General features: G+C 38.1%; 1 protein-coding gene across 1 annotated transcript; it reads left to right on the top strand.

Annotated features, from left to right (window-relative positions):
• The first annotated feature begins 474 nt into the window (after nucleotides 1-474).
• Nucleotides 475-49,774, top strand: AEBP2 (AE binding protein 2). Its single transcript, XM_086466855.1, has 9 exons — nucleotides 475-1,142; nucleotides 18,252-18,459; nucleotides 21,643-21,750; nucleotides 30,110-30,296; nucleotides 36,112-36,236; nucleotides 43,983-44,050; nucleotides 48,017-48,130; nucleotides 48,393-48,459; nucleotides 49,740-49,774. Exons 1-8 carry the CDS (start codon nucleotides 475-477, stop codon nucleotides 48,445-48,447), a joined length of 1,533 nt encoding a protein of 510 aa, XP_086322981.1. The 3' UTR covers nucleotides 48,448-48,459; nucleotides 49,740-49,774.
• The last annotated feature ends 11,174 nt before the right edge of the window (nucleotides 49,775-60,948 follow it).

The following is a 60,948-nucleotide window of genomic DNA, read 5'->3' as shown; positions in this document are numbered from 1 at the left end:
CCCGGGAGTGCTTCGTTCCCGGCGCATCCTGCGGGGCTCTCCGCGGAACACGAGTGTCACTCTTCCCCCCCCCCCCCTCGGCGCGGTGAGCGACGACGACGCGGTTCAAGCGAGGCATTACGGGCCCCGCCGCGCCGTGCCGCCCCGCCCGCCCGTTAACGCCCCTCCCGCGCGCCGCCTCTCCCGGCCCCCCGCGCCAGGGGCCGCCGCTCCGCCCTTCCCACGTTTTTGTCCCCGGGCGCGTTCCGTAGCGCGTGCGGCGGCGGCCCGAGCCCCTCCTCTCTGCGGCTCGCGCCGCCGCGCGATTGTGCGGGTGAGAAGGGCAAGGGGAGGGAGCGCGGGGGTTGGGGGGGGGCGGGGGGCAGAGCGCGGCCGCGCGCACGGGCCACGCGCACGCCCCCGCCGTTGCCGCCGCCGCCGCCGCGCGCGCCCGCCCGCCCGTCCCCGCTCCGCTCGCAGCGACTCGCAGGCGCCATGGCGGCCGCTCGCAGCGACATGGCGGAGCCGGAGGGGCTGCTTCCCGGCGAGGCGGCGGCCGCCGGGGCGGAGGAGGAGGAGGCTGCGGCTGGGGCTGGATCCTCGTCGTCGCCTTCGTCCTCGGCAGCGGCTGCCGCGGCGGAGACGGAGTCGCTGCTGCTGCTGAACGGGGAGGCGGAGAGCATGTCGGAGCCAAGCCCGGAGAGCGCTAGCCAGGCCGGGGATGGGGAGGATGAGGACGAAGAGGAGGAGGAGGAGGAGGAGGAAGAGGAGGAGGAGGAGGAGGAGGAGGAGGAGGAAGAGGAGGGCGGCGAGGAGGAGGAGAGCAGCCTGGTGGGGAGCAGCAGCACGAGCAGCGGCTGCTGCAGCGACGAGACCCGCTCGTTGAGCCCCGGCGGCAGCAGCGAGGCCGACGCCAAGGAGGAGCCCAAGGGCCCCCGGGGCAGCCAGGAGGACGGGCTGGGCCGCGGCGGCGGCGGAGGCGGCGGTGGGGGCAGCAGCTCCAGCAGCGTGTCCAGCGGTGGCGACGAGGGCTACGGCACCGGCGGCGGCGGCGGCAGCAGCAGCGGCAGCAGCAGCTGCAGCGCCACGTCGGGGGGCCGGCGGGGCAGCCTGGAGATGTCCTCGGACGGGGAGCCCCTCAGCCGCATGGACTCGGAGGACAGGTCAGTTCGCGTCCCGTCCGGTGCCCTTCCCCGGCCCCTCGGCGGGGAGCGGGGTGTCCCTCGGGTCCCGGGGCTGGCGGGCGCCATGTCCGCTCGCTTCCCCGCCGTGCAGCCCCGGGGGTGGGCTCGCCAGGCCGCCCGCCCCGCCGCAGCGGCAAGGGTTCCCTCTTCCCCGGGCGCCGACCGACCCTCGCCCCCCCTCCCGGCCGCTGGCGCTGTCAGGGCGGCGGCGGGGGGCAGCCACAGGTTTCTCCGGCCAACTTGTGCCGGGCGGGGCGGGGGACGGCCTGCGGCGGCGCGGCGGGCCCTCCGCCCCCGCCGCGGCTTCGGGTCCTTCAGGCCCCCCTCCGAAAGCCTGCCCGCTGCTTTTGGGAGGAGGGGGCGCTCCACCCGGCGCGGCACCGGACGGCAGGCTGCGTGGGGGCTGCTGGAGCTGCAGCCATCACCGTTAGGCGTTTTATGGAGAGCCCCGGAGCGGCCCCCGCTGCCATCTGAGCACGGGGCGCTGCCTGTTCAGCTGGCGGTATTTGGTTGCCGGTTTCCTCAAAAGCTGCTGTTTTTTTTTTCAGGCGGTGGTTTTGGGGTTCTTTAGGGGTGTGTCTTGCGCTAACGCACAGGTGGGGTGTACCAAAGCTTCAGGATGGGAAATCATCTGTGGATGTGGTTTTATCTGCACCCGCACCAAGGTCTCTGCACTAGAGATAGAAAGCTGTGTGGTAATCTCTTAAAACATAAGGGAGACAGGGGGGGAATCATCTCGTTTACTAAAATAAAAAGGAGACCAGCCTTTCTATGTTAGGTGTGCACAAGTAATAAGCATGCACAGTACTAAGCGAGGCTCAAAGTCATCTTTGGATGAGTTCTGTAATAGTGAATGCAAAGATTATTTATTAGTTTTTTTGTATGTTAAAAGTCTGCATTTTGTTTTACCAAGACTTTAGCTTGATTCTTGTGGAAAGGCACAACCAAATTTTCACACATAGTTGAATTCTACCTTTCGGATCTGGTTTAGCCTACTAAGTCAGACATTTCAAAGAACATGGCTTATGTAGTAGTTTTTTTGGATGTTGCGTGCAATGGTTTAATTGACAAACTGAAAAAAGGGACGAAAAATGGACATAAGAGCAGCCTCAAAATGCTGTAGGTCCCTTTACTAATTGGTCCTTTAAAAAACAGCACAAGTTTCTTAAACTCTTCTGTTTCACTTTAGCATTAAAAAGTATCAGACTGCCCTGTTAGAATTACAGTTAAGTAACAATTACAGTCTTGTTTGTACTTTCTCTTAAGATAGTTTCATTGTTAAGTGTGAAGAATTACATGGTTTATTCGAGAAATGTGCTTTGAATATATGTTAGATCATATTCTGTGTAGCTGTACAAATACCCGTATTTCACAATTGGGGCATCACTAGATCTAACCTCAAGTGTTAAAAACAAACAAACAAAACCCTTGTAAGTTCCCCAAAACCATGTAATTGGCCTAAAAGTCTTAAGAGGAGAGAAAAAATTTCAGCACTTTGGTTTCCATCTGACTTTTGAGACTCGTAGGAGTCACATTTTCTTTCGTCTGAACTTGTGCAAGATGGAAAGGGGGGGTGGGTGTTGGGGGTTTTTTTCTTTGTCTTGTTTTTTCAAAAGCTGAGATTTTTACGTGAAGTCATGTAAGTATGGGAGTAGACTTCTGGAAAAACAACAGGTACATAATAGAGTTTTAAGATACAGTTTCTTGTTTTTCATTGAATTAAAATATGAATCTAATCCTGATCTTATCTGAGTGCATGTCAATTTATGGGTTGAGGAAATAACAGAAATAACTTGCAGGGGTTTTCTGGAAGCACAGTGTCATTATGCCTTGCTTGTGCACTCCAGAGCTAGTGTGCTACTTTCTTTCTCATTGTTCTCATGGTTCTCTTGCTATAGTCACACAGTTAAATCTGTGTATGTACCCATCGTTGCTCCTTTCCGGTACCATCGGTACAGACTCAGCTGCAGGAGTGGGACTCTTCACGTTTAGTGCTTTAATTAAGGACTGCACTTTGTTTTTAATCTTTGCAAAGTTTTATCTTGAACTGCCAGGCTGAAAAGTTGGGATGCTGAGAGGGAGTTTTGTGCTGTAACTTCAAAGCCTGTTTGTTGAGTTGGGTAGGAAAAGAGCAGCTCTACCAGCAGTGGCATTTAGTGTTCTAGGCGATTGGAAACTTCATTTTGTGTGCGCTCCTTGCTGCAGCAGGGTAGAATGCTTTATGATTTTTGCTATGTGTAGTCCAGCAAGTCACTTGCTTGACATAAGGATCCAAATGATAGCCACTGCTTGGAAGCCAGCCACAACATAATCTTGTGCCTTTCAGATGATCAGACAGACAAGCATAGTATTGCAAAAGGTAGGAGATGTGCCAAAGAGCTGAAGAGTATGTGAGGTGGGATGGTGAAATGCCAGGGGAGAGCTGGGAACAGTTTAGACTTATATAGGTGGAGGTACAGGTTTATGATAACATATTAAAATCCTTAAAGACTTTACCATTCATTGATTTCATCACCTCTGCATTAAAATGTAAGTCTGTAATTATTAGGGAATGATATTCTGTCTATTAAGTGATGTTTTGTATTAAATAGTATATTGTACAGTACTTCATGACTTTTGCTGACTATGAAGTGTGTCTCTGAAGTCGTAAGGAGCTTAGTGTCTTGTCTCACGGTGTGCTGTAGAGTGAGATTACCTGGGGGAGGGAAGACAGAGAAAAGGAATGAGAGATTGAGCTAGTACACCTGAATTTACAGTCACTGGGTTAAACAAGAGGAAGTTGGTAGAGAGGTATATTTGGTAAAGATTCCTCTGCTGTAGGCAGGTTTGGTAACATTCAGATCATGCCTCTAGGCTTGGGATTTTTTTTCTTGTTTCCTCTTCAGAAAATTTGAATAAATAAAAGGGTGTGGTGAGAGGGCCTGAATTCCATGATGATCAAATTCCTGTTTCCCTGTGTATGATCTTTATCTTTCTCCGCAGTTATCAATGTGTTATCTTTTTGATTTTTGGTTTAGTGATATCAAATATAAAATAACCTATAAATAAGAGAGCTGAACAGGAAAATCTTACATAGTCAGAATATAATTACTGTTTAGCAACTTCTGTTACTCTCAAAATACATTCAAAATATTAGTGTCTGCTAATAGAATAAATAATTTGAGGCATCACCGTAGGAAATTTGTAGGTATTTATAACAACACGAGAAACAAATGCAATGTTGAATATCAATGCCCTGAAACTTAGGGTGAATTTTAACCAGCGATTTCCACGCACGTAGAGACTTTGTACTTTGTTGAAACATATTTATGTTCCTCCCCCCCAAAAAAAAACAGAAGCCAAAAAACAAAAACCAAACTGATACCTAGGATAACCAGGTGGCATTTTCAGCTCAGTGGTGCTAGTAATGAAAGTACTAGAGTGCAGTAACTCTAGGACTGGTAGGTATCTTGTTGATCTGTAATCATTCCAGGTTTTTCCTGGGAATTGTGCTAAGTTCCCACTACTGTGCTGAAGTCTGTCTACGGCTTTTGAGCAAGCTCAGATCAGCTGGCCCAGTAATAATAGGCAGCATTCAAGGCTAGTTATCCTCCAGATTTACAGTTAGAACAAAGACTGTGATCAGCATGTGAGTGCTGGTAATTTTCTTGTGCCTCTCCCTAACTTCAGACGTGTGCTGAAAGGATGGATGTGTTTCTCCAGAGTTCTCTGGAGCAGCTTGTCTTATTACAATGCTGAGAAACATTTGACATGACTTGAAAAGAAAAAAATAATGATTCAGTTAACTATAAACACAGTAACCAAGTTTAGCATTGAGCCACAGGTACTGAACTAGACCTAAGCAGGTGCGTGGATTTGGGTATAAATCAGTTGATCTGAATGCAGTGAAGATGCATCTGCAGCTCCCTGATGTGTTATTGCTGAACTACAGTATTTACTTACAGACACTTTGTGTTGGGTTACTGAAATCATTTAAGTATTGTTTACTGGAAAGTTTATAATGAAAGTTATTTAAATCTGAAGTAGATTCATTGTCGGATTTTGTTTGATTTGGAGAACAGTGATAGATCTTGCAATTGTAGTAAGATGTTTAGCAGAAATATAAGCAGTGAAGCTGTTTGTCTTGAGTCTTTGTACTTCCACCTAGAAGTTACCCCTGGTCTTCTGTCATTCCATACATCATCTTTGCCCTTCAGCAATTTATCCTTTGCTCCCTCCGCTTACTAACTAGGCAAGGAGTGCTGAAAAAATACGTTTTAGCTGGAGTTATCAGCTATTTTGCTGATGGGAATATAAGTGCTGATTGACCGGCTGGTAGGCCAAATGTAACAGGTTGTCGTTGGACCTATGTAGTAATCTTTCCTTCGGGCACAGCACTAGTTAATGTCCATCTTTTTCACGGAGCAGGCAACTTTCCTGTAACTTGTAAGGCTTGCCTTTTTTTTTTTTTTTTTTTTTGAGCCTTTTTGCGTTTACTGTGATTCACCAACAGAACTGATGATTGGGAGGAGCTGACTCAAGGAATACTCAGGGAAACTTTTAGCTATCTTAGCCATATTATACTTGTAGAATACTTCTAGAAATGTTATTATTCTGTTCCTGTGTAATATGCCAGCAGTTTTTCAATAATAAACCTTTTCGTGTTTCAGATTGTCAGCTTTGTTCTTTTTATTGAGTGAAATGAGGCTGTGTGAAACTTAACAGGTTGAAAGATAAGAGAGTTAGACATGAAAAATCCAAAATCTAGGCTGAGGTTTTTTAATCTTGTTTAAAATGAAGGCCTTCTCAACCTTTAACATGTATGCTGATTTTAAAACATTAGTTATTTAGAGGTTTAAATATAGTCTTAATTTTATCTAGTTTTTAAATTCTTAAAAGTGAAGAGTTTTCAAGACTGATTAGGCAGGGACATGTGAATTCTATGAGTGATTTTTATGAAGGTGGAACAGTAAATTTGAAATATAATCAGGAAGGCATATGCTACTAATAGGTATGCTTCGTGTATCCATGTGACCAGATTAAAAAGTGCTTCAGGCCTCTCTGCTGCATAGTCTCACTTGTTCCTATCCAGGAAGTGAAGAATCATTCATTAGCACTTATGGCAAGGTGGTTAAGTCGTTAGATTTTTTTTTTTTGATCGTGTGTAATATTGACGTGTCAGAGTGGGCTATGTACGCGATTACCTGAGTTCCCAAAATTCTGCTGAAAATTGTATTTGCAGCATTTCTGAGCATTTATTATTGCTGCTGTTATTTGCTTTCAAATTGCAAAATAAACCCCTTGTTTCTGTAATGGTTATGTTCAGGCCTTTCTGGCACTGAAGAAAATAGCTTTTGATGGGAAGACAAAACAGCCCAGATATTTTGTATGGCAAGTATCTTTATTACTAAAGCTGTTGGTTGGTATAATTGAGTGGTTAACATGAGGTCTTTTTGTGAACTAGATGAAAGAGCTTGGTATAATGAGCTGTTATACTTATTGTAGTAAGATGTAAATATACTTCATAGAATTTGAGAAAAACATTTTCCTATTCAGTATAAAAGAGAAATGGTATTGCTTTTATGTTGGATTTGTACATCCAAACAGGTCTATGTGCATTTTGTTTAAGTTTGTGACATCATTAAGCCTGGTGATTTCCGAGTATGAGGCTTGATTGGTGGGTTGTTTTGGGGAATTTCCTAGGCAGTAGTGGAAAGAACTGTCTTGGTCGTCTTTTTTTCTTTCATTTTCTTATTTTCCCCCGCTTTTCCACTTTCCAGTTAAGTTAAACTGGGTGGTATGTGCAGCCTGAACATCCGTTTGGCAGAGATGTGACATCATGCATTTCTGGAGTTGGTTGCAGATAACTTTTTTGGGTGATGTGGTGGAAATGTTCCACCACAGCCACTCTTACTCAAATCTGTACAGCTTTCCAATAGCTTTAATATATTTATGTTTTTTTTGGAAAACATTCTCCAATTAGAGAATAATGGTGGGGAGATGAGCAGCATGCAGAGCTGGTATGGAAGTACATCTAGAACCCATTGTGTTGGGGTAGTTGTAGAGCAGTGTGTTACTGGGTAGAAAAGTGGGGGCATGGTATAGGAGAGAGCAGATGGAGCATTTGACATGGGAATAGAGGCTTCTGGCAAGGGGGAGAGGCGACATACACACAGAAAACTTTTGGTGTGATGGGGAATGAGATATGCCCAATAGCCTGAGGAAAAAGTGAGAGCTTAACCCAAAGGAAGTGAAAAATGGTCTGTGCTGTAAAGGAGCCAAGTGATTGCAGGGAATCTTTGAAACAGGTGGGAATGTAATCTCCAGTTAACTTGTGCAGGAGAAGGGAACAGAAGAGGGTAAGGAACTCCTTTGTGGGAACAGTGAATTTTATCCACTCTCCCAGTTGCTATTAAAAAAATACAGTGGCATGACTTGCAGATAAACAAAAGTGGTAGTTTTGGAATATTCTGAGAGAGAGGTTTCTTTGTTTCATTATTTATGTAACTTTTTATAACTTTATATGCATTCTGTCTGGAGTTTTTAATGTTTAGAATATGAATGTGTTCAAATAAATTTGTTTTAGAAAATTAACTATAAATATTCCATGTTATGCTTTCTGTTTGTCACTGGTTTTGTGATGTGCTAAGATAGCATTTACAATTTTCAGGTTGTGATTTTTGCAAAACTAAAAAACAACAAATAATTGGGGAAAAAATGTGAAGCCTCTCATTCAAAGTACTGGTGTACTTTTTTTCCCTTCATGGTGGTAAAATGCAGGGTTAAAAAAAAAAAAACCTCAACAAACCGAAGCCTGGGATTTCTTTTCCCATATCTAATTTTCTTCTTTATGCTAGAATTTAAGATCTTAGATATCTTTTGCTAAACTTCACTTGCTAACGTTTGATGGATGCCTTCTTCAGGTATATGCAAAGATATTTGATAGTGATAGAAAATGAAAGATTTGTTGTGATGTTGAAAGTTGTGTTGTCATCCTGTTGCGCTGTAGAAGTGTGCTGTAATTCAACTAGCTTGTCTAGTGTTAGAGGGAGTAAAATGAACCTAAGTTGTTTGAGTTGAGAGACTTGTGGAAGACAAGATTATTGGCATATGTAGTGGTAGTACCATTTGTTAAATATACTTTCTCTAAATAAGAATATAGCTTAGAGAATTTCCACTTATTGTTTAATGTTGTTCCATGCAGCATCTTGTACAAATTACTAGTTCCTCTGCAAAATTGCAGTAAAATCCTTATTTTGATCATTATAGGTTATTGTGCTGTAATCACAACTCAGATTCCAAATATAAAAAGTCTTAAAGGTGCAAAGAAAATATTTTCATTATATACACAGTAAACAGGGAAACATAAACATTTTTTTTTTAATTTGAAATAGAACCACTTTTGGCATGTCTTTAAGTAGACTTCCTCAGGCTGACTTGCATGCCAAGCTGTAGATCAGACAATTTATGCAAGTGGCCCAGCAGAACAGAAATCAGACCTTGATTTATGACTTTTCTATTATGGATTGAGTCAATTAGTGGAGTGTTAACTCTGCTAGTTTCTATGCTTTTGATGCCTGGTTAATATTTGAAGTCACAACTATTCACTGAGGTATGAATAGGCAATTCTGATCCTTTAGAATGCTATCCTATCTATGTATTTTTATTCTCTATTAAGTTGAACCTAATGTGATTGTAAGTGAAACTGGAGGAGTTTTTTAGGTCTCCTGGGAGTTTTGCATCGTTCTTTGGTTGTTTTGTCTTCTGCTTGTTTTCTGAGTTTTGTGTTCTGGGGTTGGGGGTGAGGGAAGGTATCCTGAGGATGGGAGAATGGGAGGGTGTTATAGCGGGTGAAATTCCCTTGACGCTGTGCCTGAAGGCTGTTAACTTCCAGTGCTGATGAGACTACTTTGTATTGATTATGGTTCTTGGAATGGAAAGCATGGTTAAAAAAAATAAAAATCTTTCTTTAATGACTGAACGTGTTTCTTCTGTGCTTCTCTTAAGCTGTGGTAGTAAAGGTACTGTTTTATCGGTAAGAATTGAAAATTATGAACTGTTGCTGTTCCCTGACTTCCCAAGGAGATTATCAAGTCAAAGGTAATGCGGTTCCCAGAAATGAAAGTCAGTTTTATTTGTATCTGTAAGGCAGAACCACTTACAGTTTCTTGATTTGTGTAATCCTTTTGCATATGTAGTCTTCATGCTGTCATATTACAAGGCATGCGCGTTTAACCTGCTCTGCTCTCTCACTGCTCGTCTGATGTTTTGGCATTCCAAGTTTCTTTGTGTTGCCTGTTCCTCCGTATGCTACAAATCTGGTGATAACCTGGGTTTGTGTTATGTAAATATTATGAGCCCAAATATTCTAGGGCTAACAATCTAAATAATCAAAGTGAGTGATCCAGGAGAGTGGAAACAGCTCTAGAGTGGTGGTGATTCATAATACACTTTCTCAGTCTTGTTTTGTTTCCTGTGTGTGTTTGTTATTTTAAGTTCCTTTGATTTCTCTATCTTGAAGAGCTTTTCTATCTTCCCCTGGTTTTATATTATCAGTCTGAAGTGTTTGCAGTGTTGCTCCCTTTTCCAGGTATTTATAACTAAGCTAGACATAGCTTTACTCTAAAATAAGGTGCTGCTTCAAAAAGAATTTCAAACCAAGTTTTTTTTAATGTTATCACTTGTCACACTGTATAACATTCTTTCCCTTGACCGTTTTATTTTCTTCTGCGTTGCTTTCTTAGTAGTCATATAACTATATAGATATTCAATAAAGAGTTTCGCAAACTTGTTTTTAATATTGGTTTATGAATACTGTTTGAGTCTTGTTCATTTTGCAAAGTTTTTGTTAGAATAACTTAATCTGTGTAAAAAATAGGTTTGATTTCCAAAAAAATTCCCAAGTGATTCAGAAGCACAAGTGCTTTCAAGTGAGTGGGTGCTCTCAAATCATGCAGTCCTGGAAATCGTAGTCTTTTTCCTTTACCTGGAAGTTGCCTTAATGTTGCTTTTACTTATTTAAAGGTATCAAGAACCTGGAGGTGCTTTTCGAAAATGCTAGACCACCAAACACTGCTATTTTGCTTTTCTATCTGTCTTAACTTTTTAGTGTTGTATCTCCTATTTGCTAGGTTGATTCCCTCTCACTTTCACAAAGTAACTTGGACATATGAAATTTTTGGCTATCCTGTTTTTCCTCCCTTGCCTCTGAAGAGCCGTGGAGTCAGTTGTGTTGTGTGATATAAGGGGGCTTTGTGGATAGGAGCTGCGAGAGCAGATGTGAACAGAAGGTATTGCCATTTAAACACAGTGGTGGACTTTCAGTTCATGTAGTTCTGGCTTATTGTTTTGATACAGGTATTCTAATTTATTGTTGCCATGTGCTTTATCTTTCTCTTTGGCAGCCATTTAGTGTTCTGCAATCTGGTTTTGTTCTGTTTTTGTTTTGATGGTGGTTTATCTGCATGCGCTACTTTTTTTTTTCTTACTGGTGGTAGATTTTCCTGAATTCAGAAACTAATTATTATCAGTCATGAAATTCTTTTGGATACTTTTTACTTAAATTAAAGACAAACGGGTTTCTCAGGAAAATCATTTAAAAAAAACCCTTAGAAAGGTGGGTAGCTGGAGTTATTTTCTGTCTACTTTGAAGGTTCTGTCTGGATTACTTGCTGGTTGGATGAAAAGAAACTGTAGGAGCTCTAACGCATTACGGCATTTCCGTGCCACAATGAAACTACAGCCATTAAAATAAGGCACACTGTTTTGCTTGTGGAACATAAATGTTTGATTTGGGGAGTTAAATTGATAAATCATGGAAACTTAGTAGTAAGAGTATATCTGTTACCAATGTAGATGCATCATAAAATATCAAATCCACCAAAGATGGGGAGAGGAACAAAAAAGATCAGGCAAATGCTAAACCTTTCTACTCTAGTGCTGGCTCATAGTGGTTGCTCATGTTTTGTGAACTCTTCATTTTTCTTAGGATGTGTTTTAATCTCACTTTTAAATTGACACGATCATTTGGAGAACATAAAGCAAAGATTAATTTAAAGCTGCTTGGACACCTGTTTATAATTGCCTTGAACACTGCATTTTATTGGATACTGGTACCCTGATGCAGATCATAAAGAGATTGGCATTAAAGTTTGCTTAATATTCATCGAAGGTCAGCAGAAGTTAAATCTTAGTACAAAACCATGAATTTATTCTTCCTCTGCTTTCATTTAGGAGCCAATGTAGCAATTTCTGTTACTAGTCAGTTTTGTACCACTGAAATCGTTAGCTCTTAGAAACGACGTTTGTCCTACTGCAGTTTTTAACAGCCTTGGTCTGCAGTTCGTGTTGCTGAGTGGAATGTAAAAAAGTAAAAGTTAATCATGTAATGCTTCTTGGAGAAGATTCAGTGGCTCCCATGTTTGGAAGTGACAGAGATTTTATAAAGAAGATAACTAAAATTCCTAGGACAGATGGAGGAGCTTCCTATCAATGACGGGAGCTCCGCATTGGTAATTTGATAATTTTCAAGCTTTGTGAGGATTTATCTTTGCTTGACCATTGATTGCATTAGGAAGTAGTGAGTGTGAATCACTTTGAATTAGATGGCCTCAAAAAACTGTAGAACTACGAGGTGGTCTGTTGATTTTGTGGAACTAGTCCATTGGGCAGAGCTGTACACCAGAGTTTTGCACCCCTAGTCTTGGAAAGGAACAGATTAATGGGGAAACTTGTGAAATTTTTGGTTTTGCTCAGGACTTTAAAAATAATGAGGTGCTGGCGTATGTCACTAGGCATGTCATTATTATTTTTTCTTTCAATTTTTATTCTGTTTCGACTTGGCCTTTGTAATTGAATGATTGCGATTGATGCTGTTTGTTTTCTTTTGGGATTAGTACCTAGTTGTGATGTAGTCTTCCATGTGGTAAAAGCTTTTCTGTTGGATTCTAGGTTTTAACCCTTGAAGTTGCTGTAAGAAGTGACTGTCATTTACAGTGTTTCCATTATTCTGAGTTTGTTTTATCTGAGTGTTATGGTTCAGTTTTCTTAAGCTTCCGTCGTGTGGATTGGAACTTGTAGCTGAAGCTCCATGCAGAAATGACAGAGTATTTCACTGACTAGTAAAAGCTAAAGAAACTAGCAGGGTGTGGTGGTTTTGGTTTTGTGGGTTTTTTATTTTTTTTATCCTTAAAATGTTCACCTTCTTCCAGTGAGGTTTGTAGTACTTGGATTCTTGAATGTTAATTATGCCTTTCATCTAGTCAGAGGCAATCTTCTGTGGATTTGATGCTTATGACTGGATTTATCACTGTGTACTTTCGAAGAAACTCTTTATGAAGATTCCTCACTTGAGCTAGTGTAGTGTGCAGCTTGATGGCTACTCAGTAGCGTTGGTTTTAGCGACCCTGCAATCTATGTTCCCTGAAATCTCTGCTCATTTTTAATTTGATGCTTTACAAGATGAGGGTATTTATTATAGGATCTGTCATGGTCGTTTCCCTTGGTGTTAGCTGAAGTCAGCTGCGTCCTTTGCTTACCTACTGAACATCTGGGGACTGAAAGCTAAGCATTCTCGGTGGAGGTACTGTAACTCTGAAATGAGCTCCTGTTGATCAGACTGAAGTAGTGCTTGTTGACCCTCAAGGGCATGGTATAAGGCCCATCTGTTAGGTCTGAATTTTGCCTGAGGGAAGGTTGCTTCAGTTAAGGTCTAGAGGGAGTATGTTTAGCAGACATTAAAAGTATAATAGCAAATTGATTGGGCTTTTGTGCATGTGTTCAGTGCCTGGCTCTACTATTACTTCAACTGGACAGTTCCTAATGGAGGTTCATGGAAAGTACAAATAAAATTGTGCTGGTTTTCTGTTGTTTTTGTTGATTTTCCTTCTAGACTCCTACTGTCTGTTGTTCTGAAAGATTAACAAAAAAAGGGAAAGAAAAAAATTTGATGCATTCCATTCATTAAATTCAATGCAAGGGATTACTTGCAGTAGTGAGGAAATTGATCTCCTTGGAGAGCCAATCCTGTGTCAGGAATGATGTGATACACCATTTTCTTTAATGCATTAAATCACAGGCTCGTTATATTTTCATTCAGATTTAACTGTACATAACAATTAGTGCCCAAATGTGCAGGTGGTAAAATACGTGGTTTGAAATTTGTGCATTTTAAATTTTGAATAATTTGGAATATTTTTTTTTTCCTTCTAGAACATACTTGTATTTACATGACTGCGACAATGGCTTAATTTCGCTCAGATCCTTGAAGGAAAAGAATAATCCAGGATTAAAATACTTAACTTTTTTTTTCCCCTCTATAAAGTGAAAATGTGTTGCAACTTCTTACAAGTTTTTAGCTATTATTTTTTTGTTTCAGTTTCAGGACTGTTTTTAAACAGTTTGGACTGGATTTAACCAGCTAGACACATTTAGTTCACATGAACATATAGATTGTGCAGGTAGTAACCTTTTGACATGAAAGTGGTGCTAAAAAAATCTTAATAATCTCAATTATGAAGATGTATTATTTCTAAATCAAGGTGGAGTAAGTACAGGTAAAAATAAGACCAGAAACAGTGCCTTTGAGGTGATGATTCCTCTGTTTAAGCTTGTGTTAATGTTGTTGCTAATGAATACACTTTAAATGTCAGTATAATTTCACAGCTGTTTATCTCTTGGTAGAGGGAAAAATTGTAGTAGGAGGTAAAAAAGGTCTGACTCCTCTGAGAAGATTCTGTGTTTTTGTTTCCACCTTGCCACGTTTGGAAGGCACTGTTTGCCAGTGTTTGCAGACTTGTGGAAATGAGGTGTGGGTTTAGTAAGGTATTTTAGAAAGGCATTTGGTTCTTGCCTCTAGAGCTGTGATTTTTGCTTCAAGTTGATTCTGGTGCTTGGATTAGGATGAAAGTAGGGATAACATAAGCTCGAAGACTATGTTGTGCTTGCTGTAACAGTTTTAAATTTTAGTAATTAGTCAGTCTTTTGAATGGTGCTTCTTAAAAACAGCTATTGTGTATGCAGGCTCTCTCCAGCAGTGACTGTTTTTGATGCTCTATTGTTTGAGATGACCCCTGAGTTGAACTCTCTGAAACTCAAATGTCTAATGTTCTTCATCAGGCCATGGTCTATAGATCCATTACAATGGAGCTGGAGCCTGCTTACAGCTTGGGAGCAAACCCAGACCTGTCTGTCACTAGCAATAGGGGAATGCCACAAGCGCTTAAGTTCTACTTGTGTCACTCTGCTTTGATAGTGGCAGTCAGGATTTAAACAGATCTCCCAGCTGGGGAAAAAGGGCTTAGGAAAAGACAGAAAAACTTGCTTTAACTTATTTAGGTAAAAAGTTTGTTTCATTGCCTTTGTTTTGTTACCAGTAGTTTGCCAGAAAGTCTATATTTTCCCTAGTTTGTTCTGTTTTCTCCTATTTGATACACATTATTACTTCCCCACTTACAGGCTTTGTGGATTTCAGATGAGAAAGCAGAAGGATGTAATTTCCATTACTACCTTCTCTTTGTTAAGGAATTTTTCCCTCTCTTGGATCATCCCAAGCAGATAAAGTCAGATTGGATTGAAAAGCCCCATTCATAGATTGAAAGATATACAGACGCTATTTTAGTAGTCCAGCCCTTCATGGGCTGAGTTGATGTGCTTCCACACTTTTGGTCAGGAAAAGACTCAAGCGTACTAGATAAGATGATGGAGTGTGTGCACGCATCTTGTCCACTTGTATGTCCGGCCCTCATACCCTTTCTGAAATTCCAGGAAACAAAGAAGTGGGTGAATCAGCAGGTCTTACAAAAACAGTGTGTCAGTTAAATCTTCACAGATTTAGCAGCAGCCACAGCTGTGACTGTAAAACTTACCATCATCTTTCTGCTTCCTCTTGAAATGGCAGGTCAAAGGCAAGAGACCTCCCAGGGCAGTGTCTTCTCTGATGCTATATATACACTATAAACTTTTTTCAGAAAAGCTTCCTGAGATTTTTCTGAGTGTATAGATGACTAGAGACAGTGTACACATGCTTGAGCTGTATGGGGCACTATGACAGAGAGGAAGGATGTTGCTGGTCTTTCACAGATTCTCTTTGCAGCCTTTACCTCTTTCCTGGGTACCCAGAACAGGCTAAGTGAGAAAGACAGAAACTAATTCTAGGTTCTCAGTACTGTGAGGTGCCTGTTCACCTGAAATATGTTGGTTCTGGAGGCACAGAGGAGAAAACACACAAAAAAATTGATTTTAGATTTTTATTTAATGGATTATTTCTAGAGAAGAAATGTGTCAGGGCAGTGAGTTTCTTGCATTTAGGCAGAGCCTATCAAGAGAACCATCAGAAAACAGTGATCTCTTGTTGTGTGACTCCCGGCCGTTTCATTTTAGCAGTTTAGCCCTCTCTCTAGTAGGTCCTGTTACAGCAATGTTTTCCTGTAATGCCTTGCACAAAGTTCTTTAAACTAGAAGAAAGAACATGTTTCCTCTTAAACAAAATACTGATCTGTTACCACTCAACTGGATTTGAGCTGCATTTTTTTCCATTTTTAGACTATAACTTGAATAGATTATGGAATCATAGTCCAATCACAGAATCCAGTGTATCTCTTAATCCTAAATTTCCAAGTAATTCCATATGCTACTACTTGGTTTAAGTGCTGTGGGCAACCTTTTTTATTCCAGTTCCTCTGATACTAGATTTTGGTATCGTGTATGCAACTAATCTGTTAGCCCTTAGCAAACACTGAGGCTATTAGAACCAAACCAAGCAAACATTTACACTATTATAAGTAAATCAGCTTTCTCCATGTTGTTGGTTTCTCATGTCATTAATAACCTTACATATCAGAATATCTTTTGCTGGATCAGTATTGCTAGTTGATATTTACATATTTTTCTTCAAAACCAAGAGTAATTTTCTACAGGTAAGTATAACATTAAAAAAAAAAAAAAAAAGGCAGCCCAAGTGTTTGCATGCCTTGGGCTGTAAAATTAGAGACCTGTGATTATTTATATCATGAGGTGGTCAAAGTTTGTTGCACTGCATTTGCAGTATGAAATAAACTCTCATGCTACAGGCTCATCAGTTCGAGGTGGTTTTGTCTCTGCTTAGAGAAGTTAGCCAGATTGCACGCCTGTGAATCAGAGAAACCACACACCCCTGCATGAGTGCACATTTCTCCCCCCTCACCCCTGCCCCAGTTCTTTCACAGAACTCATTCTTGGCTTTCATTGCTTTCCCTCTTAAGACCAGGCTGTATAACCGGGGAACCCTTGAGAGCTCTATGCTAAATACCCGTGTCCTTGTGGTCACTGGCACCATACCTCCCCTTAGTCAGAAATTTGCTTATGCCTGTTTGTGGGGGTTTTGAGAATGGTTCTAATGCTGTCATGGACTGTAGTGGACTGACTCTAAATAGTTTGGAAGTTTGAGATCCTACCTAAAGTATCTATAAAGTACTGTACTTTGGTACCTTTCAAGTGTGAGAAAGCTAGTTTTACTTATCCACATGAAATAGTCTGAGGCAGCTATTGCATGAGTGCTGTATCTGTAGTGCTTTGCCATCCTTGGTTAAGCAACTTCCTGTTGGAACCACTGATCTGTGTAACACTACTGTATGCGACAGAAGTGATCAGGCTGTGTGCTATCTTGTATGTGTTCAAACCTACTTCTAAGTACTGATTTTGAGAAAACTGGGTTTAGATAACTCAGACTCAGGCGGGGGGGTCACATTTAGTTATTTATTCAATTTTTCTATCATCCTGTTGGTAAACTTTGCTTCCATAACACAGTTTTACAGATTTTGCTTTTGGGGATAATTTTTGGGTTAGGCATCAGCTGAGGATGAAGGGAGGGGATATCAGTCCCCTAGTTGTGTCTGTTGTGGGCCTGGTAAACTGGAGAAATTGGGATTGCTTGCAATGTATTTTGCACTTAAAGCTTCTGACAATTTCCTAGAGGGATCCTAAACTGCTGTTACCAGTAGCTCTAGTTAGTGGCTGTTAACTCTGTTGGGACTGGCAGCTTCAGCTTAGTGCTAGTTACAGGTTGGATGGTTGGTTTGGTTTTTTATAAGTTTCTGGTGAATATAAAATAAGCTTTTCGGGAAAGACAGCAATATGGAACAGATTCAAACCATTATCTATAGGCTTCTATTGCCCACCTTTTCTTTATTTGCTAGTTGCAGATTGTGAGCTTGTATGTCATGAAAGGAACGAAGACTACTGTGGGGTTGGGGAGGTGGGGAGGGATCATGAAAAGCTGTGTGTATTCAGAGTGTAGAAAAGGGAAGAAAATAAAAATAGTGGGTGGGCGCATGGAAAAATGCTGTGTAGCAGCAAAGAGCCTGTGTGACTTTCATGGGTAGAAGTCATGCCTTGTGAATTATTAGATCTTGAGCGGGGGAGGGGGGAGGGGGGAAATGTGATATTTGTGTAGCATTTAGGAAGTATGTATTTGTGCTTTTATTAAAGCAAAAAACCTGTTGAAAACATCTATAAAACTTTAAAAAATAAACTTGGAAAACAAGTGGCTAAGAATAGTTGGTCAGTTTTAATAATAGGAGGACACTTACGGGTTGGAAGAAGATTTTTAAGGGATCTGTGCTTGGGGTATCATAGTCAGCATTTTCATAAATGTTACCTTGCTGGTATCTCCAGAGTTTGCTCGTGAAACCAAGTTACTCAGGGTAGTTAAAACTAAAGCTTAACTGGAACTCATTGCTAAAGGGAATCTGTTGTTTTGACTAAGGCAAAACTTTTATCGATAAATGCAGTGAAATCCATGTGGTGGGTGAGAGGGGCAATCTGAACAAGGCAAGTATCTATGATGATTTCAAAGTCTGTCACAACCAGCGATGCCTTCAAAATCTGTCAGAGGAAAAGACTGCTAGCACAGTAGTGACTAAAATAGATAATGTGAGAAGTTGCTCATAAAGGCTTTTAAAGCAAAATAGCAGACATACTAATGTTATCTTCGGATTTTGAATAATGGTGTAGTTTGTGTCATCTGTCTCAAAAGGGCTGAAATAAAACCCCAAAGAGCTATAATTTTTATTTGTTCTGTTAACGTGCAACAAATATGAACTTTCTCTTTTTTTTTTTTTTTTGGTCTAACAGCATAAGCAGCACTATTATGGACGTAGACAGCACAATTTCCAGTGGGCGTTCAACTCCAGTTATGATGAATGGACAAGGAGTTCCTGCCTCCTCTGCAAAAAGCATTGCTTATAACTGTTGTTGGGACCACTGTCATGCTTGCTTCAGCTCCAGCCCGGATTTGGCAGATCACATTCGCTCCATACATGTGGATGGTCAACGAGGAGGGGTTGGTGTTACTTTCTGTTTTCTTGCTTTCTTAGTTGCCAATATTTTACTCTACTGACAGTAGCAAATTTTGTGTTTTAAAGTACCGGTTCTGTAGCTAGTGGCAACTGAGGTTGGGCCTTCATCAGTCTGGTATTAGGCATTCAGCTGTTGTCTTTTGTGTAGTTCACTTGATTTGATATTCTGTGGTTTTAATTGAATGCCTAACCTCAATAATGTAGTAAGTTCTTTTCAGTAAATGATTTGAGGCACTCAGATTTTTGATAGATCTGTTAAATTCTCAACATCCTGAAGCTGTTGTGGTATATCTTTCTTATACTTTGAATTAATTTTCTCAAAACTGTTAGTGTACATGTTACTACTTGTGAGCTCAGCTGAAGTCGTATCTTCATTATTTTTGTGAATGGAGTCTCACTAGAGGTAAAATGTATACATCTATAATAGGGAAGATGTAAGACTCGTTGACTCAAGAGTACGAAGTCTTACCAAAACAGCTCTGTCTAGTATTGATGGCAAGTATACCTTCAATATAATTGCAACTAGTAATTTTTTTTTTCTTTTTTAAACTGACGTATTTGTTTAACCATGTATATTTCAGTCTTAAGTCCTGGTCCAATGATGCGGTTTCTGTTTGTCTCACAATTTTAATGTTTCAAAACATCTTCCAGTAGAGTAATTTCAACTCTGTACTTAACTACCTGCCCTTCCCCAACCTCCCAAATTACCTTTGATGCCTGGAATATGTCATGTAAACTACCTTTACATCAAACACAAGCAGTCTGCCTGCTTTTGGCTCTGTGTGGTGCAGCTCTAATTTCTTGGAGAGCTAATATTAAATCTTAACCTAGTATAGTCATTATTTTTTGACTTACTGTCCAGTCACTTCTCCAGAAGTAAAATGTTAGGACATTACACTTTATCTTGAGTACATAAGAGACTTAAATAAAATGCTGCTTTGTATTACTTTAATTTGTTATGTAATTGTGTCACTGAGACAGCCATGACTCTGATTGTATTTAGCTAATGCTTTTTCGTATGATTGAACTTTCAGCTTCACATTTGGTGACTTTTTTCAGCACAAGCTCTAAGCAGAATCATCCATCCAGTGAGCTGGCTTTTTAGCGACCCATGAGATTATTTCTATAGTTCTGTTCATAGGTCTATACAAGTGTTACATGAATCCTGAATGAAACAACGAAATGGATGAGGTATATCCGTATTCTGTGGGCTTTAACATAACCGCATTTCTGGGGATCTTTGTCATGCCATCCATGACCCCTTTTCACTTCTTAAGAAGGGAATAGAAGATTTTTCAGTGTTTTTGGGGTTGTGCATTTTTTTCGTTTTGGATTTTTTTGGTATTGTATTTCTGTTCCCTTACCTTCCACATGACATGATTTGTGGACAGTTTTGTTTAGAAAATATTAGACTATATTTGTCGTTCTGAAAGAGGAGGTTGTTGGAAGCACCAAGTGTCTGATAACTGTTGCATTCAGTTTACACTTTTTATCCCCCTGCTGGAGTAGGTTTAATTTTTGAGTTCTTCAGCTTGATGCTGTGGAAGGGGACGGGTCCTGTTTTGTTTCAAGGATTTGTCTGCCACCTGCTGGTGAGGTGTTTAAGTGGTATTAGAAATTATATTGTGGTTTTGGCTGGATTTCAGTTATTACTTAACTACAATGACTATAAATTTGAAGAAAAGTAGGGGTACTAACTGCTTATTGAGAACTTAAAAACAATGTGATAAGCATCCTTGTATGGTAGAATATGTATTTTCGAGCTGATACTGAGGTAATGGCTCACACCAAAACAGATAGATCCATGAAGAGCCCAGGAAGCTTTTTGATGAAGCAGTTTTACTTCCCAAATTTTTTTTTCAGAAATATTTTGGATTCAGCCTTTTGACAAGGGTTCCCAAGAAGCCTTGCCTGGACTTCTGACGGGTTATTGTAAAACCAAGTGCTTGTCTTTTGGAGCTATTGCATTTCCACAACCTGTAACTTCATAGTAATACTCCTTTGCTGAGTTCCCTGCGGTCTGCAGTTGCTGATGGAAATATTGAGACAGTTATAGACCTGTTGCAGAGCTAGGAATCTTGGAAATTCCAATTGTGTGGATCAGGGGGATCTCAAAACTGAGGAGCAGCAGACACCAGAGGTTTAGGGGCTTGGGCCTTATGTGTCAGTAGATCTGGATCGGTCATACAGACATGCAGGGTTTTCCAGCTTTGTACTAGTAAGCTGGGTTATCTATATATTATACAGCAAGTACATAGCATTCCTGTGACTGCTCTTTTGTTTTGAAAACAAAAACACGGAGTTTTTTAATCTCCGAAAAAGAACAAGAAACTCAATTCCCATCAGTTTCCTGCAGTTCTTGCGGTTCCCAGGGACTGTATTTTCTGCTACAAATGAGAGCTATACCTCTCTTCACACACAGACCTGTTGAGGAAATTCTAGTGAAAGCCAATTTCATTGAGCTTTTTTATTCTCTTCGCTATAGATAGACACAATGAGAGGAGAGAGAAAAGCAGCATGAGTAAGCTCTACACCCCTTAAATGCAGTATTGTGCAGGTGACTGACCTGTACACTGGAACTGCAAAACACCCGTAGGTTTTGAAACCTATGAGAAATTGTATCTTTCTTCATTAGAGATTGAGTATAAGGCCCTAGCAAGAGATGGTGTCCATTATTCCATAATATAAAACTCTGGTATGTAAACAACTGTATTTTAATTAAGAGTTTTCACTTTTTCATGCTCAAAGAATAAAATTATTAATTGCCTATGAGAGTAAATTATTTTATTTCTGTATCTACTATCCAGAAAATGTAAATTTGTGATTTAAAAATGTTCTGTCTCAATATCTGTTGGATACAGATATTGAGTGCAAATGCAAAGTCTTTACAGTGGATGCTGTGGCTATCTATTGTGTTTATCTTCAGGAGCGTCTGGTTTTTTGATATTTTATCCCAGTGACCTGCTCTTATGAATACTTGTGGTTGTAATTATTTTTTTCTTTGGTGAGAGATGAGAATTGTATTGCAAAGTGTGAATGGTTATTGTTCAGAATTCTTTGAAGTACTTTGTGTTGTGAAAACAGGCTTCTTTGCTAATCTGATTTTTTTTTGTTGTTGTTTACTGTTTTCTTTGACGTGTAAACTTATCACATTTTTGCTCTATCAGGTCTTTGTTTGCTTGTGGAAAGGTTGCAAAGTATATAATACACCTTCAACAAGTCAAAGTTGGTTGCAGAGGCATATGCTGACACACAGTGGGGACAAACCTTTCAAGGTAAGGTTCATTATAAGATGTATCTTCCCTTATTTTAAGAGTGATTGTATTTGTTTTTCCTGATGTGATATATTAATTGAGAAGTGCCATCATAGGAGAATTTCTTAAACAGTATCCAGTGAGCTGGTCCTCCGTCTTAGCTATAATGGTACCCAGAGGTCCTGTTCTGTTCTGAAAACAGGTGAAGATACCGTTATTGCTTCTCTATCCCTGTTTCTTTTAATCTGCAAATGGTGAGGGAGTGTAAAAGTAAGTAGTGCTGAAGCTCAGGTTTTTGTGCATTTTCCATTTGAGCTGCTTACACTGTAACTGAGATATTTTGCCTGATGCTTTACACTTCCGTGTTAAACTTTGGATCATGCCTGATGGTGCAATTCCGTGCTTGAATAAGAGCAGGTTTTGTTAATAAAATTCAGCTGAAACACAGTCAGTGACTATTTATGGTTAATCTCTGTGAGAATAATAAGGAAGTCAGGAATGCAGGACCGTTGAGCTGACTTTTCCTGCATAGTATTTTCTAACTTTCTCTTTCTTTCTCCCCCTAATATGTACCTGCAATTCTAGGTATAGTAGTGTTTATCATTCCCATATCCACCAATCCGTTATTAATGAGTTGCTTCATCCTCTTATGGATACAGTTGGGGCAGTTCATAGCTGTCAGTCCTGGATCACTTGATGGTAAGTCCCACCCACACTACTTCAGACTGAAGTTCTCCTTCCATGTAGGATATGAAAATGAATTAGGGTTTTTTTAAGTTTAGGTAGCATTTTATGCCTTCCTCTCCCTCACCCCCCAACCCCACCAAGTTTTAGTCAGTGTTTCTGCACTTTCTTCTCCTTTCTTTCTTCTTGGGTAATATGTTCTGCCTTTTTTTTTTTTTTTTCCTATTTTAAGGCAGCTTTATTACTAGAAAATACTTTTCTATTACAGTGATGTCTTCCAGAAGTTACTACTTCTGCATAGCTTATAACAGTAGTTATGAGAGAAAGCAAAACTAAACTCAAAACCTGGAGAGTAAAACTAGTGCATTGCATGTGAATATCTTTTTAATAAAAGGTTAGACTTTTTTCCATACTGAACTCTGTAGTTAAGTCTGAAAACTTCTGACTGAGAGAGTGAATAACAACAGGAAACTTGCTCTTGAGGTTATGATACCCTTTGTTCAAAGGAATAAGGTTAGTATGCTCTTGAAAGCATAGCATAAGGATCATAGGTCCCTGAAAGTTTGCAGATATGATTGTTCCTGCAACTGATCTAATCTTAAATGCTAATCCCTGAATAAAATGAAGAAAACCCAACCAGTCATCAGAGGAAACTGGTACTTTAGGTCTTCTCATTTTGGAATTGGATATTTTCTATACCTTAAAGTGTAAGGCAAGCTTTGCTCTTGAAGGAAGGTCTTTCAGTAGAGTAATTTATGTACTTATTTGATCTAGATCAAAGAAACTCAATTTTAGAGACATTAGGTTTGAAAGAGGTGGGCATAGCTCAGAAATAGCAGTAGTACTTTAAGTCTGTCAGACTTACCTAGCAAAGTCAGTAAAAGTTGATATCCCAGTTTTTTGGCTAGGCTGGTTACAGATAAAGCCCTAAAATTTTGAAACAGTAAGTTCTGATAATAATCATCTTATGTTAAATATGTTTTATTTCACCAGCTGGTTTTCTGTACTTTCTGGTCATACTAAGGAGAAGAACAAAACACAGGCTAGGATTGCAGTAGTTACTCGTGGCTCAATGTGTATCACTTCAGCATTTCTTCCTACTGTTGTCTTTAGTCCCTCTGTTTGTTTTTTATCTCTGTATTTCTCAATCTGTTCCTGGGGGCTTTGAATGGAAGATAATTGTGGTCTGAGTAGAATTTTGTAACATCTTTTGTTCCCCTGTCATTTATGCTGAATATAGGCTTCAGGGCTCACATGAGGTAGCCAAGTATGGAAGTGTCTGTGGTAGCAACCTACTAATTAACTAACTCCCTTTCCTTGTTTTTTTGTTGTTTTTTTGTTTTTTTACAAGCTTTTGAAATCTACTGTCTGATACAAAACCACTTAGTGTTGGGTGTTAGTCTTGATCAGTCCAAGAGCAGCCATTACTAATTGTTTTACAGCAGTCATTCAAGAACAGAGCAAATGATTCTGTTTGGTGTATTTAGCTGCTCTTATAAATCTTAATTGTTCACCTTTTAGGAGAAGCAAGATTTTTTTCAAGTCAGAGTTGAATTTAAGGACCTCTTGTTCTTAATGATTACTGCAGACAAAATATCTCCCAAAACCTAAATTACAAATGAAATTTCTGTTACCTCATGAGAATATACTTGATTTCTAGCATAAAAGGAGGTAATCTGTTGTTTTGGAGAACTTGCTGAAAATAGCTAGTCATTCAGTGTTTTATTTAAAAAATAAATAAATGAATGTCAGGATTTTTGAGGAAAGCTGGAAAAGGCAGTCATGGAAATAGTATAGCTGTATGCTGTTGTCAGAAGAACTGCTGTTCAGGATGTTTTTAAGAAAAGCAAAGAATGTTAGCTAGAAAAGTGACAATTAAAATCATGGGTAACTTACTTTTGTAAAGATGAAAGAACACTCTAATCATATAATGACCAGAGGGGAGTGATAAATGTATGGCAAGTTTCTAGATTCTTACATTTCTAGTCAAAATGAGACAAAACTATTTCTGTAAATTGAAAGGTGGATGGGGACTGTCTTGGGCATAAAGCTGTCCTTTGCATTAGAGCTGCTCTGTTGAAGGATATGTCCCTGTCCTGTCACCCTTTTGCTTGCAATAGACTTGTTTTATACAGTTGCCCATTTTGGGTTTATCTATTTTTGTGATATGCATGGTGTTGTCCTTTGATTAAAAGCTGTGTCTAGCTGTTTATGTGCCCTTTCCATGCATTCATGTAAACTATGTGACCATGTAATTTGTCACAGAAATGAATCCACTTCTAAATTACAAAGGCAAAATGTTTCGTTTCTAAGTATCTCCCGTTTTTTCTGTTTGTGTGGTTTAGTGTGTTCCTGTCAGCATTAATATTGCAATACCTGTCAGGTAAATTTCCTTGTTTTTGAGATCTTTGTTATGCAACTTTGTTTTTATATGGGCCAGTTTCATGGTAGTGTATGTTCAGCTCATAAGAAGGGCACATTTTATATCAGAGTCATCTGCTGAACTAAGGAGGAAAAAAAAAAAAGATACCCTAGATACTTGGACAGAATTTAGGACCTCAGTTCACCTTTAGTCATCATACTGCTTTTCTGTTTATTCCTTCCCTTTTTTTCTAAGTTTTTGATGCTGATGGCCTTGGGTTTCATGTGAAACACATGGATGGATTTTTTTACTTGTATTTTTAAGGCCATCGTCACTAAGTTTTGTTAGTGGTAGCGTGTATTTTCCTAGGGCACCCACCAATCCTTCCACCAAAGAAAAAGTGTCCATTAAATGAGAGATAGTTACCATTGCAGCTAGTTCTCAGGCTGTAGTCAAATACGATTTCTGCGTGCTTTTCCAGTTCTACTTTTGGTAAGCACTGTTTCCTAGATTGCTTTTCTTGTCAAGAGGAACAAACTGCTCTTCCAGAACATGTTTCTGGTTGAGAACTTACTGGCTGCCTTTGGCTGACTGTGTTTTTCAGGTTATGCAGCTTGTCTTAATACCTGCAGTCTGTAGCTCTTGGGCTGCTGGAAGTTTTCTCTTTGCTTATTCCAGTCTGGTTCTAGCCATCCTTTCATCTTTTTTTTTGTCATCCTCGTAGACATTCTTTTAATATAGGTATTCTTAGAGCATGTAGTTTTCTGGAGGCATTTAGTATGTTCTTGTTTGTGTATGATTTTTCATTCAGAGTTGAAAGGGAAGAACCTAAACATTATTCTTTTTTAGTTCTGTTACTACATAATTTTTGCAGCTTTTTAGAAACTGGTGGAATGTTGTGGAGTATCGTCAATGTGTAGTGGTGGTCCTGTTGAGGGTTCAGCAGCTTAAAAACTTGCAGGCTTTCAGAACATGTAGATCTAGAGCAATAATCTGCTGAGTTAGAAAACTGATGCTGGTAACATATTTGGCAAGCTGATAAAAAGTGAATGAAGAAATTCTACCTTACTTGTCTTAAACTTGGCTGTTACAAATAGTAAGTGTTTTGAATAGTTAGTGTGCTGTGACAACCTGCATTTCCCAGCATGGTTTCTGGTACTCAAAAAAAAAAAAAAAAAAAAAAAAAATTAATGGAAGTACTATTCACCATGCCTTGTTGCTGTACAAGGCATTGAAAGTTCCTTGAAGACACATCAAATGACTCTTAAAATGTAGTCTAGGTCACCAAATACAAGATGTTAGGCACAATGAAAGGACAAATGGTAGAGTAAGCACAAAACAATAGGAGATTTTATGCAAAATAATTGCATATAGCAATCTTCTGTAAATGTAAGACTGCATGTGCGTATGCTACTGACTGCCTTCATGTGCTGATTCCAGTGGGTATGCCCTTAATGTTTAAGATGAGACATTCAAGGTGTGCTCATGTGGAGTAAATGCTTTCAGTAACAACAAATGACAGTACACAGGTGGCTTTCATCCTTTCTTTAAAAGGCAGGAAGAAAGTAATAATAAAGATGAAATTTGGTATTCAGTCTACCACCTGTAACTTTCAGAATTCATTAAGGGGTGACTACATTTGGTATGACCCTCAATAGAGTAAAGCTTGTTGAAATGTAGAAAACACAGCCAAGCAGCTTCAGCCCTCATTCAGAATTCATGTCTGTTACTCTCTTGGCAGAATATCTCGATCCATTAGAGCGTTGCAGGTGCAGATAGAAAATGTAAAGGCCTTCTGCCTGAACACTTAAATGTCAAGACAATAACAAGGTTTATCCAGATGTCTAAAATATTACCGTTAGATTTATTGGAAAAATTACACATTGAGTATTCTAAAAAGGAAATTTGGTTATTTTGACTTTAGGAAAAACCCTGTATTGCTAGGTATTTTTGTATCCTGTTTGTTAAAGTCACTGGTCATTACTGCCCATTAATAATGGTGGGTATGGGTACACTGGAGAAATTAAACTTCTTACGTGTTCACTTATTTTCTCTTGAAGTAACATATCCACCAATCCGGACCCAATCTATCATATTTAAAATTGAATGCAAAATTTTGACGTTTAGGTTTTGGGGGAAAAATGAAGAGATTGGTTTAAAGTTGTACATAGTAGTTGAGTTTGATTTATTAGAAGCCCTCTAGATCTGTATAATTATCTGGTGGGAAGCTGATTTGGTGTGACTTACCGTCCAGAGATCCTGAAGTGACAGCCTGAACTGCTCCTTTATCTTTGGAGAGAAGAGACTTTATCCATTAGTAACGGATTGCTGGATATATTATTTTAGAGAAAAAAAAAGAAAAAAACAGGTAAGATTTTTCTCCTCTTCTACTATTTCCTGTCTATTACAAAGGCATTCTGTGTCATCTTTGATATATCAGCTGTTGGTTATTTGATGACATGATCAGGTAGTCTCAAACTACACAATATTGGAATGTAATGATTTGTGCAAATATTTCATGTTGTGGCTGCAGACTATAAATAGACTTTCTGGAAAAAGATAATTTCTAGTTGCAAGTTGCATATATTGAAGATTTAAGGATGCTGATTTGCGGCTTTTGAAAGTAAAGCTTGGGTAGGGCGAGAAAAGTAGGTGGTAGCTTCTGTAGATAATCTCTATAGAATATCTGTGATTGTTTTGTTTTTACACAACTGGTCAAAAGTCAAGTTATGACATTGAGTCAAACTGCAGTTTGTTTCCCATCTGACAAGAAATACAATTAAGTCTTGTGAACTTGTGTTTTAAAAAGTTTTAGAAGTGTGCCTGACACAAAGTTTGTGTGTTATTTTCAGAGGGTACTGCCTTTTGATATTATACTTTATTAAACTTGAAATGTGGCAATGCATGCACTGTACCAAGACTTTAGGTTATTTTTGACCTCTATAAGGCATTGGCAAGACTGAAATTTTAATTTCTCAGTGTGATTGAAATTCACAGGATGGGGGGTTTTTGTGCTTTTTTTTTTTTTTTTCTGTCAGTGTTTGTAGAAAGAGCTAGAAGCTGAAATCAGGAGCACCTTAATGAAAGTCAAACCTAAGTTTGGATTTAGTTGCTTAATTTAGTTCCATGAAACTGCTTTTATGGACAAGACAGCTATTTCAAACGTATAAACTGGAGACTAAGAAATTGCTTGAACTAAATGCACGCAGGTATTTTTCCTGTATCTGTTGATTGTGAGCGTGGTCATCTTTAATACAGCTAAGTGGATCAGGTTCAAGGTTGGGTTGGATGGGGCTTTGAGCAACCTAATGTAGTAGAAGATGTCCCTAGCCATGGTAGGGGGGTTGGAGCTGGATGGTTTTTAAAGGTCCCTTCCAACCCATTCTCTGATTCTCGAAGTGTAAATTTTAATCTTTATTCGAAGTGCATTGAGGTTACCGTAGTATAAATGAGATCAGGATCTTCAGGGTTTTTAATTTCATAGATGTGCTGGGATTTCTTACGTTGTAAGTCACTACAGTATAAGCATAGAATATTGCTGCTGTCTGAACATGGGAAATTATAGGGCAAGGTAAAAAGGTGTAGGGAGGGTTTTGGTAAAAATCTTCATAATTCTTGAAATGCTTAGTGGGAGAGACAGGGAGGAACAAATACAGTGTGAAGGTTTCTAAAGCTTTCTGTTAGAGAATTATGTTTGTCGTTAGCTCAGTATTTAGAAAACTTTCCCTAATTTCCTCTCAGTAACTTTTCCCCTTTAAAAAAAAAAGTGGGCGAGGGGTGTGTAAAAATGTGAAAAATGTCCTCCTATTTTTTTATATTTTGCTGTCTTGAAAAATATATACGTATTTTTAGTCCTATAAGTCCTTGGGGATAACACTGTTTTTTCTCTTCAAGGACACTGGTCATTTTATGATGATCATGGAAAACCATTTGCTAGTCTGAGGCAGGAGTAGACTTTTCAATTCTGCAGTTGGAAAACTTAGGGACAAAATGTGCTGAGTGGTGGACCACTGCTGTTTCCTTGCCTTTCAGTCCAAGGTGCAGGCTCGGGGCAGATTACTGTAAGAGCTTGCAAATTCATCCTTAGTCTTCAGAGAAAACTTAACACGATGTACACAGTTGCAGTGTTACTTATTCCTGAACTCCTCTTGGGAGCTGCCTCATCGGTTTGCTGTGAAGGGAAGTGCTAGAGAAGAGAGGCACAGGTGAAAGAGCTGAGAAGGAAGGGGAGGAGGGGGAGGAGCAGGCGCAGAACAGATGTGAAAGAACAACTTTCCAATGGTTTAGAGTGGTGATGGGTTTTTTGGTACTGGCTGATCAACTCATTTGCCCTACTGCTATTCTCTGGATCAGAAGAAAAATCAGTCATGTGGATACACAATTCATTGCAGCCAGTGATGGAATTCATACCTTAAAATCACTTCTCTATTACCCTTATAAGCTCAGAGCACAAGATAAAAGGTTTGTGCCTCCCTCCCCAACAGTATAATTTAAATGCTGATTTTTGCAAATGAAATAATTGTGACTATAAACCAAATACTTAGAAAAATAGCAATAATTACAGCAGCCAGTACTAGCTTAGTTGCATGTATCTTGTGATTTCTGTGTTTCTACTTAATAATTGTTGGATTTTTTTTAATTTTTCTGTTTGAGAAAGAGAGGCCATCTTTTTTTAAATAAGAACTTTCTTAAATGCTTCTGAAGTAATAGTAGCATCCCAAAATAAATGTATGAATAATTGTAATACAGCTTTCAAGTTACTGAAGTTAAAGTTTTAGAACTGTAAGATAACTGTTTATTGACTTTGTATAGCATTTACAAAAAGCGTGAAGCTGCTTCAGTGTGGGTAAGGATGTGGGTTTTACTTCTGCCTCACACAAGAAGGGGGGACATTAGAGGGCATTACTGTTATCAAATGCAGAAGATTGGAGAGCTGTTGAGAAATACAGAATAACAGTGCAGTATTTTGAAAGACAAGGGGATGTTGGTCTGTGAAGGGGAAAGTTCTTCAGAAGCATTTATTTTCTGTGGGAAGATTTGGTCAGTGCATTGTTTGAGACTGGTTTTATGCTACAGAATACTATAGAATGTAGTATAGCATAGGAAAATTATTGTACCATGGAATAATTATTGGAAGTTGTAAAGTTCAGATAGAAATTTATTGCAGATTATGTTTCTGTTTTCCTTGTCAAGAATTGCATGGTCATTAAGAATTTGTGTTCCTTTTAGCATGTTGGAGGTTGAGCCAGAAAAGTCAAACTGAGAGATCTATCAGACTCTTGTGAATGAATGTCATATAGCACGCTGATACAGTTCTGTTTTTTTTCTCATTAGTGTGTAGTTGGTGGTTGCAATGCCAGCTTTGCATCTCAGGGAGGACTTGCCCGTCATGTGCCCACACACTTCAGCCAGCAGAACTCTTCAAAAGTTGCCAGCCAGCCAAAGGCCAAAGAGGAATCTCCATCTAAAGCTGGAATGAATAAAAGAAGAAAGTTAAAGAACAAGAGACGACGATCATTACGTAAGTACTTCCAGAAGCAGAAGTTCTTGAAAGTTTTGTCTTGGATAGGAAGTCCCTCTTCAATGTGGTGGTTTCTCTGCAGATGTGGGTCTGGTAGGGTTGGTGATCTTTAACATTACAGCATTGGCATCCCTTGTGATGGGAGGAAAACAATTCCAGGTTCTGTTTGTGTTCCTTTTTTGGGCAAAGCATCTATGTGTTCAGTAGAAAAGATCGGTTTTCTGTGAGCAACAGTTTACGTTTCCAATTTAAAGATGCTTTTCATTTTAGAATTGCTTTTTTTTAATAACTATATTACTGTTGGAAAATGTTCTGTTCAGGTCTGAAGTTCGGTACTGCAGACAGAGATTGCAGATTCATATAAATTAGAGATAAATGCATATTATATAAGCTTTTTTTCAAGCACATCATTTCATTAGTTTGACAGTTTTATGAGCATAACCAAGATCTAATTTTGGGCAGATTTGATTTGCGACAGTTTAAGTCTTTCTCAGCACGGTTGATGTTTGTTAATTTTATATGAATGAAGTGTGATTTAGCATTGAAAGTAAGAATTGTTTCTTCTAGCAAGTGATAATCACTTACCCAATACCTTTTCTAGTCCATTTTGGTCCGGTTGTTTGATTCCTGAGTTGTCCTAGCATCAGACTAATAACCATGTCAAATTCATTTAGAGAGTCTAATGTACAGAAATAGTTGGAAAGACTAGGTGATTGTTAGAAAAATGTGACTTTGTTTTATAATTACTTTGGATGCAACTCTCCAGTTCTGAACTGATTATTTACTAATTTTAAACTGTTACTGTGACAGTTGCATTTCGGAGTAGAGATGTAAAAACCCATTTAGTGGGTGTGGGGTTTTTTGGTTGGGTTTTTTTTGTTTTGCTGCTGGTATGTCAACAGCTGAAGAAAAAACTTGCAGCAAGTTTTACCTGTGGTGTAAAGTCAACCTGACAGTATTGGAGAGAGGCATAAGATACCTTTTTTTTATGAACCACTGGACCTGTTATATCTTATACTGTCCACAGAAATGGAGCTCTGTTCATAAGCAGGCAATTGCTTCAGTCCTGCCTCCTGCCTGACGGTAGCGTTGTGGCCATGGCATGCTTGTGTTACTTCGCTGGGTCAGCAATTAGTCTTATTTTTTCAGAACTCGTCTGTGGCAGAACACTTTTCTGTGTTGATCTTTCTGTTCTTGTGAAGAAATACGGTTACCGATTATTTGAGTAGTACTCCAACAAAGGACCACTGCACATACTAGTGGTCTTAGGTGATTACTCTGTATCACTGAAGTGATTATTCTTAGCTTAATACCTCAGCTGTGTTTTAAGCAACTGAACTTTATGAAGCAGTGATCACGTTTCTGCATTGAGCAAAGAAGCCTGTCCGGGAAGGTTACAGTATCAAGTAGAATTCTGAAAAGTTTATTTCCTCTGTTTTCCTTCCACACTGTGCAACAACTATGAAGTTCAGTGCTAGAAGAGCCACTGTTAACTTTAATTATGGTGATTTTTTTTCTTTTGCCCTTTTTTGCTTAGGCATTTTTAAAAGATATGTGAGCAAATTTTATTACTAAATACATCGTAAAAGTGTAAACTTCAAGAATTCCTCTAATTTTGATGCCAATTTAACATTCAAAGAGGGTAGAAAGCTATTTCTGTTCTTTCCAGAACTTGACTTTCAAAAAGCTTTCCCTTTCATTTTAGTAATCAGTAAATTGGAAGGTTCAGGAAGGAAAGGCTGATGGATGAAGGGTTATGTGGTCACTTTACAATATCCTTTTAGTTCATCTTAGATGTAATGAAAAAGAGACTTACTTGGAATAGTTGCAGGTTCCTAAAGGATTATCTTGATTTCTTGACTGTCTTACTCAAACAAAATACAGATGTCTAAGGCCGGTCACTTCCACATTTTCACTTTCAGAGATTCCTGAGTTGCATCTTAGCTTGCTTCTCCATTATTGATTTTGTTAGGTGGCTGATTTAATGCATCTTAATTCAATTTCTCCCCCCCAGTATACGCAGAAGTAGCTTTTCAGGTTGGTGTTTTGTTAGTAATTGATGAACATTATTGACTTAAAAGTTTCAAATCAGAGCTTCATAGTTAAAACTTCAAATTACCTGCTAAGATGTTCTAGTAGTAATAAGAATTTACTGCAGAATTCTTGAATGAATTGATGTTGAAAAATGTAAGTAGTAAATATTATGGGAATGTTGAAGACCAGACTGTAGTACTTGAATGGTCTGCTGTCTTGATCAAGTGTTATGCAGGAAGAAAAATGACAGCAGCTTGAGCAATTTTTTATCCTCTTACCTCTTGAGACAAATGCGATGCTGGCTGTAGAATTTTGCCTTAAGGCAAAAATCATCTCTAACTGAGTTGGGAACTGACTATTGTAATGTATTTCTCCAGAGGATATGTGACCCAGAAATGTATCCAAAGTTGATGGCATTTTCTGAAAATGCTAAAATTGGTAGCTTTTCGTAAAAATTTGTGTGGATTATTGTTGATTAGGTGAATTTGACTAAAGTGCTGATACAATTTTGCTTGTCTTTCTGTTTCTTAGCTTAGTTTTAGTTAATGCATGAGGTGTGCAAGTTTGTGTATTTTTTCTTTACAAGAAGAATGGGGGAGGGCAAGGACCCTTATCTAAGGAGACGAAGTAACAATAATGGTGTTAAGTATTTTCAGTCTCGAGTATATGAAACTAGGAACATAAATTTATATTTAGGTATTTTAAAAGTGTCCAAAAGGAGAGGTGTTGAACATATGTACCAGGTTCTCGGCAAACTGGGTTACAAGAAGTTATGATAAATGGGTGTAAAGCAAGATGCTATTTGATAGTGCATAATCTGTTTAAATTGCTCACAAATAATCGTTTGACGAAAAATTACAGTTTTGAATCACAAAACAATTTTTCTCCTCATAAAATGTTGTCAACATGTTTTCTACCTCCTCATAGTTTGATTAGACCCTGGCTTTTTTGCAAAGTGTAAGCGGCTTAATGTTTATTGGCAATTGATTGCTAATACATGCTGCTGTTGAAGCATCCTCATGTGTAAATTCTCGATAGTTTAAATGTAGCAAATCAATAAATTTGCTTCCTCTGTGTTTTATACCTGAAGGTTAACACCCTTCTGAGAGACATTAAAGTGTAAATAAAAAAAGGAGTCTTTACTGTGGCTTTATATATGTGACAAGAACATAATCTTTTAACTTGGACTATAAAGAGAACTCTTATCATTACTTGATCTCTTTTTTTCTTTCTCTCATAACATCTTAACATTCTTAAACTGTTTGGCATTTCTTTTTTCCTGTCTTTAAACAGTATATGTTCTTTCAAGTTTGGAAATTAGTACTTTTATGATGAAAGCATGTTTCACTATAAACACCCTTATAGCTGGTTACATTAGTGGTCCTATAGAGACTATCTGATTTGTCATATAAATTTTGACGTTGCAGAATACTTCAGGATTACAGTCAGTAGCTTGCTTTCTCTTCTGGATAGCCTTATACACATTCACTGCTCCATGTAGTCTGTCATTTAGAGGTGTAGAGCCAAGCATATTGAAAGTGTGTCTCTAAAATAGGTCATAGTATTGCTATGCTGAAGCTACCTGGAAGTGTTTTGCAGAACCTAAAATTATATTTAGAGTATTGTCACTTGCTTTTCCAATAGCAAAGATAACACTATAGTTATTAACAAGCATGATAATTGAGTTTGCTGGAGAGATGTAAGCAAGGTAGGGAAACTTACTGTTCGTGGGATTTGCAGTAAGAGTGTGTTACTTACATAAGACTTGCAAATTAATTTAGTAGGCTACTGGTATGAAGGTTTTAATTTATCTGACTTAATTGCTATGTACTTGGAACATATGAAGCAGGAAGGGAGATATCTTACTCTGAAAATAATTTTGAGGGAATAGTTTTAAGATAAATAGAAGATATAGCATTAACACTCAGTAAGAAACAGAGCTATTCATACGCCTTTGACAAAGTGTGCCCTTACTTCTGCATCTGTTGAAGTGGGAAATCCTGAAGAAATTTGCTGTATGAAACAAATTGGGGGGTATTGTTTCCTTTCCACCCTCCCTTCCTTTTTCCTTTGGATTTGTTTATAAAATATTGATATGCTTGTGTCACTGACCACCTGCAGCATGAGTTGCAGTTCTAAGTTAACCGCTTATGGCGAGAAAACTTCAGTGAGACGATTGACTGATTGGCGGTATCCAGCTGAGATAGGGTAAGGATAGAACACGATGTACAGATGAATACTTAACAACGGTTAGTCCCAGAAGTGTAGCAAATACTAGCTTTAAGTGGAATTTCTAGTTTGTTTTGAAATGATGCATAGATAATCTTGGTGAAAAGGAATGTAGAAGTTCTTTTAAATAAAGACAACAGAACTTTGAATCACTGTTTTGATAGATTACAGGATGATACATAGTTGATAATGTAATATCTTAGTTTTAATTTCAGTGTATTCTGTAGATAATTACTGCTCTTAAGTAAGGCTTAAAAAATCTGAATACTTTCGTTTATGCTTTATTTGCTCATGTAATTTTACTACTGTACTGTATGGTATATTTTTAAAAACTTGTGTGAAGTATTTCTAACAGTATCCAAATACGTGCATAGTAGCAGTTACTTTTTTAGGTAATGTTTTTAGTGTAGCATTGATAGACCTTGTTTGCACTCCAAATCAGAATTCAGTAATTTTTTACTGTTCAAGAAACTCTTAACTATAAAAATCCTGTTCTAAAAGGAAAAGGGCTTTATTAGTGCCTGCTGGGTTTAGACTACTTGTAAAATATCAGATGGGTGTTAATTGCACTTTACTCATTATAAATTGTAGTAGGTGCTGCTTCTTGGCTAGAAAATAATCTGTTTACCAAAAATCAAAGAACATGGAATGACAACTTGTACATAGAGAAAAACATGTCTAGTAGTGTAGAGTTTTTCACACAACTATTCAGCATTATTACTCCTTGGAGATTACAAATTTCTTGATAAGCTAATATTTTCTGTATGTTCACAATAATTCTTACTTAATCCTTTGCTTTGGTTCTACTTTAGTACCAAGCAGTTTGGTTTTCAGTGCCATTGTTGATCTCTTTGCAGCATCCCACTGTTCACAGGAAATAGCTAGGGGGTTTAGTGATTAGAAATTAGATCAGAGCATATTGTTTTTAACAAAGTTAAGAAATAAAGTTTTGGTATAATTCTGCTTTTATGACATTGATTGTATGCGCTACCATGTTTTGCAGTACTTATTTTTTTTTTAACAAGTCACAGCAGTAATGTTGGAACTATTGACTGTGCTTTAAGGGTGACTTGGCCAGTTAGGTTCCCATAAACATCGCAACATAAGTGGGCTGGTTTTTCATTAAATTAGAACTCACGTTGATTAATGAGTTCTGGGTTTAGTTTCTTTGTACTGGGAATTTTTTTATTTTCTTAAGACATGATAGCAATGGATGTTCCCAGAGGTACTCAGTAAAATTAATGAAGTCTTAATTTTGAAGATAAGAAAGACTAGAATTTGCTTGAAACTTAAACTAATCTATTTTGACCAGCTGAATTACACGCACTGTTTCATCTACAAGGAGTATGTTTTGACCAAACTTCAATGAATTATGCCCCTCTTGGAGTAATTTCTTCCTCTCAGTTAAATTAATGTTTACCACTCTTTGACAAGGTAGTGCCATAATGATAAATGATTTACTAATGACACTTCAGACTTATTTACATGCTTGAATGTGTTTGAATGCTTTCAATGTGTTGAACGCTAAGGATCTCTCTTCCTTTTTCTCTAGCAAGACCTCATGACTTCTTTGATGCTCAAACACTGGATGCTATAAGACATCGAGCCATCTGCTTTAACCTCTCAGCACATATAGAAAGTTTAGGAAAAGGCCACAGTGTTGTATTTCATAGTACTGTAAGTATATATATATATATGTGTGTGTGTGTGTGAGTGTTCTGTTTGTTTACCTATGGTCTGAAAAATCTAATACTTCAGAAAGATTTCTGTTTTCCTCTTATGCTGTAGGCATCTAATCAGAAATAGCGGCTATTTTCCAGTGTTGATTTGTCCATTTCTAATAGTAAATCAACTTTAAAAAAGTAGTTTTAGTAGTTGTTCTAGCTCACAAATTAATAGCTTGCAACATTTCCTTTTTGATACACTTGGGGAAATACCTTAACAGTGAGTATGTGTTGCAGAAAAATTTGGTTGTATCTTCTGAATAAGAATGCAATTCAGATGGCATTTCCATAGTCATGAGTGACAGTGCTAATTTATCACAAGGAGTACTTTGAGGGTAATTGTGTAACTGAATTTTTAAAGATGCTGATATGAAATTTGTATTTATTCCTTTTTTTTTTCCCTATCTTAAAACATATAATCCTGAATAAATTTATTGTTGTCCTCCTTTTTTTCACTTGTTCTTTTAATGAACTTACCACTGAAATGTCAGTGAAGTGCTAGGAAGAGGCAAGTACCAGATGGGGAACTGGCATTTAGTTGTGTTGCCATATCCTATTTCGTTAATTTCACTTGCGTTTGGATAGGCTAGGCATCAGTAGTAGTTTAGAACAGTTCAAAACATGAAAAAAAAGTACAGAATTGGAGTATAAGGATCAGAAGTTCAAAAAGCTATATAACCAAATTTGGAGATGTGGGCACATAAAAGGTAGAGACTCAGCTGAAGAAAAGAATTAAGAGATGGGACAAAATGAGATGGGGCTACTTTGTGAATTGACAGACTAGTGCAGGATGAACTGCAGTCCAAGGAAGGAATGCTGACGACTGTGTCTTCAGCTATGGCTTAACCGTAACACATGATTCAGACTATTGAACTGTCAATCTCTTTCCATAAATAAAAGATAATTTTATATGCATGAAACTTATTTTGTCCTATTCAGCAAGACTAATGTTTGTTATAAATAGCTATACCATGAGCCAGTGATGTGCCCTTGTGGCCAAGAAGGCCAATGGCATCCTGGGGTGTATTAGAAGGGGTGTGGTCAGTAGGTCGAGAGAGGTTCTCCTCCCCCTCTACTCTGCCCCGATGAGACTGCATCTGGAATAGCGTGTCCAGTTCTGGGCCCCTCAGTTCAAGAAGGACAGGGAACTGCTTGAAAGAGTCCAGCACAGAGGCACAAAGGTGATTAAGGGGGTGGAACATCTCCCTTACGATGAAAGGCTGAGGGAGCTGGGTCTCTTTAGCTTGGAGAAGAGGAGACTGAGGGGTGACCTCATTAATGTTTATAAATACGTAAAGGGTGAGTGTCAGGAGGATGGAGCCAGGCTCTTCTCAGTGATGGCCAATGATAGGACAAGGGGCAACGGGTGCAAGCTGGAGCGCAGGAGGTCCCACATAAACATAAGGAAAAACTTTTTCCCTGTGAGGGTGACAGAGCACTGGAACAGGCTGCCCAGATAGGTTGTGGAGTCACCTTCTCTGGAGACATTCAAAACCTGCCTGGATGTGTTCCTGTGTGATCTACTCTAGGTGGTGCTGCTCTGGCAGGGGAGGTTGGACTAGATGATCTTTTGAGGTCCCTTCCAACCCCTGACATTCTGTGATTCTGTGATCTGTGTCCTATGTTACAAATTTTTCCCAAATGATTACTCCTGAACATTGTGCATTGAGCACCAGCTGCAAGTGGAGAGTTGCAGGTGTCATAGCTATTACTGTATTTAAATCTCATTCTAATTTTCCTGGCCAGCATGATTTTACAATGCTGTGAGAAAAGCAGATTCTCTTGCAATTCACAGCTTGCTTTAATCTGAAAGATTATCCAGACGGAGTACTCAGTTGTGGAAGCTCACCTCTGGCTGTTGGAATAATTCATAAGGAGATGGAATTAGAGGGAGGAATGTGCCCTAAAACTGCTTCAAATTAACTTGGAGGAAGTGGTGAAAATCCTTTTAGCTTATCTGTGCATGTGTCAGTCGAGATGGTAGGGGGTTGATTAGATCTGAAATTGCTTAGACTTCAGTTGTGGGAGAGGTTGTACCAGTGGGAGAGCTGTTCTAAGATTCCAGCCCTACGCTGCACTTTGCTGCCCTGGTTTACTGTGCTGCTACAGTTCTGTGGGCTTCTGCTGTACACAGCTATATTGAATAGACAGCCCAAAAGCTGCTTTAAAAAGAAAAGGTAGAATGGAAGCAGTCTTGTGAATGTACACTGTATACTGAGCTAATGGTCACCTCAAACGCAAACACATTTTGCGTAATTTACAAGCATGAAGACATTGAATTTGAGTGGTGCCTGGTTAAATAGTGTAATACGGTTTGTGTGGTCAGCCTTCAGATGAAGAAAACATGTAGATATCAGGGGCATTAATTTGAAAGATGAAAAATATGAAGATAAAATTGTCTTGCTCTCCGAAAACTGACATGATTCTGTGATAAGTGATGCAGATTTTTTTTTTTTATGCAGCATAATAATAATGTCAGCACAGTGCAGTATTTTACAGGATGGATATCCTAGTGAAAAAATTACTAATGTGAAGAATTTGTAAGCAGTTGCAGTAGGTACTTTTCCTCTCCTATGAAAAGGCACTCCTTTTGTTTTTATATATGTGGGTTTTTTTAAATCCATCCCTTTCCTTATAGAAGTGGATAGCTGTAGAATGCAGTCATCAATAAAGAGTTTTTGAAGGCTTTTGCCATGCAGAGTCCACCTTTGACTTTGTTATGAGTGTGGTTTTTTCCTGCTTAGTTGTTTTTATTGCGGTCACATTCCTGGTACTTTGATTCTCTGAATTGTTAGATGAAAAAAGTCAAGGATTTCCATTTACCCTAAAGAGCAGATATTACAGTGATTAAAAAATGCACCTTACTGGATTAGATTACCTTGTCCTCCTTCTGCCCCCGCCCCAGCTTTTTGAAATTACTAGAATTAATTCTCTAAAATACTTGATTACTAAACTGTTCTTCACTGGTTTTAACTTTCTTAGATATTTCAGTTTGGCGATCATATATATTGGTACTAGTTAGATGTGTTTTGAAATCTTAAAACTTCAAAACACAGAAAGTGGATAAAGTAAGATGCATACCGGTTTGTTCCAGAAGAGGTCAGCAGACTTCCATTTCTGATTTGAGGCGACTTTGATTTGCATTTCCTTCACAGAGATAAATTCAAATGAGATTTCCCTTTTGTTTCTGGTACAGTGCATGAAATTTAGAGAATATAGTAAGAGTTTTTTCAAATAAAGCTGTATTGAGCGTACATCTACTGACTGAATTATATTTTTAAATTAAAAACATAAATAGACTTAAGTTATTTTCAAAATAATTTTTAAGTCTTTAGAGCATCATTATTGCAGACATGCTAGATTTCTTCCATTTCAGTTGTAACTTCTGCAGACTTAACTGTAAAGCTCTGATTACTAGTGTCAAAATAGCAAATAATTTTTTCAATTACTTTTTTTGCAAAATTTTTGCCATGTTGCATTTGTCTGCATTGTAGCTGTGTTTCTGACTTTAGCCTGCCTAGGATATGGTAAAATTTTCATTGAACTAATTGTGATAAAAGTGGATACTTTTAATACATTTTATAAAAACGTTAAGTTTTTAAATTTCAAAATATATGTGGGAAAAAGCAATGGCAGCTACAGGTGCCAGATTTCTGCTGCCTCTTAGCAGAAAACTAACGTACTACTTGAATATTAAACAAAAATAGACTCGTTCCATATATGGAGAGGGGATCTTTCGTCCCAGTCAAAACCAAGTGAATTGCCCAGATTTTGAGTATTGATTATTTAGTAGACACAAAAAAGGCAATGACATGAGGAAAAAGCTGCAGAATTCACACTGAATACAAGCATATCTCTCTGTGCAAAAGCATCCTAGCTATAACTTTCATAGCCATTATATACTATTAGCTCTTTTGTTATGATACTTTTTTAGCAGTAGAAAATAATAATAAAAGTTACTTTTTTCTGCTATTAAACGTGTGTGTGTCTGTGTGCGGTGTGTGTCTGTGTGCGGGTAAGCTGGTTCAAGCCCTGGTTGCTTGATGTTACTGGGGCTCTAGAATAAGAGAATGGTACTTCCAGTGGTATAATTCAAGCAGTACTTGAATTGCCCTAAATTTGACACACCACTATTGATTTTTTTGAGTTTTTACAAGTATCTGTCTTTGGTATGGTGATAGTAAGACATCAGGGTCCTAAATTTTGTACAGCATATTCCTGAAAACAAGAAATTGTTAATGTCAGAGTTGGTACTTTTTTTTTTTCCTGCTGGCGGATGCAAGTGGTGATACTGGGTGGTTCTCACAGAGATCTGTGAGGTTCTGGAGTCACCTTGTATTATACTGTATATCCCTGTAGAAGCGGTGCTATTGGTCATGTGATAGAGGACAGCAACCCCAGCTTTAACTAGTGCTCAGATGTAATATACATCTGTGACTTGTGTGTTTGTATGGTTTCCTAGTTCATATTCTTCAAGTTGTAGATAGGATGAAGAGCAGTTTGTGGAGAATAACTTCTTCCTTCTATCTTACGTGTAGCTAGTTTACTGTGTCCAAATACTAACATTTTAAAATGTCACCTGTAAACTTTTCGGTATATGATATCCATGATACTTACATTACATGAAAGAACAAAATGCCTCTTAAAACATGAAGGTTAATTTGAGAATGAACTGGACTGTACAAGAAAATGAATGGGAAAGCTGATAAGTGAGTTTTATTTGTCCTGTAAAAGTGAGCTTTGACTTATCTTTATTTGGCTTCAGACTCAGGTGCTCCAGTCTACAACAAAGAGACTGAGTTTGCAGAAGCAGCAGCTGCTTTCTGGGCAAAGGCTAAAACTTAAAGTTGGAAGGGATTGGAGGAGTGCTTTCTAAATCTTTTTTTAAAAAGAAGTAATTTTTTTTATCCCTGCTCCAAATTTAGCAAAATGTATCCTGTTGTGGGTGTGGCTTGAGACTTACAAGGAAAAGTCTTAGCAACGTTTAGCATGCCTAAATTGGAGAACCTTATAGTATTCTTTGATACAAGAGTCAATTAAACTTTGTCTAATTAGCAACAATTACTAAAAAAAAAAAGGATTTTTACTGTCATTTATCTACAGTATCCCACTATAACATCCAATTGCAGTTCTAGCAGGGAGCATTCCTTCAGTTTATCTTGAATTGCCTGATACCAAAAGCAGATTTTTCTCACTCTGCCTTCCAGTCTCATTCTCAGATGAATTGTGGATATATGTTAAATGAGAAATCCCAAAAATGGGGCTTACGAATGGAACCTCCTTCTTTTGGGAGAACTGTACATTACTGTACTTCGTTTATTGCTTCTCTAACCTTAGGCCGTTGGATGAGCTTTTCCATATAGTGTGACAAGTTGATTTAAAACCTTTTAGTGTAAGACTTCAAGATTTTTTAGAAACTTAGTGTCTCAAACACTGTGGTGGGCTGACCCCAGCTGGGTGCCAGATGCCCACGAAAGCTGCTCTATCACTCCTCTCCTCAGCTGGACAGGGGAGAGAAACTGTAACGAAAGGCTCGTGGGTCGAGAGAAGGACAGGGAGAGATCACCCGCCCATCACCGTTATGGGCAAAACAGACTTGACGTGGGGAAATTAATTTAATTTATTACAAATCAAATCAGAGTAGGGTAGTGAAAAATAAACCCAAATCTTAAGACACCTTCCCCCCTCCCTTCCCTTCTTCCCGGGCTCAACTTCACTCCCAATTTCTCTGCCTCCTCCCCCTTATGCAGCACAGGGAGACGGGGAATGGGGGTTGTGGTCAGTTCATCACACATTGTCTCGGCTGCTCCTTCCTCCTCACACTCTTCCCCTGCGCCAGCATGAGTTCCCTCTCACGGGAGACAGTCCTCCATGAACTGCTCCAGCGTGGGTCCCTTCCACGGTGTGCAGTCCTTCAGGAACAGACTGCTCCAGCATGGACAGTCACAAGTCCTGCCAGCAAACCTGCTCCAGTGTGGGCTTCTCTCTCCTTGAGTCCTGCCAGGAGCCGGCTCCGCTGCAGGCTTTCTATGGGGTCACAGCCTCCTTCAAGCGCATCCACCTGCTCATCTGTGGGCTGCAGGTGGATATCTGCCCTACCGTGGGTCTCCATGGGCTGCAGGGGAACAGCCTGCCTGACCATGTTCTTCACCATGGGCTGCAGGCCCTGCTTTGGTGAGAGCACCTCCTCCCCCTCCTTCTTCACTGACCTTGGCATCTGCAGAGTTGTTGCTCTCGCATATTCTCACTCTTCAGGTGCAAAATGCACAGGGGTGTTTTTCCCCTCCTTCTTGAATATGTTATTCCAGGGGCACTACCACCGTTGCTGATGGGCTTGGCTTTGGCCAGTGGTGGGTCCGTCCGTCTTGGAGCTGGCTGGCATTGCCTCTGTCAGACACAGGGGAAGCTTCTAGCAGCTCCCCCACTACCAAAACTTTGCCACGCAAACCGAGTATTTAAGTTCTCATTTACAAGCATCTTGATACCTTTGGATATCTCAAATATATCTCTGTTGATAATCTAGCTGATAAATCCATGGACACTTTGCATAATTTTTGTTTAGAGGATTGCTGTATAGTTGTAAAAATAAAACTTTAAATAAATTTGTGAATTCATTGAAATGTCATGACTAAGTTTCATTTACCATGATATTCAGTTGTGGAAGTACTGTGATGTGTAGTAAAGGAGAAGCTGAGGGCAAATCAGTAGAAGAGGAAGCAAACAGCTTTTCCCCGTTTTTCTGGATACTGTAAATTTTTGGGATACCTTTTGAATGCCAGTGTTAGAAAATATATTTGTACCTGAATTAACAAATTTATTTTTTATACTTTGTGTGTGTATTTCTAACTTTATCTTCGCTAAAGGTGGGAGTCTAACTTCAGGGTCCTGCACCTGAAAACTTTTATTCTCTGTGAGGGTATCTTATGTGCTGGTTTACTGTGAGGTAGTATGAGCAACTATGAGAAAAGTGTTCTCCCTTCTTGTGTGGGACCTTACCAGTGGCGTGCCTGTGTTCTGTTTAAACTATCAATTGTGGACAAGTCTTTGGCATGCCATTTGATTCGTCATTCATATAACAGTAGTAACAAGTGCACTCTCTACAGTGTTAAGGGTCCCCATGACATATGCGTTAAACTATCTCTGTAAGCCTGTGAGTTCTTCCAAGTAGCTTTTGGAGTTGCCTCATTCAGTGCTTGGTTTAGGTATTGTAAAGGAGCGAGTAAAGGTTACCTGGGAAGTTATACATACAGCGTGTCCAGATGTCAAAGCATTTGTAAGAGGTTTTATTCTGATGCTATGCTATAATTAACCTATAAGCTGCATCAGTTTCTTGCCTCTTCTATAGGTGTCTTGTGGAACAACGTGACCATATTTGTAGAGGAATGTGTGTTCATCAAAGATGTTGGAATAGCTGCTTAAAAATTTGAACTGTTCTGAAAGGAAGAAGACTACTTAGAGGATGCATTATTTTTTTTTCTGGGGACCACTCACGAGACAAATGTAAAGGAAAACATTAAACCTTGCTAAGAATGACTTGAATGGTGATACGTACATTCTACCTATATATAGCATTAATACAACTTTCAAAGAGTAAAACAGTTTGCCTTTTGTGAATGTCCTGTTGAACGTGAAGAACAACAGGTTTTGAGCAAACAATCTGCAGATTTGGTTTTAATTATGGTTTATGTATTATTATCAGGTAATAGCAAAAAGAAAAGAAGATTCTGGAAAAATCAAACTCTTGCTTCATTGGACACCAGAGGACATGTGAGTATATGGCTAGTGATATGATATAGGATTTAAATGGGGAAGGATTTACAGTGCAGTAAATGAACTGTCTCACTAAATTATGTTATGCTGTTGAATATTTAAATTAAAGTTCATATTTTTAAAAATGCATTTTAAAAAGTAATTTAAAATTTCAAAAAATAAGCAATGATTTAATTGGTTTTTGCTTCAGCTTACAAGTCTTTAGACTCTGATACCAGTTCAGTAAATTTGAAGCTGTGGTTTTGGTGCATTTTATCACTATGGGTATTAATAACAAGGTCCTCTATTGAATGGGGACTTCAGGTTGGTTTTGCCAGCCATGTACATAAAGAAATTTATCACTGAGACAACTTTATTTTACCCCCTGATTCATCATGACCTTAAAATACTTTTAGGTATTGAGAAACGTACAATCATCAGTGTAACAGTAGAACTACAGGAATATTTGCCTGGGTGCCACGGTTTAACAATAACCACAGTTGGCCCTTTAAAGTACCCATCTCATATTGCTGCTTCTTTGGATTCTCCTACTGAAGCTTGGAACGCTCTTCCAGCGTGCTTGGCTGCTTTTTTCTCTTGGTTTTTCAAAGTTCTTCCCTGTTCCAAATGAGTAGCCTTGTGTGTAATGCAGGACGAAGGTACTGCACTCGGGTAGGCTTGGGACATTTAGAAATAATTTATCTACTTCTTTGAAATATCTGAGAGATCATCTCTTTCTTTTGACACAGAAAAGAATTTATATGTAAATATTTTGATTTAAATACTTTAAGTATATGGAAAAATAGAATAAATGTTCGGTTTCCACTATGCTGTATAAGAGCTGTAGGCAGAGTAGTTTTAGGAGGGGCAGGAGCTGTATTGTCCATGTTTTCCACAAGTTTTGAGGTGATTAAGTACTTTTCCTTTTAAAGGTAAGAATAATTATTATAGAATTTATTTCTTGAATCCATACTCTTGCCTACTGACTCCTGGAGCCTGCTGCATACAGATGAAGTTACTGAAACATATAGTTCACACTAAGATGAATAGCTGCATAATTAAGTAGGACATGCAGGTTTAGAGGCTCTTTCTTAAAAAAAGCTTCGGTTTTACCTGGAAGATATCTCTAAATTGGTAGAATTCATTAGGCAAGGATATCTCAGTTTCAGATGAAATAGTCATAATTCATCCAATTAACTTTTAGAACAGGGGGATCTTTTAGATTCAGTGCTGCTTTTAAGTGATTGAGTGGAGTGGTGATGCAAAGCCTTAGCATAACAGAAATTTACCTTTGCTTTGGTGAAGTGGTTTAAATTACTCAGTTTTTTAGTGTCCCAAATTAGTCATGTGCAGTAGTGTGAACTTGGTAGTGTGACTCTGTTACAACTTTTATTTGCAGAGGACTAGGGTTGCTGATAAGTTATCTGCAGAAGTATTTGGTATTTTGATGTGGTTTTAAAGTGTCTGTAGCTCTTGCTGCTCATTGCAGCACTTGTAGACTGCAAGTTTCCATTCAACTTCGGAGAGAATAACAAGAAAATTCTAGTAAAAAGTGTAGGTTTTTAGCTCCCTTGTAGAACAGCTGGTAATACTATATGTAACAGTATTCTGAAATTTTTCTTATTAAAATATTACAGATAAAGACAGTTAACTCCATTTTAAGATAAAAAGCATTTAAAAGGCACATAACACCCTGTGAACATGAAAAGTAAATAAAGTCAGAGTATTCTAATACAGAGTTGAATTAGTTTTTTTGCTCATGCAGATGAATACAATATTAGACTCTCTGCATTGGAGAAGGCAAGTTATTCAGTAATGTTAAGACATCCCCAATAGAATGTAGATTTGGTTGGTCAGGTCAAAGGAATAATGTGTTTTATATGGATGTTTTTTGCATCTTGGTTAGGTTAGGGATATTTTTATATTAGGTGTATTTCCTGCACTGAATGGTCTAGTTTAGAATTTTTGAGTATTTGGTAGATTCAGTTTCATCTTGATTATTACAGTTGAGAGCAGCAAATGCAGGGTATCGTGGCTTATGTCATCTGTCCTACACAGTGAATGTGCTCACACTTTACAAAAGTTGAATGCAGTCGCGATGATTACTTTCCATTGCGCTGAGCTGTTCATCAGCCTTTCAGATGGAGCTAGTAATAATGATTTTAACTTTTTGTGCTCTGAGTCAACTTGAGAAGCTCTTAAACTGCTCCAGGTTATCGGTGCATTGAGTATTTTTTCAGGGAAGGTAAATACTGCTCTTTAACCTATTTCCTATACAAGAGGAAAATAACTTTTAATTTTATTTTTTTTTAGTCCAGGAATTTATTCTTTGTCCCGGTACTTCTTAGCTTACTGAGTATATATATTAAATAATATTTGCATGTGAAAAGTTTTCTTATTTTCTGTTTGTATCATTTTGCATCTTCAGGATACAGCTTCTACTAAAAATGTCTTCCAAATTTTGCTTGTCAAAAACATGATTTTGGCTTTATTTAAAAAAAGTCTGCTGTTTTTCACCTTTCATGATCCATGTTAAACCTAAGTTAGATATATGGATTGCCTCCTGGGTGGTTTGGTTTTGGGGGGGTTTTCCCCCCTTTTTTCTTACACCTTCATCTGGAAAGGGAAAAGTGTTGTTGGAGAAACCCCTTTTCCTACTGGAGATAGTAGTTCTCTGTTTCATTCCTTTTTCGTTGGGTGGGTTACCCAAAAAAATTGAATTTGAGTTACAGCTAATTTTCATTGCTGAAAAACAATGTCAAAAGTCTGTAAAATTGCATATAGCTTTGGTCAGAGAAAGAACTGTTTCATTTAGATAGTCGTAAATGTTGTGTTTCTAAATTTGAAGCTCGTTTCAAAACATTAGAATTCTTGGTTATAAACTTACCTTTTTTCCCCAACCTGAAGTCAATTTTTGGCTCCTAGGTCATGTAAAAAAAATAAAATAATTTGTGAGCTGAAAATAATCTCAGGGGGTTGTTGGGTTTGGTTTTTTTTTTGCTTTTTGGGGGGTTGGGTTTTCTTGGGGTTTGGGGTTTTTTTCTCCCCAGTAGTGGAAGCAAAATGGATCATTTGTTTGTTCTGCGCAGCCTTGGTCAGTGCTGACTTTTGGAAAGAGGCAGAAAAGCAGGTTTTCAGTACGATGCTGATGACCTCTACAAGCCCAGTGCCTCTCTTAACAGTGTATTACCTGAAAACTTCAGCAGGGCCTTAAAAACCCGATGTGCTTTCAGTAAAAGAAGGAATAATGCAATAAGCCACTCCAAAGTGGACATGTTTGGTTTCAAAGAATTAAATTAAAAAACGCAGATCAATTGTGTGTGTTATCTTCAACCCTCTTCCCCAAGTTTCACTGCAAGTGGCACTGAAGCAACAATTCCCTTTCATGTATAAAGACTAAGTTTTATTCCATCTCACAATGAGAACTGTTACATAGCCCAAATATTTTGTGGTGATTGCCTGGATTTCCTCAGAAGATAATCAAATTATAAACTTCAGCAAAGTTGGAGCATTTTGACATTGAAAGCTTTGAACTTGGAGCAAGCAAATCAGTGTAATTTGAAGCTCGATGTCTGCAGAATATTCTGGCCTTTACTTACTTTTTTTGACAGAATCAAAGAATTTTATGCCCAGTAAAATAAAGTATTTTCAAAGATTTGGATATTTTCCTGCTATCCATTTTCACATTAAATTGTTAAAATGGAGAATGTACTACCATTATTATTATATGCTTGGTTTAGTATTCTTCTGGGATGCTCTAAAGTCTGTTTAGTATCTTTTTCTCACTGAGAACTTGAAAAAACTTTGAAGTATAATGTGTAAGGATTGTGGCTGTCTTTTCCTCACTCCAGTGAAGATGCTTTTTAACCAGTGAAATGTGAAGATTACATTAAAAAACTTCATATGTACTAGTTTACCACGTAATTTTATGGTAAGAAAAACGGTTGATTTTTGAATATTTTTATTTTATTTATTTATTCATAGTCTGCCTGATGTGTGGGTAAATGAAAGTGAACGACATCAGTTAAAAACTAAAGTAGTTCATTTATCAAAACTACCAAAAGATACTGCCTTGCTTCTGGACCCAAACATATACAGGTAATGTCCTAATTTTGAAACTTTCTTTACTTAAATAGTGTCTTAAGCCTCACTTAACTTTTTGACGTTGGAAAACAAGGATTGCTAATACATTGTATGTGAGACCAAGGAGCCTTAATCCTGTCAGCGTCCAGGAGTTAAGTTCAGAGGTCTTAAGTTGTTTCAGAATTACTTAACTTCTTGAACTGAACTCTAGTTACTGAGAAACGGGGAATGTGTGTATTTACCAAGTGTATTTTACTTTTTTGTGCTTGGTGTACAGAAATTCTAGTAAAGGAGGTACATACAGTGGAATCCTGAAAGATCACTTCTGTTAAGATCACATACTGGTTTGTATACCAATTTTTTTAAAGTCCAAATTTATCTTTACATATTTTATATTCAACTGTAATACATGCAGTATTACCTTGAAATCTGTACTTGTATACAAGTACTGTTATTTTTAATACAAGATTCTTTAGAGGGGGACAGAAGAAACAGTACACGTTACTTGTCTTTAAGCTGCATTCACGTTTGTGTTTTTAGGACTTCAGATTGGCTTCTAATCCATCTCGTTTCTAATAATTTCCTGATTTTCTCCCCTCTCTCTTTATTAGTATGCTCACATAATTGTCAGTATCCACAGTTCTGTGTATGTACAGTTTTTAAAGGTAATCTGAAATGCTTAATTCACTCTTAAGTTTCTGAATATCCATAGATGCGTAATTATGGGCTTATATTAAAAATTCATGAAAATAGGTTGGGGAGGAAAGTGTTTTCTGTCATAACAGAAGTTCAGCGTTCCTGTGTTTCTTCCTTAATGTCCAGTGACCTAGTGTCGAAAGGAGTAACTAGAACACTGATCTGAGGACTTGATATGTGATAAGCCTTTCAGTTCACCTTTAATATTTGGTGTTGATTTCACTAATCAAATTAATGAAAATTTGGTTGACAATATGAAAATAAATCATTCTACAATATCTGCTATCTTTGTAAATGTAAGTATTTAAAATACTTACTTTAGTGTATGAATTACTGATGTTAACAGTAAATCATAAAAATATTACGAGGAAATTGGATTGTGTGTTTTAAAACTGCTTAACACAGTGACTGTTTCATAATCTAATTTAGGTGTTAATCATCTTTATATTGACTGCTTTCACAGAACTTGATAGATTAGTTTGAAAAACATAATGATTTTTGGGATTAAGTTCTTAGAGAAAAATAAGCAACTGTTTCTACCTCTCCCAAATAAAATTAAGGTCCCCTTATCTAATGTTGTACTAGACTTTTAGCAGTATGGATCAGTGTGTGATTAAAAAGAGCTTTGGGACCAACTGTGGGAGATCAAAGAAATTAAGCTGAAGACCAAAACTTTGCAAGGGAAAAAAAAAGTGGTTGAGGGAATTCAGCGACAGCTGAATGTCATACTAAAATGATGACTCCAATAGAAAGTTTGAAATAATTACCTGAAATGTATGCTAATATGAGATCATCTAAAAAGGCTTTTAGTTTTAATCAAATTAAGTAAAAGTAGATTTTATATAGTCATGATTTCGTAGTAATCTCTAGCTGACTCAAATTTACATCTTGGGGTCTTTGTGTAAAACTGTACTGTCTTCTTTTACAGAACAATGCCCCAGAAGAGGTTGAAGAGGTAAAAACCAAGCAAGTGGGGACACCTGCAGTCTTAGTCACTGACAATGGATTTAGAAATAAAGTTGCACATTAGTCAAATCCCATCCTTTTTTTTTTTTCTCTTAGATAAATATTTATGCTTAGTGTAAACATTCTGTGAATGAAGTTGATGCTTCCGTGGAATATATTAATATATTACTGTATATCCACATTTTCATGGAATGGTACAGTGGGAGACTGAGCAAACACTCTTCTGGCAACTTAGTGGAACAACTAAAAGGCTTTGCATGCTTGCTTCTTTAAGCTGCTTTTTTCTTTAGTGAATACAGTAGTTTATAATTGATGAAAAGAAAAAGTAACCATCACCATTTACTCACAATTCCCAGGAGAACTGTTAACACGTTATTAGAATTCTTGTCAATGTTAACTAAATATTACACATGCCAGACAATGTGACAGCTACCAAGGGATTATCCTGTTGCCCTTTGAGTATGGTGGATAGTAATCATTTGTCATTTGTAATCTCGTGTCCTTTTGCAGATCCCTAAAATATGTTGGATTATAATGTTTAAACAAATGTTGATGGAATGCTTGTCTTTTCCAATCAACTATGAATACATATAGTACGGTTTAAAGATGTTAAGAGTGTTGCAGTATGTCTGAACCCCTTTTCAGGAGTAGTGTAGTATGTTAATGAGATCTGCTTTTATGTGATCCATATCAATGGACGGTTTTTGAAAAACCTCTACTTAAGCAGTTAGTGTTATTGGTGTTTTATTTTACTTTTTTGACCCTTTAGGATCCCCATTCACTTGTAAAGTATACTTTTTTATTTGGCCTAATGTTTTCTAGATGTAAAGAAAATGGTATTTTTTAAAAAAAAAAAAATCTAGAAATTCAATCCTTTATGCACCAAAGTTGGCTTTGAAAAGGAAAGTAAAATCATTTTCTTGCTTAATAAGCAAGAAGCCATGGATTTTTTTAACTGACAAATAGAGATGTGTCTAACCTGTTAGTCTTTGTATGGAGACAAAAATGTTGCATATAGATAATAGGACATTGCTTGTAAATATTTCAGCAGATTTGTAATATATTTTTATATTATGAAATGTACTGTAGATGTTTTTCTAGAGGCATGAAAGTTAAAATGTATATATTACGGTAGAAATAATATTGAAGGATATTGTAATTCACTAGTGCTGCCAGAAGAATTGTTTTAAAAAAGCACCTTCCTTAACAATAAAAAAACCTTCTTTTACATACCTAAGGGACTATATACTACTGTTAATATCTGTTGTAAGAACAAAAAGACATTGAGCATCCTTCCCAGAAATCTTAGAGGGATGAATAGTACCCATAATTAATTCATGGCACTCCTTTCTAATAGTGAACATGAAATTAGTTTTTTCCTTACTATTGGAAGGAACTAATATGTAAAATTTGTATGGATATATGCAGTCAAACTGCAGAGTTAGTCCTCCTTATTGGGGAGGAATTTACTACAGTGAAACTAATAACCAGCAGTTTTTACACTAAATTTTTATTAAATAGAATAAAACTTAAAGTAACCCTTTGGTTGCAGAAGTGAGCATATTCCTAATATAATACAAATGCATTCTGCATTGGTACTGACACGAGAGTCTTGCTTAGCTCCAATGGGTTAAAAATGTTACTTATATACACACAAAAAAAAAATCTTATCAAAGGAAATGAAGTGCAGATTAAAAGCACCACTAATATAAGATGTTCTGGAATGGTTGTTTAATAAGGGTATTATTCATAAAATCTGTAGTGATGTGACTTTATTTTTGAAAAAATGCAGTGTTTTGGTTTTGTTTTTTTTTTTCGCTTGAGCACTTCACCTACTGCTTTTTCTGTACCTATAAAGTAATCCGTAATCTTCATTTCTTTTTTTGAATTTGTTATAAAATTGCCAAATAGAAGTGTTTCAGATATAGTTTGTATTTGTATTTTTTTAATTTTATTGCTTCATGAGTTTCTTGTAAGTCATTTATAATTGACAGATGATTGTAGACCTTGCCTGAGTATTTTTTCTAATAAAACAAAGCAAACAAACCTCATTAGCTTCAAAATTGTAAGATTTCAATGACATTTTCAAAGATAAATATAAAAATGACAGTATCTCTGTTTCCTCTGTAATTAGTAACACGCATACCTTTACAAAATGGAGACGTAATGGATTCAAGTCATGTATTGTTCATGTAAACTATGACTTTATTTTCTTGGGTTTGAGAAAAGTATTATCTGACGTTCTCATGGTACAGCTTCTGCCTTGGAAAGAAAAATCAGTTTAGGTTCAAAACATCTGTGAACAAATGGATATATTGGAATTAATTAAACTTTCCATAGTAGTCAAAAGGTAAGTGGACTTTTGGCTGTTTTTACCTTGATGCTAATGCAGTGAATTGCTAAAACTATTTATGCTTGAAAACTCTTTGTATGCTACAGATTATGTAATTACTTGGTGGTGTTTTGTTTCACATGACAGTCACATGTCTCAAGCTCTGTTTCAGTTTTTGTGTGTGTCCCTGGATGAATTTCAGTTTATCAGAGTACCAGATACATGGTACTGGCACAGCGTGCTGGGAGGCATTGGTCACTTTGTCTGAAAAAAAATCTTATTGCTCTTATTGTTGTTCTTGAAAAGTGTTAATGAAATAATTGCCCCCTCTACTTTTGAGTAGATCCACGTGCTTTCTTTCAGGCTGTAACATATAGAGGTTCCCTCCTGGCTTTCTCAAACCCATTATTTTTACAATAGATTTTCCAAATACCTACAGAACGCATTCCCTCCCAGCTGGAGTGTTTATTTTCTTTGTGGAGAAATGTCACCAAGACGAATCTGTAGTTATTTTACCTTTTGCTGCAGTCTGTTTCCAGACTGCTTTAATGAGTAACTATATCAATATCCTAAATTTACACTTTTTTGCTTAGAGGTTCTGTATTATCTTTAACACGTTACAGAAGGTGAGCAAAAGAAAATGACTAATCTTACAGTTAAATCATGGCAAAATACACTGGATTGTGTATTCCACGAGGAGAGGCTGAGGGAGCTGGACAAGTTCAGCCTGGAAAAGAGAAGGCTTTGGGGGAACCTAACAGCAGCCTTCCCGCACAAAAGAAGGTACAAGAAGGTGGAGCCAAGCTCACTTAGAACTGCACAGCAGGAGGATGAGAGTCAGTGGTCATAAATTGAAATGGGAGATTTTTTTCACTGTAAGGGTAGTCGAGCGTTGGAACAGATTACTTCCAGAGATCCCAGAAATCTCCATCCTTCATGGTTTTCAAGATCCAGACAAAACCTTGAGCAACCTGATCTGGATTCAGTGTTGTTGCACTGAGCAGGAGGTTGGACCAGATGCTGTCTTCATGTTAGAGGTCCCTTCTAACATGAATTACTCTGTTTCTGTGACTGGGAGCGAAGGAGGCTTTCTCTTCCAGCCCACATGCTCAGGAAGACCTCAGCTATGTTTAGATCATGTTAGCAGGCTGTTCGTAGATCGTGGCTAGAGTTCGAGCTGGTTGAATTGAAAGCTGATCAGCTGGGGCAGTAACTTAGATCCGGGCTTGCTTCTGCGTTTGTTTTGGCCTGCTGTATGCTTGAACCCCACTGGTGTGATCGTCTTAAGGTGGATGCTGATGCTTGAGGATGTGGGTCAGAAAAAGAGCATGGGAGGGAATGTTTATTCCTTTGCTGTTGGGTGATACCAGCCAGGGTTTTCAGAAATCTCAAATGTGTTTGTGGGTGGCTTGGGTTACCTTACTTCTGGGACACCTTTAACGAGGAGGTGCTAAATCAAGCTCTTTGAAAGTCACGCTTTTTAGGAGTTGTGGTGCACCCAAATATCTGCCCAAAATCACCAGTCCTTCTGGAATGTTGGTTTGAATTTTACAGGTTTTTCTGAGGCACAGTAACAGGATTTTTGAGTGAGGAGTGCCGTTTTGGGCATGAAGAACATATCTGCCTTTTGCTGAAGTGGATGGAAGTTTTTGTCTGGGAAGACTTCCCAGCATTTGGGCATAGCATGCAGCTGACTGATGCTAGATCTCATTCTATGCACTAAAGCACTTTAATAGACAGAGCAGAAACACATCAGTTCTTTTCCGATACTTATGTTGCATGTAAGTTTCTCTGAAGTTACTGTGATTTTTCAGATTTTGGCCAAATTGTATTATATACAACACTGTATGTTTTTCTTGACTTCTATATTTGAAGTAATTGTATCAGTAGTTTCCAATTTAAATTACACATTAACTCTGAACTAGCTTCATTCAGGAACAAATAGGTTAATTATGTTTGAATTTCCTATTATTAAAAACAATGCAATTTAAGTGGTTGGTTTCTGTTGCTTTCAGCTTTTTCGTGAAGACTGTGAATTGGTTATCCTAGAAAACCAGTCTTATTTAATATTGCAGTCTGAAAGTGATGATATATCCTCACTTGATGCTTTCTTGCCTTGATGTTTTAAAATTGCATATGAAACTATCATAACTATTTCTCTTGTCGCATTAATATATGACAAGTACAACAGAAAAAAATTTCATCAGAAAAGTTGGCTTTTAGAAAAGCGGCTGAATCTATGATTTCTTTCAGTCATTTTCTGTAAGCTGTTAGTAGACATTCTGTGAATGGCCTGTATATGCACATGGCTCTGAAAGTTAAATAAACAGTTTGATCACTAAACCGAGATATTCTAAACAAAACATTCCAGCAGCAGAAGATGGTCCTAACATCACACGGATTTTATTAGTCGAGTAAAGATGCCCTTAGATCTGTTAGTTAGCCTGGTGTTTACTTATTCCAAGCAAAGAATACTCTATGGGAAACTATGTTGCTTCAACTTTTTAATAAACATTGCTGAAGTACGTACTGGGGAGGGAAGCCCCACCTGCTCTACTGTTTTGAGCAATACAATGGGAAAAATATTATAAAATCAAGACTATCTATTTGTTCATGCCTTTTCAATAAGACCCCTTTTTCTTTGTGCTTGCAATTACATAAACCAAATTGAGACTAAAAGAATGAATACTCATATTAATACAGCTGTAGTCTCCTAGTGCTTGTAATGAGGAGAATCAGGTATAAATACTAGAGGTGAACCTCTCCAAGTATATTTATGAGAGGAATTATTACAGGGCTGAAGGTCTTCAGTATTATAATCTATTATAATATTTTTTTTCTAATATGGGATGAACTAAAATCTGACCAACAATAAAACCTCATATTACTGGAAAATCAAGATTTTTTTTTTTTTTCCAACCATCTATTCTGTTAATGTTTCCCTGAATATAGCTGACAAACTAGAAGAAAACCAAATAGTTTTAGATATGCTGTCAAATTGCAGGTTATCTCCTGGAGCCGGGGGTGAGGGGGGGAAGGAAGAGATTAATGTTTTGTGTTTAAAGCAGAACGTTGGTTCCAGGAGACAGGGGCTGTGAATTTACTCTTTCCAGGTAAGAAACTGTGGTGATGAGCCATAGACCTGTGTTGCAACCTGTATTTTTGGATTTTGACTGGAAATAGCAATACAGAGGATTTGCTTTCCTACTGTATTACAGCCACTGTTCTTACAGCGAAAATTTCTCCCCAGACTATATGTACATGTGATATGTCCATGTGTCTTAATTTGTATACTACAGTATATGGTACTCTGTCCAGTAATCTACAGAGTATGTGTGTTTGGGTTTTGATGTAGCTTTATCAAAATCGTGTCTAATCACTGCTTTGTATTTTTCTTCGTTTTAATGAAATGTATAGTTGGAATACTGTTGTGTGCCTCTTAATGCTTTGTAATCCTTACAATTTAACCGACTTGCTTATGTTCTCGGTCCATTTCCACGCTAATCCACTTGCACTATATCATAGCACACAGTAGCACAAGTACAGAGGTGGACCGAAGTATAGTTCCACACGTACCTGTAATTCTTGTGTGCCCCAATTTTTGAAAACTTGCCTTGCAACCTCAAAGCACTTTTATCTGTAACTTCTTAAATTATTTAAAAATATATTCTAATTCCAGTCATTTTCAGGGGTAATAGCAGAATCAGGAGTTAGCTGTTGATATCCACAAGGCTCATTGTGCTGAGCTGTCCTGTGGGAGCTGATAGAATAACTCCAAGCAGTAGTGGATGTCATCTTTCCATGCAGACTTGGAACAAGAGGGGAAGAAGGAGATGCTACTTGTGAGTTTGGTAGCTGTTGAAGAGAGGGTTAATAATACTGTGCTCGGCTGTAGGCTGGAAGGAACTGTGATCTAGATACCTCTTCTAAGGTTCAATGCTTATTTTTTTTTCTTTTCTGCTTTCCAGTATTTTAAGGCAAAAAAGAAAAGCAGTGTTCTAGTCTAGCCTATTATTCTGGTCCAGTGCTATTTTGCTGTCAGCTGTACATCAAGTTTCTCATATTTATTTCCCCTTCTCTCCCATGTACATATTTGCACTTCCCTCTCTAATTCTTTTCTAGAGAAGAGTTAAAATCAAGATGTCTTTGATGTCACAGTGTAACTTACAGCAGAATAAAGAAATAAAGTTCTAAGTGTAAAGAGAATAAAATTGTTTTGATTGCATACTAGAAGTGGACTGTTGTTTGACAGCCAATTATGGGTAAATTCGACTCTTGCAGTTGTTTGTGAAGATTAATACGCTGTGATTTATGCCGCATTATTTGTTTTTACTAATTCTAAAATTGGCCCTTTTCACTTGTGTAAATCCTCCTTGGTACTAGAGTAACAAATAATAAGTAATATGATAAATCTGTTTACTTCGTCCCGGAGAGAGAATTACTGATCAGCAATACCCTTGGGTTGGCTTGCTTACAGAAGGTTTAAGTACTGTCTACTGGATGCTTTTCAAAAATTTTGTCAAATTTTAATATCCTTTCATCTTAGTATTTTGCCTGTGTTTGTAGTCTCAGTGGAGGATATAAGATCCCTTCTCGTTTACTGTGAAGGACTGCCTCTGATTTGAGACAGACAGTAGCCCTTCTGACTAACAGAGGGAAGCAAGAAAATGTAGTCAGTGGTAGTTTCTGTGGTGGTTTTTAGTTTGCATTTGAGGTTTTTGTTTGTTTTGTACTTTAAATCCTGTAGTTGCATTGTATTTAAGGAGAATGTTTACTGTATTAGGGAGATAGGTTGAATCTAAAAAGGAAATGTGCCTCATTCTGTAATACTCGCTTGTGAGAACAGCTGCTTTCCACAATATCCAGTAAAAGGCGTGAAAGATGTTTCACTGTAAGTTCCGAAGGGACTTGCGAAATACTTGAATGCTAGTAACACACAGCAACTTTACAGTCAAAAGCTAGTTCTGTAGTAGTATTAGACGTTTAATGCCACTGACCCAACTCGGAGACCTTCTTTGTGTGAATGTCATTGCTCAGTCATGGTTTTTGGCTTGTTCTGTCCGTGTTATGTCTAGGCTCACATAGCTCAGTGACGTTTGTACAGGCATATGGAGTCTGACCAATGCCTCATTGACTTTAGAAGGACTTCATTACAGATATTTGACTTGTCTACCTCTGTTCAAATCTGTTGTCTGAAACCCAGATTGTGAAATCAGGGGGAATGGAACATAATGTTGCTTATGATTCATTTAAGCCAGAATGTTCAACATGAGCCACTTAAACGTGTCTAGGCACTGAAATGTATGTTTAGATTTACATAATTTCAGGGCCAAAAAATTAGTAAATATGTTGTTTTGGGAGCAAAGCATTGGAAGGTGACATTAAAGACAGCCCTTATGCAACAAAGGCATTTTAAACAGTTTTAATTTTAAACATTTTGCAGCTTTTACTTTCTAGTGAATATGAGGCAGAGGCTTGGACCCTGCTTGCTTTTTCTTCATGTCATAAATATTCTCTCCTAGAGCATGGAAAATATGTCAATTGCACTTAAAACAGTGTTTATTGCATAGCAGATGTGTGCATACAGCAACTGTAGCTGAAAGCCAAAGTATTTAATTAGCAGTCCCCTGCAGCTGGATTCTTTCTTTTTAAGCAAGTGGGGAGGTGGGGAAACATAAAAGGATGTCAAGAGACATTCTGCTGACAGCAAGCAAGTTCATGTGTAATTACTTATTAAAAATTTTGCTCTGCCTCCATACTTAGAGCCATGATGTGGTATTGCTGCCTTTTCACTGTGCTGTGCAGTCATTTGTGAATTACATGTCCTCACTGGCCAGATACATGTGCTGCCTCCTTCAAGTAACATTGGGTTGGGTTGTATAGCCTTAAGAAAGGAGGATAATAGATATGAAGATTATTTTTTGATAGTCTTGTGCTTATCTGTTAGTTTCATTGTAGCTGTTCCCTCTACAGGTGTTGAGAGTTTGCCATTGGTTTTAAAGCTGAGGATTTATCTTACAGTCAGATCTTAGAGTCTGAAATGCCTTCTGCCCATGGGTAAAACTGTCTGGATTTGCTTGCTCACGTGTTACATACGTAGTCTCAAGTTGTGATATAGGCTGCATAGGTCGGATCTGTGGTGGTAGTAATTTTTTAGCATGTTTTGCTTCTCATTGACCAAGTAGCTTTTAAAATGAGTAGATGAGGATAGAAGTTGACTGTATGCTGTAAAGATTTCAAAAAGCTGGTTTTGGGGTGAAAGGTGTCCTCTTAAAGTAAACTGCATTGTTCAAAAGTGAATTATGGTGGAGGAAAAGTGGAAAACAAAAGCTTTATCTTGGCTAATGCCTCATCTGGGTAATCTGCTACAAGCTGTACAAACTACCCATTGTAGTTTCTGATGTATTTATCTCCTTAAGTCCTCTTCCTCTTCCCTGCGCCCCCCCCCCCCCCCCCCCCCCCCTTTCTTGGCTAATGTATTTCTTAGTTTTCATCTTAGAGGTACTTAGAGGTATTTCATAATTTAGTAACCATTATGTGCATTCCAATGGGAGCGGATTTCAGCAAGAGAAGGTATGAAGGTATTTTAAGCTGAAAGATGGTAAGTATATGTCAAGGCATGCAGCCACACGGTGTGCAGTTTATGGAAAGTATCAATTATGTTCCTGACCATCCCTCCCGTTCTCCGAGATGCTGGGATCCCATACATCCCAGCATGCATTTCCATTGTATGTGCGGTTTAGGTACAAATTTAATTTCATAGCAATGTGTAACCAAAAGGTGGCAGCAATCTACCACACTATGACTATGCGTAAATTTAATATATCACTTGGTAATGATACTACTTGAGGTGTTTAGTTGCTTTTCTAAACCAGTCTTCTTATGTGCAGTTTGTTGCCTTTGTTGATGTAGGATTGAATTATGCATTATTGTTTAACAGCTCTCCTAGCTGTTTTACTGGTTGATCTGTATTGCTCAGATTTTGCAGAGGATAATAGAAACTGCCTTCTCTTTTAATAAAACTGACTAATAAAAGTGAAAATACTTTAAAGAAATGTTTTATTTTATTACCCAAGTACCGAAAAGTTTGAACTATATGAAATTCAGTAAAATGTGGGTGGGTAATTACTGTGCTTGGTCACTTTCTTGTCTAATTACCTTTTCTTTGCCAGTGACACCCACCTGATTATTTTCCTAAAGAGGCACGATGGGAATTATGTTTATGGAATTCTGTATGTATTGTCTAAGTAAGTTGCATATCAAACTTACTTGTTTAGGTAATCACATCAGGTTGTTGTGTTGTTTTGTTTAGTTTACTTTTTTCACCTAAGTAAAAGATCTGGCAGTTTCAACATGGATTTTAAGAAAAACAACAAACCAACCAGCTTTAAGTTCGTGCCAATCACAAAACCTTTCAGATTAGTATTCACTTTAACAGATCAGATAAAAATACTGCTAGAATCAGGATCACTGTTTCTTTTGTGTCTGAATAGCCCTTTCAGAGGGAAAATTGATTTTTGTTTGTTTTTTTTTTTTTTGTCCATAAAATGAGTAGCCACGTGCAAAGCAGGATTATAGCAAACTTCCTAAACTCAGAGCTGCAGTTGCCCTCAGAATTCTCCGATATCAGCATTGAAATGGTGGCAGCAAGGTGTACCAAACCTCCTTCTGTGCTGGTATTTATAGAACTTCTCTGAAGAAAACCCTCTTTCCAAATAGTGCTGTTAGTCAGTTTGCTTTCTACTGTATTTCTTCAATGGTGGGAGGACTCTAATGGCTTTTGATGCCCCAGAACTTTGCTATGCATCTCTTGATTTGCAGTAATCACCTACATAACCTTTATCCTCTAGTAAATGAAAGATGATGCAACGTAGTTCTGTTGCTGGTGAGAAAGGGAATTACTTTGCATTTATCCAAGATAGTGCAAGATAGTACAGTAAGCACAGAGCTGTTGACATACAGCGTCTTTCTTGCTTATGCTTAAAGCCTGAAACTTTAAGCTGTCATCTCAGAAATTATCTTGCCTGGCCAGGTGTGGAAGAACTCAGCAGTGGATGGGCTGTGCTCCACACCTAGCCCAGGAATTGTAGAACCTGAGCCTTATACCAAATCTTTTGGTTGCAGCCCTGTTTCCTTCATTCAGCAGTTGTCTGGAAAGTGACTAGCTTCTCATCACCCTCTCTGTAGCTTTCTAGGGGTTCCAATAATGTCATTGTCAAGTTTCTGGTGTACTGTGCTCATGGTTATAGTCTTGGGCTCTGCAGTCTCAGGTAGAGGTCAGTACGTTGTGTGCACTTGGGTCATACTTTCTAGTCACAACATTGAAGGCTAAAAAATATGCAAGTAGATTAATGGCAGGTAAGTCTTAAACGAAGGCGGTCCCTTCATCTAGACTTAAATCTCACTATAGCTATGGCGAGGACTTGCAAGGAGAAGGTGGTAAGATGGCAGTTTCTTACACCCCCTCTTTTCTCTATTTCTGCAGATCCGGTTCTTTATTCGATGGTGAGTAAACATGAGTGTGCGTTTTTTTGGCAAACAGCTATGTAAGGATTTGTTGAGCCAAATGCAGTATTGTTGTTCAACTTGGTCATCATCCAAAATGGGTGCAAAATACTGCCAAAGCAGAAGTATAGAATTTCTGTACTTATTCTGCCATGATGTGAAAGGCAACGGATGATTTACTGAATGAAACTAGAAATAATAATGGGATAATGGTAAATGATTCATAGTTGAAAATTGGATTTGGATGCTTTTGGGGATTTTTCCAGTGATTTAAAGCTATCTTTTTCTTGTCCGTGTCTGTTTGTGCAAAGTAAGTTGTTTTCTAATGATCCAG

Source organism: Leptosomus discolor, chromosome 1 (assembly GCF_034619465.1).
Source record: "Leptosomus discolor isolate bLepDis1 chromosome 1, bLepDis1.hap2, whole genome shotgun sequence".
Taxonomy (NCBI): domain Eukaryota; kingdom Metazoa; phylum Chordata; class Aves; order Leptosomiformes; family Leptosomidae; genus Leptosomus; species Leptosomus discolor.
Note: the sequence above shows the minus strand (reverse complement) of the source record. Positions and strands in the feature narration are given on the sequence as shown.

Coding starts and splice junctions, on each gene's coding strand:
- AEBP2 (XM_086466855.1), top strand. CDS start 475: ATGGCGGCCGCTCGCAGCGACATGGCGGAGCCGGAGGGGCTGCTTCCC. Junction 21,751..30,109: donor GTGGGGACAAACCTTTCAAG/GTAAGGTTCATT, acceptor TTTTCTCATTAG/TGTGTAGTTGGTGGTTGCAA. Junction 30,297..36,111: donor CAAGAGACGACGATCATTAC/GTAAGTACTTCC, acceptor CTTTTTCTCTAG/CAAGACCTCATGACTTCTTT.